The sequence below is a fragment of the Pipistrellus kuhlii genome, unplaced genomic scaffold (assembly GCF_014108245.1).
Source record: "Pipistrellus kuhlii isolate mPipKuh1 unplaced genomic scaffold, mPipKuh1.p scaffold_m20_p_7, whole genome shotgun sequence".
NCBI classification, from domain to species: Eukaryota; Metazoa; Chordata; class Mammalia; order Chiroptera; family Vespertilionidae; genus Pipistrellus; species Pipistrellus kuhlii.
This window is the reverse complement of record NW_023425573.1, coordinates 29,202,051-29,258,274: the sequence shown is the minus strand read 5'-3', so window position 1 is coordinate 29,258,274 and position 56,224 is coordinate 29,202,051. Positions and strand designations below refer to the sequence as shown.

The following is a 56,224-nucleotide window of genomic DNA, read 5'->3' as shown; positions in this document are numbered from 1 at the left end:
GACGGCCTATCCCCTGGACCATTCTCTGGTTCATGAGCTCCCAGGAATAAATTAGTGCTTAGTTTCTAGCCACATGATTTGGAAGTTTCTTTTTGTTTTTAATAAAATATGTTTTATTGATTATTTCACAGAGAGGAAGAGAGAGGGGTAGAGAGAGAGTTAGAAACATGAGAGAGAATCATTGATCAGCTGCCTCTTGCACACCCCTACTGAGGATCTGCCCACAACCAAGGTACATGCCCTTGCCTGGAATTGGACCCGGGACCTTTCAGTCCGCAGGCCTATATCCACTGAGCCAAACCAGTCCCGGCTGGAAGTTTCTTTTTAAAAACCTGTGGTAGAATCCATGAGTGTGGTGTCAGTCTGCTTGTATGACGTTGTCACTTCTCTTGACTGAGAGCAAGCTTCCACTACTGCTGGTGACTTCTGTGACCCAGATCACGACTTGAAGTGAAAGCACCATGGCTGCAGGCAGCTTGGACTGGAGGTCAGACTGGGCTCAGGAGGTCAGAACCTTGGAAGGAGAGTGAAAGGGTGGGCAGCTGGGGTGTAGGGAGACTTCCCTCCTGGGCTGGGTCAGGACCTACAGTTACCATGTGGTCAGTTAACAGCAGTCACTGCTGTAGGTAATCTAGTGCTCCTCTCTAGTTGTATACCTGTGCTTTCAGAACAACTTTCCCAACAGCCCTCTGACCAAGGCCCCCAGCAGAGCAGGTCCTGTCCTCCATGGGCATTTCACACTGGCCTCCTCAGGATTCAGTCTGAGGCCTCAGTCATTAGGTTCTAACCAGATGCAGCTTAACCCTTTGCACTCCGCTGTCCCCTCTCAGGGGACATCGGAATTCTAGCATATCACTCGGATGTCCCCTCTCAGGGGGGACATTGCAGTTTATTAGTGATTACGGGGAATTGAGTTAATTCAACGCACGTGTCCGCCGCAAAGTAGCGTCGAGTAGCTGGTAGCCAATGTCCAGAATGGTTCGGAGTGCAAAGGGTTAATTTTAGTGACTGGGGATAAGTTGTTGAAGGGGTGGGTGAGGGAGGCAGGTCCATAAGACAGGGCTTGAGAAGATAGAAATAGTATTCTTGGGATTATTTTAATTGCCCCACACCAATAGATATAGAATGTATCTGCAGGGACACATGAAGAGCAGATCCACCTGTGAGACCTCTGTTCCCTGTGGCTTCCAGAGGCCACTGTGGTGAACTTTGGTGGCCATAAATGGCTGCAAACTTGGTGGATTAAAGCACCACACATGTATTACCTTGCATTTCTATTGGTTAGAAGTCTGAGAAAGAATTCACTAGACTAAAATCAAGGCAGGGCTGCACTTTCTGGAGGATTGAGAGTGAATCCTGCTTCAGAGGCTACCTGCATTCCTTGGCTGGTGGCCCCTTCCTCCATCTTCAAAGCCAGTAATGTTGCATCTATCTGACCCTTCTCCCATAGTCACAGCTCCTTGTGACCCTCCTGTTTTGAAGGCCTCTTGTGACCCTTGTGATTTAATTGGGCAATCCAGGATATTCTTTCTCAAGGTGCTTACTCCTTAATCAGATTTGCAAGGCCTTTTGCCATGTAAGGAACACCTGCAGGTTCTGGGAGTGAGGATGTGCATATCTTTGGGGATCCGTTATCCTGCGTTATCCACCTTTGTGTCTGCCCAGGCTTTCTGCCTTCCACCACGATGCACTGTGTCACTGGGTTCCCTCCCCTCTGACCTCTCAGTGGCTCTGCTCTCTTCATTGCATCATAAATCTTGCTTTGCACTGGATCATTCTTACCATCCTACAAACTAGCTGTAATACCTCCATCTGGAAGAAGGGGAGACAAAACCTCCCTGGCCCCCACACACCCTATTAGCTTCTGCTTTATTTCTCAGTTCTAAAACAAAATTCCTTAAAAGCAACATCGATATTCACTGTCTTCACCTCCCCACCTCTCACTCCCCTCCCTTCCTCTCCAGTCTAAATGTTGTTTCCACCTCTCTACTGGAATTGCCCTTGCAAAAATCAGAGACATCCATGTTTCCAAGTCCAGAGGTCATGTCTTTAAGTTTCACCATACCCAACCTTCCAGTGAAGCGCTCCTCGTAGTATCCTTCTGTCCTGAAACTTTCCAACTCAAGAAAACTCCATCTGGCCCATTTGGTTTCCTCTGTGTGCCCTCCATCCAAAGCCCATCTCCACCCCTGGCCTCCCTCCCACCTGTGTACTCAATGTCTCCACTTGGGTGTCTGGTGGGAATCACAAGCCAGGGGTGATTCTCACCCCTAAACGCACTGTCACTCTACTTGTTACCACTTCCAGGCACCCCACTGATTAGACAAAAAATACAGAAGTCACCCTTAATTTGTTTATTTTTCTGTATCCCACTTCCGCCCAATCAGATCCATGAATCTAGTTCGAATTCCTATTTCCACGAGGGTCATTTTTCCCACCAACCGAACTCAGGCACCCTCATTTCATCCTTAATTCGACTTGGGCAGCAGACCTAACTCGCCTCTCAATTTCCACGCGGAGCGCCTGGCCGAAGCCTTTAAGACTCCGCCTGCCATCCCTTCTACAGCTCTGCTCTAGGCTCGGGCGTTTGCACGCATCCGGCCAGTCTCATTCAGCGCGCGCACCAGCCCATGGACAGCCAGGAGCCGGCATTGCAGAAGCCAAAGGGATTTTGGAAAGGTAGTGCGGAACTCCAGGGGCTGGGGATGTAGCGGAGTTTTGGCCACGCCCCTTTCTATGGGCGCGCCCCCTCTGTCCCCTGCTTGCCCGCGGTGAGCCAAGGAGCCTCATGGGAGATGTAGTTTCCACCCTTCGACTTCCCTTTCTCCGAGGCCGATGCTGGCCAAGCCGGGACTGCGATTCCCAGAAACCTCCCTGGTCCGGAAGCCGCGCCCCCTCCGCCAAGGGCTGGCAGTCCAGGTGTTCCGCAGTGTCAACCGAGTTCAGTGATCACCCTGCTCCCATCCCCACCTTGCTGGCCAGTGTTCTCTCCAACATCCCAGGCACTGGGAGAGGAAGCGATAAAGGCTGGTGCCCAGCAGCACCGATCCTCCGCAGCTGGAGCCGCACATCTGCGCTGGCTCCAGCCCAGGGCCCCTGGGATGGGTTCCCTATCGGACCCAAGCCATCGACCGCGGGGTACAGGCGGCCTGCACATCGTGGTGGTAAAAGCTCCCCAGAGTTCGAAAGCCAGTAGCGGCGGATGTCGAGGAAGGAGAGGGTTATTTCAAGCAGAAAGGGATGTGGAGGTTTCGAGGTGAACAGGCAAGAAGTATGTTTGGGAGGTGAGAAAAGCAGGAATCAAGAGGGTTGCCTAGGTTTTGGCAGGAGCCCCTGGGTGGATGATGGTTTGAGAAAAGCTGGGGAGAACAGGATTTTGGGGAGAGAGCAGGAGTTGTAGTTGGCACATATTTAATTTGAGAGGTCTATTAGACATCCAAGTGGGGATGCTGATAGTTCAGAAGTCATGAAAGATACGCACAAATGTGTCATTATAATACAGCTGTATTTAAGGCCAAAAAAGTCATAAAGATCACTTGGAAGAGAATAAATGGAGAAGGCTCTAGGAAAATATGCCCTGGGACACACCATTTAGATAAAAAAGAAACCAATAAATTGAATCTGGAAACAGTGAAGTGAAATGTGAAGGGGGAGGGGGAGGGGAGGAGGGAGGCAGGGAGCACCAGGCCTCTAGGGCTCTTTCTGCTGTGACAATAGCTGGGTCTATAATTCTGTGAAATGACTACAGATAACAAACTGGTGGAAGCAGGAGAGGGTGCCATTTTGGAACACTGAGATTTTTTTATTATTATTAAAATGTATTTTATTGATTTTTTAGAGAGGAAGGGAGAGGGATAGAGGGCTAGAAACACCAATGAGAGAGAAACATCAACCAGCTGCCTTCTGCACACCCCCTACTGGGGATGTGCCCACAACCAATGTATATGCCCTTGACTTGAATCTAACTTAAGACCCTTCAGTCTGCAGGCCGACGCTAGTCTAGCCACTGAGCCAAACCGGTTTTGGCAGAACACTGAGATTTTCTAACTGCAAAGAATGGCTCCCCTGATGAGTTAAACCTGGTAAAATGATTCCACCTTTACTGTCTCACCCACCTAACTCCTTTCTGTCCCTTACAGAGGCATGGCAGCCCCACATCCAAGCCTTTGTGCTCCACCCTCCACCGTAAACAAAGCCCCTGGTAGTGAATTTTAGAGACAGTATAGGCAGTTTTAGGGGAAAAGGGGATTCGTGAGAGAGGAATGCACATGTGAAGGAGAGAAGTAGCCCCAAGACTCCAGAATGCTTATCTTACTTTCACAGAGGATAGAGAAATGTTACAAGAGGAAGACAAATTTTCACAGAAGATAAATGAGGAAGGAGTCCAATTAGAAGGGAGCATAGATAAAGAACTTCCAGCCTTTAAAACCTTAGACAAGCCAAAACCGGTTTGGCTCAGCGGATAGAGCGACGGCCTGCGGACTGAAAGGTCCCAGGTTCAATTCTGGTCAAGGGCATGTACATACCTTGGTTGCAGGCACATCCCCAGTAGTGGGTGTGCAAGAGGCAGCTGATCGATGATTCTCTCTCATCGATGTTTCTAACTCTCTATCCCTCTCTTTTCCTCTCTGTGAAATAATAAAATATATTTTATTTTTTTAAAAAAACAAAAAAACCTTAGACAAAGGGGCTTAGTTGGTTACCCCCTCGAGAACCCCTCTCTATGTGGGAATGGTATTTGCTTCCAATAAATTTCTACTCTTTTACTAACAAGTTCTTTTAGTCTGGGAATTTTATTCTTTAAACTTCATGAGGCAAGAACCCACAAGGAACTCTACCTATCATAGGAGGTTCTGGGGTGTCCAGCCCAAGTGCCCTAGAGTCGACAAGTTTCTTTGCATTCCTGCAAACACACACACACATCCCCTGTATTACAAGGTTTTTCCATTCCTGATAATAGACTTTTTACTCCAGTGCTAATGGGATCTCACCTAAGACTCCAGGGGAATCCCCTGCAGACCTAAGAAAGGCAGCATTACTTTCCTTACAAGCTGTGAGAGCTTAAATAAAACTAACATTTACAAAACACCTAACTAGTGTCTGGCCCCAAACTGGCACTGACCACGAAAGGACGTCCAGCCCTTCGAAAAGTCATAGAGGTTTAATTTGAGCCAACTTTTGAGGACATGCCCAAAAGTGAAATCTTACAAGATTGAGATAATGCTCTGGGTAATGGCAGTTTTGCAGTTTGTTGGAGGTAGCATAACTGGAGCTATGTAAAATCCATTGGTGGTAGATTAGGGAAGCAGGAGAAAGCAAAGCAGGGGTAATATCTGAGAAAAAAGTAAAATGGAGAGACACTTCATTTGCCTTGGTGGGTTCAGCATAGTTAACAATCAACATTTTCAGCACATAGAGATGGTAATCTCTAGTGGGAGACTGCCCTGAGGGATCTGGGAAAAGGGATTACCCAGGTATTCCGTAGGTATATTATCATTACCATAGATGCAGAAAGACAGCAGACAGGCTCAGTTAAGGTAAAGATTGATCTTTGTCAAGGAAGATATCCACCTAGAAAGTTTTGCATTCAGACCATCCCATGCGGTTACTTCAGGTCTGAGTGTATAAAGCCCACCATGCAGTTGCCCCCTGAGCTGTCAGGTTTAGTATGCCGCCCCTTTTCGTCCACACTGGGCTTAGAATAGAAAGGGCCGCGTGTGCCAGGCCATCCCTGGTCACAGGCTGCTTTTCTGGAACATCACATCCTTCCGTCCCGCTCCCCCACACCTGCCAGAAGGGTGTAGGCAGAGCAGGGCTGCCTCCTGTCCATCTGGCGTCTTAATTGGTTTCAGCCCTAACGCCCAGGGCCGCTCAATGAAGCCCCGGTTTCTCGAGCTCTACAATGAATGATCTAGGCACGGACATCCGCCCCCCACTGGGGGTGTGTGGGCGACGGGGCAGACGCCTGTGAAAAGCTCCATGGAGCCTTCCCAGACTTCAGGGCTCACTATAGTTGCCCTTGAACTTAGACATTCCGATCTGGACAGGCCTTCTTGGGACGGATGCCTGGGCTACAGCTCAGCAGAAGAGGCCAGGACTCCCCAGGAAACATGGCGGCCTCAGCTTCCGGTCCGCGGTCCTGGAGCCCAGTGCGCGTGCGCTCGGCCCCGCCCCCTCGCCACCCTTTTTCGCCCGCGCGTAGGATTCTGGGGCGGCCAAGCCACGTCGCGCGCCAATTGGTGGCGTTTCGGGCCCGCCCTCGGGTGACTGACAGCGCCCTGACCGCCACCGCCCAGCAGCCGCTGTTGCCATCACCGAGGGTGCAGGCCGCCGCCGCCGCCGCCGCTCGCGGGCTGCGTGTCCGCCTCCGCCGATCAGCTTCTGCCATGGACCTGTTCGGAGACCTGCCGGAGCCCGAGCGCTCGCCGGCTGCCGGTGAGTGAGGGGCTGCCCTGCGGGCGAGGAGAAGGGGGCAGGCGGGCGGGCTGGTGGCGGCCTGGAGGCCGCGGCGCCTGAGGTGGTCGGCGGGAGGAGAGGGCGGGCAAGCGCGCCCGCCTCCAGCCCGGCCCCAGCCCCGGCGTGCGCACTGCAGCTCCGGAGCCCCGGAGCGCTCCGCCATGTTCGCTGCGTAGGAAGAAAGGGCTCTTACTGGAGACGCGGGCCGGGGACAGCGCCGGCCCCGCGGCCTTTGTGTGCGGCCCCCACGCGCCGGGTAGCTCCGCGTCAGCCCGGCGCAGAGTCCCTCCCTCCGCCTTCGCACGTGGAGCAGTGTCCGGCCCTCTAGCCCGCAGCCCTCCCGCCTGGGTCTGGATTGCTTTTCCCTGGAGCAACGTTTTTTTTCCGCGCGTGTGTGTACAAGTTCAGGCTTTTGTTTTGGTGTGTTTTTGTTTTTTACCCCAGATATAAAAGGAATCGCCAGCGTTATCGTTCGTGTTTTTGAATCTTCTGTGCTTCTCTGATTTTCCGGTTGATAGTAGTTTCCCGGGTCACGGGAAGTCTCCCTCTCCCCAGAGTCAGGAGCACCAGCCCAGGTCCACCCCCATCGGCCCGGCTCTGACCACGGGGGTGAGTTCCTGCAGGCTGGGGTTTGAGCCCCACGCATTAGCCTTAGGACACCAGCGCCTTTGTTATTGCTGTGTGTCCGGGTTTTAATGGGACAAATCCTGCTGACGTTTCCATGCTGCATTTGCAGGTGAGACCTTAACTTCCCAAACCCGACTTGTTGGCAGAAAACCTGGAACACTTGAAAAACACATACAGATTTCCAGGCTCATCCCCACTAAATCGCAGAGTCTGGGGCTGGGCCCTGAGTCTGTTAATAAGCCCCCAGGGGATTTTGCTGAGCGTGCTCACCCGGAGGGCTCAGAACTGCTACTGCAGGGGCCACAAGGGTGAATAAGAGCCAGCCTTTGCTTTCCAAGAGCTTAGTTCTGAATACAAGTGATTGCAATGATAACTGGCAGAAGTTAAGGACCGTGGGAACTGCTGAGTGTTGGAGGAGAAAGTAGGAAGGAAAGAAAGGTATTGGAATTGGTTGGGCCTCTGTTAGTAAAGATGGGTAGACTTGTGATTTGCAGAGATTCCAGGTTGGCTACAATATGCGCAAAGGGAGAATATTAGCTCTCAGCTGACCACTGTGGAGGAGTACTGCAACTTGGGGCACTGGAATGGGGGTGGTTCTGTCTTTCTCGTGGGCTGGATGTTGGCTGTCACGTGGGAACAGCCTGGCCAGTCTCTGCCATTCCCTGTAATGGCTGGTACAGAGCATTTAAGTTCTCAACTTGGCCATTCGTTTTCTAAATTGTTCAAGTTGAGCATAAACACTGTGGCTTTGTGTATGCAGTTCTTTTTACCTTGTTGTTGGAGTATAACTTGTATCTGACTATGTTTGGGGATGTGCCTATAAGCTTTTCGTTAAAAAAAAAAAAAAAAATCATAGCTTTTTACCAGCAATCAATTTGGGTCTGCTTAGAGAAAGGCATCCTTGAGATGATACAACCATCAAACATTTTTTAAAAATAAAAAATAATTTTTTCAATTACAGTTGATAAACAATATTATATTAGTTTCCAGGTATACAACATAGTGATCAGACATTTAAATAATTTGAAAATGATCCCCCCATAGGTTTAGTGCCTATCTGGCACAATGCATAGCATAATTATTACAAAATTATTGACTATACTAGAGACCTGGTACATGAAATTTGTGCACAGGGAGGGTCCCTAGGCCTGTCGGGCAATCAGGGCCTTCTGGCTACTCGCAGGTGTCTTCCTTCATTCCATGACGCCCCCTGGTGGTCATCGCATGTTATAGTGAGTGATTGAATTTCTGGTCTCCTGGTCAGACCTCCAAAGGGACACTTTGCATGTTAGCCTTTTATTTCTGTAGTAGAAGCCTGATGCACAAAGATTTGTGCAAGAATGGGCCTTTCTTTTCCTGGCTGCCGTCACTGCCTTTTCGTTCTGGCCTGGAGTTGCCTCTTTTCACTCCAGTCCTGCCATCCCATGCTGCCCAGAGGCCCTGTGTGTCTGGGGCAAGAGGAACTCCTGCATCCTTGCCATGGCGACGACGCAAGCATCCCGTCCTGTCCCTGGCCACTCAGCGCCTATGCATGCTAATTAACCAACCCACCTTTGTTGGGTTAATTTGCATACTCACTCCTGACTGGCTGGTGGGTATCGCGAAGGTACGGTCAGTTTGCATCTTTCTCTTTTATCAGTGTAGACTAGGGACCCAATGCACAAATTTGTGCACCTTGAAAGGAACTGTGGGCTGTGAGGCTGAGGTGGCACAGGGGTGGGTCTTGGCCCATCCTCTGTGCTTCCAGCTGTGGCCCCCAGTCCTGCTGGCACTGCTCCCATAGGCTGACAGCACCCCTCAAGAGCAGGGGAAGGTGGAGAAGCCATTAGGGGTGATCAGGGCCAGCAACGTGTTTGAGTGGGTCTGGCACCAGCAATGGGTGCAAGCAGTGGCTCTAGCGCTGGCAGTGGGTGCAAGTGCCAGGCAGGGCTGTGGCATGTGGGAGCAAAGAATTTTTAATAACCACCAGAGGCTTGCTCCAATGACAGCAACCAGCGCCTCACCTTAGTCTGGCACCCTTGCTCACCACCATACCATGCAGCCAGTGCACATCATGGCGACTGGTTGTTCGTTGTTCCTCCATTCGGTCTATTTGCATGTTAGGGTTATATATATAATATTTTATTTTATTTTTTTATACACACACACACACACACACACACACACACACTCTCTAGAGCTCCGGTGCACAAAGTTCATGCACAGGAGTGGTGTGTCCTTCAGCCCAGCCTGCACCCTCTCCAATCTGGGATCCTTCTCACAATCCAGGACTGCTGGCTCCCAACTGCTTGTCTGCCTGCCTTCCTGATTGTCTCTAACAGCTTCTGCCTGCCAGCTTGATCACCCCCTAACCACTCCCCTGCCAGCCTGATTGATGCCTAACTGCTCCCCTGCCAGTCCAATTGCCCCTAACTACTCTCCCCTGCAGGCCTGGTTGCCCCCAACTGCCCTCCCCTGCTGGCCTGAACACTCACAACTGCCTTCCCCTGCTGGCCTGATCCTTCCCAACTGCCTTCCCCTGCTGGTGTGGTGGCCATTTTGTGCCCACATGGGGTTAGCCATCTTTCACCACATGGGGGCAGCCATCTTGTATGTTGGAGTGATGTCCTGGATCTTGGGGCATGGGATGGCCTGGGTGAGGGGCCTGTGGTGGTTTGCAGGCTGGCCATGCCCCATGGCGGCCCAAGTGGAGGCCCTGGTATCTGGGATTTATTTATCTTCTATAATTGAAACTTTGTTACCTTCAGTGGAGGCCTGGGCGGGCCAGGAACTTGGTTTCCTCTATCACCAGAGGAATCCAAGCCTCCTGTTTGCAACTTGGCCACAGCCATTTTTGTTGAAATTTATTTATCTTCTTTAAGTGAAACTTTGTAGCTGTGAGTGGAGGCCAAGGAATGTCAGGGCTGTGGAAACTTGGCTTCCCCAATTGCCGGGGGCAACTCAAGCCTCCTGCTCTCTCCAGCTCTGTGGCTGCCACCATTTTTATTGGGATTTATCTTCTATAATTGAAACTTTGTAGCCTTGAGTGAAGTCCATGGTCAGCCAGGGTGTGTTGGAAGCTTGCTCTGTGGCCGAAGCTATCTTGCTTCTGCTTGCTCTGTGGCCACAGCTATCTTGCTTCTGCTTGCTCTGTGGCCGCAGCTATCTTGGTTGGGTTAATTTGCATACATACTCCTGACTGGCTGGTGGGTATGGCTTGTGGGTGTAGCAGAGGTATGGTCAATTTGCATATTTTATAAGCTAGGATAGATTCCCTATGTCAGTGTTTTTCAACCTTTTTTGGGCAAAGGCACACTTGTTTCATGAAAAAAATCACGAGGCACACCACCATTAGAAAATGTTAAAAAATTTAACTCTGTGCCTATATTGACTATATATAAAGTAATTCTCTTGAATAGGAATCAAATAAATACAAAGAAAGTATTTTATAATTACTTTATTATGAAATATTAAGTAAACAAAATAGTGAAAAATTATAAAATTCTTGTCTTGTCTGCACCTACGGCACACCAGGCAACATCTCTAGTGTGCCGCGGAACAGGGGTTGAAAAACGCTGCCCTATGTTGTACTTTACATTCTGGTAAAAATCCTAACAACTTTTTAAAGTAAGTTTTTATATATTGATTGATTTAAAAATATATACTTTCATTGATTTTAGAGAGGAAGGGAGAGAGAGAGAAACATCAATGATGAGAGAGAATCATTGATCAGCTGCCTTCTGCATGCCCCCAACTGGAGATGAAGCTTGCACCCCACACACGGGCATGCACCCTGACTGGAAATCTAATCATGACCTCCTGGTTCATAGGCTGATGCTCAGCCACTGAACTATGTCGGCTGGGCTGTTTTTATTGATTTGAGAGAGAGAGAAACATTAATGTTTGGGATAGAGCCTGCTTGGCCATGTGCCCTAACTGGAAATCAAACTGGTGACATTTTGGTGCATGAAACAATAGATACTCTACCAGCTGACTACACTGGCTTACAAGTTGTTAGCCTGTGACCAGCTAAAGTGGGGGGGAGGGCATCTTCAACTCTGGCTGAGGTGCCAGAGGGCTGCATGGTATTCAAAACCCCCCTTCCCTGGAATGGATTAGTGAAGTCTCCCTGCCTTCCAGAAGGGCACTGACATTCACTGGCCCTGCTTGGCTGTATGTATTTTTTAAAACAGCTTTATAAACAAAGAAGGTGTGTATGTTTGTAGATGATGGGAAGCTGAGAGGGCTAAGTACTAAAAGTGAGAGACAGAATTGGGATTACAGTTCTCTTGTCAGGCAGTTAGTTAAACCAACAAGGTGCCACATTTTGTTTGAGAAAGTATATTATTGACTGATAAAATTAAAAATGTAATGAACAGAGTAAATGAACAGAAAATGTTGTTATCATAAAGTGGATGGAAGGATGGGTTGAACTGCACTATAGTGACCCTCACACGTGGTGTGTGGGATCACACATTTCTGAGCTATTCCAGGAAACAAGAATTGTTTAGGACAGGTGATCTGACTAGTTTCACATCCCAACTCTGTTTTTATTAACTGCTTTCTGTGGCTGCTCCTGCTTCTGTCAGGTAGGAGAGCACTACCTCTACTGGCTTAGCACAGGGTGCAGCACGTGCTCAGTAGATGTAGTGTGTAAGCTGTTAACTTTTAACAGCTATTTAAAAGGGGAATACATGCACTCTTAACTGGATTTTGTGGAAACACTTAAGAGTCCAATTGGAGGAAATATCACACTGCTCAGATACATCAACTGTATTTTTTTATGCTCTATGATTTTTGTTTTAAACATCACACCTTAAGCTTCTTAATTTTTTATGGTTTGGGAAAAAAATGTATAAAGAACACATCATAGGCATACCTTGGAGATACCAGACCATCTGGATAAAGTGAGTCAGTAATCTTTTTGCAGGTGGAGGGTCTTGCCTTCATTTGGTAAAAAAGGTAACACCTGTGAAGCCCAATGAAGGGGAGCACAGTAAAGCAAGGTGTGCTTATAAATTTTTTCAGATTTTGTGCTAAATTAGTATTTTTTGTCCCAGTATTTATAGATTTGATTGCTGAATCAGATTTACATACACACAGTTGAAACAGTACAGAGGTCAGGGGCACCAATCCCCTACACAATGAAATTTCTAACTACATATCTGACTACAGCCTGCTCTCTGTGTGTATGGACTCCCAACTGCAGAGGTGACTCTTGACCTGTTAACTAAAAATATCTGTGTGTAAGGGGACATGCTCAGTTCAAACGTTGTTGTGTGTATACTTTACCAAAAGAGGAAGTATGTTTGTTGATATAAGACAGAAATAACTTTTCAGCTACTATATCATAGTTCTAAAAGTGCTGACTTGATGTTTTTAAAATTGACAGCAGGTGCGAGCACTGGGCAGGACTGTAGCATGGGAGCAAAGAATTTTCAGTAACCACCAGAGGCTCACCCCAATGACAGTGACCAGCAGTGCCCTGCCTTGGTCTGGTGCCCCCACTCACCTGCTCCACGATCCCAGGATGGCCAACGCCGGTCATCTTCCGCATACGCCCCCTGGGGGTCAGCACATGTCATAGCGACTGTTTGTTCCAGTTGTTCCACTGTTCTATTTGTATAATGGCCTTTTATTATATACAGCAGTGGTTTGCCAACTCATTAGTCAACAGATCCAAATATCAACAGTACAACGATTAAAATTTCTTTTGAGAGCCAAATTTTTAAAACTTAAACTTCTTCTAACACCACTTCTTCAAAATAGACTTGCCCAGCCCAGGCCGTGGTATTTTGTGGAAGAGCCACACTCAAGGGGCCAAAGAGCCACATGTGGCTCATGAGTTGCAGTTTGCCAACCATGGATATAGGATAGCAACCTTTGGCATCTAAGACCTATGGATTTATTTATTTTAAGAATCCAGGTGCAAGGTATTACTAAGTTTGACCCTTTTATTGATGCAGGAGATATTCCAGCAATTTTACAGAGCCTTGGGATTATTTTTATGGGATTGTTTTAAGATTAAATGAGATGGTCCTTTAACCTTGCAGTAGTTCCTGGAACAGTGCCTATGTGTGGAGGTAATGTAGCACCTTACCAAGAGCATGGATTAGGAAAAACAGGCTTTGAGCCCTCACTCCTCACTGGCTCTTTTGGGCACTTATTTATCTTAAATGACTTCACCATCAGTAGGTAACAATAGTATCTAGGAGTATTACAAGAATTAAATGTATTAAAATATGAAGAGCACTACAACAGTGCCTGGAAGGCAGTAAATGTTAATGATCATTTTTATAAGTTATTCTCAGTTGTGGCCAACAAAAATGTGAGGTAATCTCATATTTTTAATGAAAATACCACTCAGTATTCCAGAGTGAGAAAGATGGGGAGAGGAGAGGCTCAGTTCATTAGCAGTAGGAGATAGGCCCTCTCTGGAGTCCAGTTTGGGATACTATCTTAGTCCAGCGATTTTCAACCTTTTTCATGTAATGGCACACATAAACTTGTTACCAAAATTCTGTGGTAGGCCAAAAATGTTTTTTACCAATCTGAACCAAAAATAGGTAGAATTTTGATTCATTCATACTGAACAACTATTGTTTTGGCTGTCATTTTTTATTTGACAATCTAAGGAAAAAGAGATAGTGCCTTTGACTAAGTAGTCAGGTATTGCATGCTTTAAAAGTTCTTGCGGTGCACATATTGAATACTGGTGTAACCAAAGAAGAAGAGTCAGGCTAATTCTCAAGCTGGAAACTCTTGTGAGGAATTAATTCTTGCAAGACTGAAAATGTGTTACCTGGTAAAAGAGAACTTCCTTCATTGGACACTGCAGTGAAAAGACCTGATTTAGCTGAAAAGCTTAATACAGAACTTAATATCTGACTTGACACAGGTGGAAGGAAGGCTTTGCTGTTTTTCAGGTTGGCCTTCTCCTGTACTCTCCTCGTCCTTGTGAGTAAGCGGTTGGTTACACAAAATGCCTTTTAATGGCCTTCTAATGCTGCTTTTGGTTACTTCCCAGAATCTTTATATTGCTTTTGAAAAAATTAAAGTATTTGCAATTACTTAATATGTTAAGGGTAATACTGAGGAATTAGGATATATTTTAATTAGTAGTTATTTTCCATTTGAGTTAGTTGTATAAAGCAGAAGAGTTATTTTTTATTAAGTCAGGAATTTATCAGGTATTTAAGGTATTTCTGACTTAAAGACTCCTGAAGAAATTTCCTACCTTGGAGTTTATAAATTTTAATTAAAATTTTTGTTTTTAAAAGAATAAAATTGTACCCAGTTCATTTCTATATAGAAGCAAAAAGGCAGTATGGATGTTTTGGATTTTCAGTTAGCACATTTCTGTCCTAGAACTCTGAGCAATAGGACAGAGCCAATTTGAGAGAAAGCTGGAGAAGAAAGAATTGTACGTAGTTAAATTTTGTGTGGAAAGGGAAAATTGAGTATAAAACATTTAAAACAAGTACTCTGTTGTGTTATCATTCAGATCTTTAAATTTAAAATTTTGCCTGGCTCTCTCCTGAGTTTATCTTGGAGTTTTTGAAATTTCTTATCTTTTCCATGTATTTGTATTGAATTGGGTACTGGGCTGGAGGCACCGAGTTAAGGTATGGGGTTCCCTCAGCCTCTTATCTCTGTGCATTGAGATTTTACTTTGTGGTTAATTCAGAATATTATTGAAATGGGCATTTTTAAGACCTATAGATTTTTGGAGAATCCCTCTATCCCTTAATTAATTAATTTGGGGGGGGGGGGTTAATTCTGCCTGAGGATATTTTCCCACTGATTTTTAGGGAGAATGGAAGAGAGAGGGAAAGAGAGAGAAACACATTGATTGGTTGCCTCCTGCATGAGCCCTGATCAGGGCCGGGGCAGGGAGGAGCCTGCAACCAAGGTACATATCCTTGACTATAATTGAACTGAGACCCTTTGGTCCGCAGGCTGACCCTTTATCCACTGAGACAAACCTATTAGGACACTGAATTTATATCTTGAGGTATACATTATTTTCTTACTCTAAAATCAGTTTTTGTCTTCCCAGGGTTGATTTGAAAATTTTTATTTGTTGATTACTGGCCAACAGGTGTGGGTCAGTGGTTGAGCATCGACCTATGAACTAGCAAGTCATGGTTTGATCCCCAATAGGAGACATGCAAGAGGCTCCTGATCTGTGATTCTCTTTCATCATTGCTGTTTCTGTCTCTCTTCCTCTTCCCTTCCTCACTGAAATTAATCAAAATGTGTATATTTGTTTTTTAATGTTGGTTGCTTTCAGTCATGAAATTACGGTATCAAGAAAAATGTTTTTCTCAAAATACCCATTGGCCCTTAAAATGCCTGTTGGGTCATTTTTCATTGCTTTTGTTGTTGTTGATTGTAACTGTTGGAAACAAGTGTCCATATTAAATAGCAGTGAAGAAAATATTTTAAAAATAATTTTTTTCCCATGGGAGGAGAAAATTTGAACTTAGTAGCAAACCTATGTCAAAGTCTCCCCCTTTGAAAAGCCATCCTGGCCGATGCCCAAGCGCAGTCTAAGCAGATGTTCCGTGTCCTAGGGAAAGAAGCTCAGAAAGGATCTCTGCTCTTTGACGACCTCCCTCCGGCCAGCAGTACTGACTCAGGTACAGTCTTCAGGCTCTCCCAGGTGTGTGTCAACGTGTCATCCTGGGATTGTAGTTGTCTCAATCTTTTTCCCTTTCCCCCATTTTCAACACACAGATGTTTTAGGTGTTGGACTGTCTTAAGTTTTGAATCCATGGCATCAGGTAAGGCAGAAAAATCCACTAGTCGCTAGCTCTGAGAAACTGCGTGAAATGTTGAGCAGTTTTCTCTGGTTCATTTGAGACTATTGTAGCTGAAATAAGATGTAACTCCTTAAGGCAGGTTTCTGTTTCCTTTCAATGATAGGACTTTAAAAGACATTATTTACCGCACTATGAGTTGCCACTGGATTGACACAGAGTTTTGAGTTTATGTCAGTGACCTGCATAGGCGTCCTGGTGGGATGGATTCTGACACTTAAGCCCTACCCAGGTTTTGTGGGCTCACTGAGTGTCCTGCTGTGTTTCAGGACCAGGCGGACCTTTGCTTTTTGATGACCTCCCACCAGCCAGCAGTGGCGAGTCAGGTAAGTAGTAGGGAAAAATGCAATGTGCTAGTGGAAATAATACATATTTTACTCTTACGTAAAGTTTATTTATAGTTCTTAACAAAGTTTAGGATGGCATTAAATTATAGTATAGCATAAGATTTATTCAACATTAAGTAGGCATCATCAGATAGAAGGAAAAAGATTAGCTAGATATATAACATCACTTTTTGATGATTTTTTTTTTCTCCCTTTGAATTCAGGTTCTTATAACTGACTAAGAATTAAGAGTTTAGTAATTTACTTTGCACTTTGTTATTAATGTTTTTAATTTAAAAATCTCTACCTGTCATTCTGGTTTGCCTTATGTTCCTGATCCAAATGTATCCAGCGAAAGTATCTGGAGATATGAAATAGAGTTAAAATATTTAGTGTCACCTGGTCGGCGTGGCTCAGTAGTTGAGTGTCAACTTATGAACCAGGAGGTCACGGTTGGATTCCCTTTGAGGCAGCATGCCCTGATTTCAGTTTCAGTCCCCAGTGTGGGGCGTGCCAGAGGCAATCAGCGATTCTCTCTCATCATCGATGTTTCTCTCTCCCTCTTCCTTCCTCTCTGAAATAAATGTGTGTGTGTATTTAGTGTCCCTGAACCAATAATACTGATACATAGGTCTTCTGTTTTCTGCCACTTATACTAAAAAGAATTTTGATTTAAGAAAATGAGTTCTGGCCTGAGGGCATAACTCAGTGGTTGAGCTTCGACCTAGTATGAACCAAGAGCACCTACGACCTATGAATCAATTCCTGGTCAGGGCACATGATGGGTTGTAGACTCGACCCCCAGTGTGGAGTGTGCAAGAGACTGCTGATCAGTATTCTCATCATTAATGTTCTCTCTCAATTTCCCTCTCCCTTCCTTGCTGAAATCAATAAAAGTATATTTTTTAAAAGAAGAAGAAAAAATGAGGTCTGACATTGGTTTAGTGTTTGGTACAGACCCTGTGCGGGAATTGTCTTGAAATTCAAGACCTAAGTTAATTATTTTCCAGTCAATTCATATGTTCTTAAGATTCTGTTTATTGGTTTAATTTTATTTTTGTCAAGCCTATTAACGCTGGCTCTACCTCTTCTGTAAATATTTACCTTGTTTTCCTGTCCCAATTTAGTGGCAGGTAAGAATAGAGCAGATTCCTCTAGGTTACCATAATGAGGAATCTGTTACTATGTCTCACTGAGAACTTCTAACATGGAATTCTCCTGGGGAAGGGAAGGTATAGTGGCCTGGAAACAATTGGGAATGCAGTCTTTTTCAAATGCAATTAATTGTCTTCTGGTACGAAGACCTTCTGTCTGTTGTAAAAAAAACAAACAAACAAAAAAAAAAAACAACACTTGCTTTTCAAGTCTCTCTCTCTCTCTCTCTCTCTCTCTCTCTCTCTCTCTCTCTCGTAGAAAAGCAAATAAGAATTTATTAACTGCAGCAAAAACATACTTTAGGGCAGTAAAACAAAGAAGGGACTAGAAGAAGCAACAGGAGAGCCTGGGCTAGACTGCTTTGGCTCACTGGGAAGTCAGAGATGAGGAGAGGAAGGGGCCTTGGAGACATTCAGGGAGTTAGCCTGAGACCAGCTGCTGCTGTCCGTTGCTCCCCTGTTGCAAGTCTCATAGGATCCCTTAGAGGTTAGGGGATACATGCGGGGGGGTGGGGGAGGGGTGGGGGATAGAAAGGGAATGGCATAAGTGTGCTCCCTGGAAGCCAAGTCACTTCTCTTTTGTATTATTAATTCATTACCATAAGTCATTGGAATTAGTCTAGAAAATATGGATTAAGTTATTATAGTTTCTTTATTTAGAAAAAACATTATAATCATCTTACATATCTATACCAAAAATTATAGCATACTCATACAACTTAGCCTAATAAAGATTTTCCCAATGAAGATAGTACTTTTAATTATAATGAATGTTGTGTGCAAGCAGGGCTCTTAAACAGATTTAATAAAACTAAGGAAGCTGAAACCCGTTTGGCTCAGTGGTAGAGCGTCGATCTGCGGACTGAAAGGTCCCAGGTTCGATTCCGGTCAGGGGCATGTACGTTGGTTGCGGGCATATCCCCGGTAGGGGGTGTGCAAGAGGCAGCTGATCGATGTTTCTCTTTCATCGATGTTTCTAGCTCTCTATCTCTCTCCCTTCCTCTCTATAAAAAAAATCAATAAAATATATTAAAAAAGAAAAAAAATAAAAAAAAAATAAAAGAAAAATAAAACTAAGGAAGGTTCAGCATAGCTATGGCTTAGTTGACCATAGGGCAAAAGACAGTAAATTGGTAACAACTGAGAAGATTTCAACATTACTCTTAACAAGTTTTGTTGTGTTGTTTTTTTTTTGTATATAGAACCCAATCTTGCATCCAGTATTTTGGATTTCTTTTTTTTTTTTTTTTTTTTTCAAATATATATTTTTATTTCAGAGAGGAAAGGAGAGGGAGAGAGATATAGACAAATCAGCAATGAGGGAGAATTGTTGATCGGCTTCCTCCTGCACACCCCACACTGGGGATCAATTCTGCAACCTGGGCAGATGCCCTGACTAGGAATTGAACCATGACCTCCTGGTTCATAGGTTGACACTCACCCACTGAGCCACGCCAGCTAGGATATTTTGGATTTCTTGAAAAGATATTCTTCTCAAGCAGGCAAGAAACATTTACAAAAATTAATTACATTCTAGGAAATAAAGTAAATCCCAAGAAGATAGACCACATTCTCTGACTTCTGTTAGAACTCAAAAACAAAGCTTTAAAATATTCTGTTTTCCAATTTGAAAACAACAAAGATTCTTTTACATACACATTGGGAAAAAGGAACACAAGTAGTAAGTGACAGGAGACTAATAAAGAGACCGATGGGAGATTCTGTTGGAAACACCCAGGAAATTTTTTGCTAATTTACCATATTATATGGGGTTGGGTATGTGTGCTGTGTTATACTGTTGTATGAAAAAGAGTCAATTCTTGCAAAAGATCAGATTGTAAAATGCAGACTTCTTCTTTTTCCTCAGTACTCAGAAATGTCTTGCAAAGAGTAGTTGATAAAGAGTTGCATGCTTTTTATACCTAACTGCTAAGAATACTTAGGGCCATTAATCAAGACAGCAGCTGCCATTTGTTGGATACTTGATGAACGAAGTGCTGTGATAAATGCTATACATAACTTGCCCTCATCAGTTTTCAAACAATCCTCTGAATTTATCATATTCTTCCCAAGTTTCAGAAGAAACTGGGGCTGGAAGCTAAGTAACTTGCGTTACTTGTGAGTGGCAGAACCAGGATTTGAAGTTAGACCTTTCTAAATACCCACCACCATCACCACCACCACCACCACCACCATCACCAACCACCACCACGCCCGCCCCTTAGCTCTGGCTTTGAACACAGATTCATCCCTCTGCCACCGGGAATGGCTTCAGCAGCAGTTCTTAAAGCCTGACTTTTATCTCATTTTTAGCCTTTTTTGGTACTTGTATGTGTGTGTGTGTTTTTAACTTGTTCAGTATGTGTCACTTTGCAGATTTTGGAAACTTCCCTAATTGTAAATAAGGGCCTGTGGATGCACAACACCATGCATGTGCTACAGCCCCAGAGTACGGATGTCTCTTTTTACCACTGAGAAGCCTCTCTTGCAGATCCTCTCACGGTTGGTGTGGTTTCCCACTGTGAGTGCCCAGGCACACTGGCCTGGCCCTTGGAGTCAGAGCTATGACTGTTGGACATGGCATTTTGTCTTTGAGGGCTGGGGTGGAGCCTGATCTGCAGGAGTCTTTGTAAGTCTACAGCTGTTTCTGTCTGGCTTTTACTTTATTTCCAGGTTCTCTTGACGCCTCCGTATCCCAGATGGTAAAGAATGAAGGGAAAGGAGCAAAGAGAAAACCCTCTGAAGAAGAGGAGAATGGCAGCGAAGAGCTTGTGGAAAAGAAAGTTTGTAAAGGTTTTCAGACAGTTTGAAAACAAATGTATTAGACTTCATAATTTAAAGCAACCCAGAGCTCAGCTTTCTGATGATACTGCTTCCTCTCTGTGTCTGTATTTAAGAATTGGGTAGGGCTCCCTTTTTGCAGACAGACTCCTGAAGTTTACTCCTGCCTTCTCTCTCTTTACTTTCCATGGACATCTCTGCCTGTGACCCTGCCATGGGTCAGGTAGGAAACCTACAGTTGTTCCCAGGCTTAAACATCACAAAGTTTTCACTTACCCTTTCTAGTGATCAGGTAGCCTGCAGACCACCCATTTCTCTCAGATCCCCTGTCTTTGTTACAGCCTGATGATTGGTATTTTGATTCTGTGGTTAACTCAGTAGGCAACTTCCCTAAGAGGGAGCCCAAGGCTGGGGAAAGCTATCGAAAATTGTAGTCAGATTTGTAATTTGTCACAGAGTGGGGGAAATGAAAAGTATCTATTAAAGAGAAATAGTAGTGGATTTATTCATTGTCCCATCTCCTTTGTTTTGTTTTTTTGTTTTGTTTTCACCACAAAGCACCTTGAAGCTGCAAGGTGCACTTTGGAGGTATGTGAGGGGACCTACTTTGCTCTGCTGGTCTTCAGCTGAGTTTTCAGCTCCCTAGCCTAAAGAGCTCTGCCCACCTGCAGCTGCTCTTCAGAAAGTGGTCGCTTTATTTGCATGGCCCTAGGCCTAGGGGTCAAAAGATGAGCTTCTTTCAATAGAAGGAGAGGTATCTGTGCCTCCCCTTTATCTTTTTCTCCCTCAGAGTAAAAGCAGCTGATCTTACCAGTTGTTCAAATTCTTCACCAAGTCTCAGGCATGATAATAACATATTTTCATATGACCTTTGGGATAAATTTCTCTAGAGTAGAAATTTTTCTGTCCTCATTAAAGTATTGACAAGATTAGATTTATTGGAACCTCTCCTCCCCCCATTCAAATGATATTACATTTTTTAACTCTGATATTTTGCTTTAATGCCTTAACTGGAGTTGTCCTGTACTAACTTGCTGTCAGCTGCCTGTCTCCTCTCCACTGTTTAGCCTTGCAGAGACCAGCTCTGACCAACAGTGGTCTGATTTCAGTTACAAACACTAACCCATAGGAGGAGATGCCTTGATGAGAAGAGCTTGTTTGCCTGTTAAGACTGCCGAGTAAAATAGCCAGAGTTCCCTCCTGTTTGCTCTGGGACTAGGGCCTCTGGAGGGCAGGGCACAGTTTTGTATTGGCTTTTTGTTCTCTTTTCCTTAGACTCTTCAGTGATTTTTGGTTTGAAAGGCTACGTGGCTGAGCGGAAGGGCGAGCGGGAGGAGATGCAGGATGCCCACGTCATCCTGAATGACATCACGGAGGAGTGTAGGCCCCTATCATCCCTCATGTGAGTGTCCCTGCTTTGGCAAGCCTGGTGGGGCATAAAAGTCTCTGGACCAAGCTCTGATTTCAGTTTTGGACTTTGTCCACTTTGTATTTATTAGAAAGATTGAGACATAACACTTGAGCTGCTTGAACAGTAGGAATTCTCACCTCGGTTGATTTTAGCCCCCCTCCCTTTGACATTTTTTGTTATCACTGTGGAAGCTTATGCTACTGACATACTGAGCTGCTTTTAAAGCCAGGATACATACTTGTAGAGAGCCCTCAGGGAGCAAAGCCCTTGGTGGGAAACACTAACCCCTACCTGGTAGATAACATGCTGCAAGAATTTTGAGTTCTGTATCTGATAAAGTTTATTTTTCCTGTGGCTCATGATGTCCCAAGTGAAAAGATGTTGCAAAAATGTTTGGTAAAAGCAGCTCCTCAGTAAAAATGTTCTTTCTCATAAGGATCTTTTTTTTCTTGAAACCCTTTATAAATGCCATTTACTCCATATATATGTGAGTTTTCTGGCAAAACTTGAGAGGGGGATGGGAATAAGTCTGGTAAGGTAAGCTTTAAGATTTAGATATCTGTCAAAGTTTGAGTAACAACCCTGAAACTACCCCCTGCCCTTACAGATATTTTTGATTCTTGGTCAGTAACTGTTTATCTGTGTCTTGGTGTTTAAAACCAAATCTAGTTTAAATAGGAAAAAATCCTGAATTTTAGTTTCACCTTCAGTGAAAAATCATGATTTTTAAAGCATGTTTGTTTAATTTTGAAATACTGTGAAATTTACTTATACATTTATCTCAGTGTCCACCTGTTTTCCATTCATGACGGTGGGACTTCCTCTGTTGTGTCAAAGTTCACTGTTTGAAATAAGGTGGGAAAGCATGAATGAAGAGGAGTAATATTTGCTGTGGGAATCCCATTGACTCTCAATCATTCTCCTAGTACCCGGGTTTCATATTTTGCCGTTTTTGATGGACATGGAGGAATTCGAGCTTCAAAATTTGCTGCACAGAATTTACATCAGAACTTAATCAGGAAATTTCCTAAAGGTGAGATAGAAATAAATCAGTTCATGTTCATCTTGGTGTTGGCTGTTTGTGTGACTCACTGAGATATTGTTTTAGCTTTTGCAAAAGACATGACAATTAAAAGTGGAGCTGAACCCAGCCGAGTGTCTCAGTGATTGCATATCAACCCATGAACCAGGAGGTCACAGTTTGATTCCTGGTCAGGCACATGCCCAGGTTGTGGCTCAAGCCCCAGTAGCGGGTGTGCAGGAGGCAACGATTCTCTTTCATCATTGATGTTCTACCTCTCTTTCTCCCCTTCCTCTCTGAAATCAGTAATAATATATTTCAAAACAATAAATAAAAAGTAAAAGAGCAACCTGAGAGGAGTGGGCTCTGAGGTGAGCAGGTGTACCTCGTAGAGCCCCTCATGTCTATGAGTGATGGGCACCTCTCCTGGAATGTCTATGGTACAAGTGTGTGTCTTGCCTTTATACTTGGCAGTCTACTACCACCAGTGCAAGTGGCACTGTCCTGTAGGTGAGGAAATAATTTTTATTTTTTTAAAAAAGTTTTTGTTGCCGAAACCGGTTTGGCTCAGTGGATAGAGCGTTGGCCCGGGTTCGATTCCAGTCGAGGGCATGTACCTTGGTTGCGGGCACATCTCGAGTAGGGGGTGTGCAAGAGGCAGCTGGTCGATGATTCTCTCTCATCGATGTTTCTGACTCTCTATCCCTCTCCCTTCCTCTCTGTAAGAAATCAATAAAATATATTTTTAAAAAAAGTTTTTGTTGATTTCAGCGAGAGGAAGGATATGGGAGAGAGAGAAACATAATTGATGAGAATCATTGATTGGTTGCTTCCTGTACTCCCCCTGCTGGGGACCAATTCCTGGTAAAGGCACATGCAACCCAGGCCTGTGCCTTGACCAGGAATTGAAGCATGACCTCCTAGTTCATAGTTCAATGCTCAACCAGCTGTGCAGATTGTTCTTGTTTATAGTTCAGAAACAATTACAGTGGAAGGAGGGTAACCTTTCCTCCTTAAGAGTTTATCTTTTGTTTTTTTCTGTAATAGGAGATGTAATCAGTGTGGAGAAAACTGTGAAGAGATGCCTTTTGGACACTTTTAAGCATACTGATGAAGAGTTTCTTAAACAAGCTTCCAGCCAGTAAGTGAAACAACATGAAAATGAATGAATGGAGTGTGTGTGTATGTGTTCTTTTTCTGAATGCATTTCAGGTCTTCTGATTCTGTTTCATACTAACACTCACTGTCTGACAAGTATCTGGCACCAAGTAAGTTCTTGTAATTGTTAACTAAATCTGAAACAGATAAAAAAGCAAGTATTAAGGAAACTCTTCATTTTAAAGTTTACACCACTTCCCATTCAAGTCTGGAAAAGTTTTGAAGTGCTAGCATGTTGGTGGTGACTGTATTTCTGCTGTCTTTCCCCCCAGGAAACCTGCTTGGAAAGATGGGTCCACTGCCACGTGTGTTCTGGCTGTAGACAACACTCTTTATATTGCCAACCTCGGAGATAGTCGGGTATGTGGCTCTGGAGCCACCCACTTAGCTCACACCATCTTCTGTGGGGAAGAGTGGCAGCAGGCGCTTATTGGCTAAGATTAAAAAGACCAAGGCTGGGTTGGAATGTCCTGCGTGATTGCTGCAGGGGCTCCAGTGCAGAGTGTAGATTCTGGGTGGGGAGCAACAGCTGAGCTTGCGTCACTTTGACATCTTGCAGTAGACCTCTTCTGCTTTAAAACCCAAATACATTCTTTTTGTTTTCTATGTTTCCTTTTGTGTGTGTACTCTGTCAGGTAGTGCTATAAGTTGGAATTTAATTGGTGTGCAGTTACAAATATTATTTAACTTCCTATCTCTGACCACAGGCCCTTGCCTCTCAAAATCATTGTGACGTTAGAATAACTCAAAAGCTGCAGCTAGGAAAGTGCTAGGTGATGTGCCATTCATGCAAGGAGCCCAGTTCACAAGGCTAAGGGAGAAAAGCCAGGCATTTCCACTGCTGACAGCCTGTGATGGGAAACAACTTAAAGCTAGAGGCTGGCCTTCTGCAAGGTGGGTTCAGCGCCCCCGCCTTCCATCAGTAGCTTTTTCAGCCAGCCTCCGTGTCCGTGTTTCTTTGGAGTCACAGTGACAGAGTGACTCTTCCCTTCTATAAGCACCATCTGCAGACCTGAAGACAGCTGCCCCCAGCCCCTGTAGCTTTTGGGGTAATTTATTTTCTGAAGAAATAAACAGTAGGGATGCTACAGTGAACATTACACATGACAGTCTCTGCCTAGAGAGTTTATATCCTGGAAGTCTCTTAGTAGGCTATCTCCAGTACATAAGTGTTTTGACCAAGTGACTTATAATAGCATGATAAAATTGGACCAAGACAAAAAAAAAGGGGGCCGGATTTGGAGTCAAATTTGAATCCTGTCTAAAGTCATGATACCTATCCTCCAGGCCTCGCTCCCTCCTCTGTAAAATCCAGGTTTATCTGGAAGTTATTACTTGGTAAATGTGGTGTCAGGTGTACATGGAGAAGCACTTGGTCAGCATGCCCAACTCTGCCCTCATCTTTGCCTCGTGTAGACTTGGGAACCAGTAACTGGGCCCAAAGAGGGCTTAGGTGCTTATTAATTGCCTCCTTTCCAAGTCACCCCCGAGAGGACAACATCTTAGGATGAGTGCCCGCTCTAGTCACCAACAGAGGCCCACAACGGGGCCTCTCTCCCTGGCTAGTGTTACTGTGACACTGCTTTGCCGGCTCTGCTTTGAACTTGTGTTCGTCGGCAGGAGGCTGACTGAAACTCCATGGTTGACCTTTATCTTCAACTGGTAACTCTGGGCGCTGGGCTCCTGAATTTACCACTGTTGTAATCTCCATCTTTCCAGGCAATCCTGTGTCGTTATAATGAGGAGAGTCAAAAACATGCAGCCTTAAGCCTCAGCAAGGAGCATAACCCAACCCAGTATGAAGAACGAATGAGAATACAGAAGGCTGGAGGAAACGTCAGGTAACCAGGGACTGAGGGAACTCTAGGGAGAGAGGGAGGAATGGCCATGAGTCCTCCCAGGGGAGAACTTTCTTTGTTGTGCAGTCTTTAGTGTGATGATACTGAGGTCTGACCTGTGAGGTAGGTGAGTGAATGTTGTAGGATTTCACTATGTCCAAGTGGGAGCAAAATGTGTACGAGAAACATGCCTTTCTATATTTGCAAAGAGAGGAAACCTGCCTCAAATTCAGGGTCACCACTTGTAACAGTTCTCTGGTCCTAGAACTTTAATAAATACTACCATTTGTCACAACTGAATAAGTTAGTTTAGGTTACCTGTAGTTCTGTATTCATATTTCTCCAAGTTATCCCCAAAGTGTCTTGGTCATGCTCACCTTGGATTCACATTGTTCAGTGTAGCATGGTCTCTACTCTTCCTCAGCCAGTGGTTATATAGGGGCATGTTCTGAGTTTGCCTGTGTTTTCATGGTATCATTTCAGTTGTTTGCATGGTTTTCCTAGAAACTAGAAATTAGGTCTAAAGTTCTCTTTAGATTCAGATTAAACATTTTTAGAAAAATATTTGTTGGGGGGTGGCCTATATTTGATAATCTCTCACTTTAGTGGCCACATAAGGTCATTGTTGCGGAGTTCCCAGCGCTGGACTTTGGCGGTAACAAGTCCCCACAGGGAAAGGGGCAGGTCTCTCTGTGTGATCAGCAGGTGATCTGGGGAGATGGGCTTTAGCACCTTGGGAACATTCTGTTTTCATCAGTCTTTCATCTCATGGTGTAGATCCCTTAGTGATTCTTGTCTGAATCAGTATTTCATAGGAATAACAAAGATGATTTCCTGCTCCTGGAATTCCTAGAATTAACAGGCATCCTACAAGGAGAGGCTTTCCTTCATCAGTAGGGTATGAATGAACCATACTTGCTTCCCAGAAAGCAGAATCAGTGTTCAATTCTTTCATTATCAATTTGCAAAGTAGATGGCCACCTGCACTTATGGAAATTAGTGGAGTTTTCCCCTTATTTATTTATTTTTTTAAAATTGATGTTTAGAGACAGGGGGGAGAGGGTGGAGAAGAGAAAGTGATTTAACTTATTTATGAATTCATTGGTTGATTCTTATATGTGACCTGATGAGATTGACACTGCAACCTTGGCCTAACAGAATAATGCTGTAACCAACTGAGCAACCCAGCCAAGGCCTAGTGGTTTTTCTTTTCACTCTGCTTCTCTCCCTTTCTCTTTTCTCCTTGTTCTGAACCACCATTTATCAGGGGTGTGCTTTCAGTGCTGATGCTAGTCATAGGGTCTTGAGGAGTTAGTTTCCTGCCCACATTACCCCCTATGTGGCCAGTGAAAGGGAGTGCTTTTGAGCTGACTCTTCCATTCATCTTTAAAACCTAGCTCCCTGTGCTGGGGACTTGTTTCACCTGGAATGTCGCTAATTCTAAGTCTGTTCAGCACTCTTTGGATGGTGAGTGAAGGCTGCTATTTGTTATTCAAATTTAACAGTACAGGGCTTTCTCTTAATCTCTGTGACTCAGTAGTCATAAATCTGTCCTTTTTGCTGAAAATCTTGGTTCCTAATAACATTACATTTATTTGTATTATCACTATTACAAAGTTTGAGTTCCTTATAGTGTAGTTAGTTCTCTTGTCCTTGAACTATTTCTCATGAAGGACATATTTGTAAAGCTAGAATAATTGCTTGTATTACCACTTGGTCATTATGATCACTAGTTTCAATTTGTCTTAGATTTTAGGGCTTTTCACCCTATATTGTAAGTCATTTACGTGGTGAAATTGAAACCTTGTGCACTGTTGTTGGGGATGTAAAATGGTGCAGCTGTGGTGGAAAACAGTATGGAGGTTCCTCTAATATTAAAAATAGAATTACCATGTGATCTAGCAATTCCACAAAATAATTGCAAACAAGGATTTGGATGGGTGTGTGAACATCCATGTTTATAATGTTAACGAAAAAACCATTGAAACCTGTAAAGAATTTTTGTGAGTTTATTTGAGCCAAACTGTCACATATGCCGGGAAGCAGAACCGTAAAGGATTGAGATAATGCTCCGAAGAAAGGCTCTGAAGAAAGACGGGTTACATTTCTCTATTTATACATTGCAATCAAAGGAGGGACATAGGTGGGTTACATGAAATTCATTGGTGATGGAGTAAGGAGGCGGGAGAAAGCATGATGGTGGGAAACCCCTGGGATTGGATAAAATGAAGGATGAGTACTTAGGTGAGTGCAGGAACAATTAACATGATAAGGAAGAAATTTGAGGCATCTGTCATGGCGCCCACCACATTTGGTTGTGCCCCAGGGGCTTCAGAAAAAGGGAAGTTACAAGTTACCCAGACATCTCATAGATATGTTATCTTAGAGGTAAAAAGGCAAATGGGCTCAGTAAAGATCAAAGTTGATCTTTGGGAAAATATTGGCTTAGGAAATGACTACTCACTATAACCTGTTTGTACTTAAAATATTTAATTTTTCAAACCATCTTTTGTGGTTATTTTTGGTCTCTGGGTTTACAAGATTGCCACGCAGGCCTTCCCTGAGCTTGTCAGGTTAGCATGTGGCTCTTTTCTTTCACAATAGTAATATTATTGACAACAGCCAGACAGTGGAAGCAATCTTAGTGTCCATCAGTAGATGAAGCAATAAACAAATGTGGTCCATCCATGTAGTGGATACTATTCAGCCTTATAAAAAAAGGAGATCCTCTCACTGGCTACAGCATTCAGTGTACCTTGAGGACATGCTGCTGAGTGAAATGAGCCATTCATAGAGCCAGGAAGTGAAATGGGGGTCACTAGAGGAAGAGTGAGTATTCAACAGAGGTTCAATTTGAGAAGATGAAGAGAATTCTGGAGATGATGGTGATGATGGCTGCACAATAGTGTGTACTCAGGTAATGTCACTCAACTGTACATTAAAAATAGTTAAAGCCAAGACCGGTTTGGCTCAGTGGATAGAGTGTCGGCTTGGGGACTGAAGGGTCCCAGGTTCGATTCCGGTCAAGGGCATGTACCTTGGTTGCGGGCATATCCCTAGTAGGGGGTGTGCAAGAGGCAGCTGATTGATGACTCTCTCTCATCGATGTTTCTAACTCTCTATCTCTCTCCCTTCCTCTCTGTACAAAAATCAATAAAATATATTAAAAAAAATAGTTAAAGGTAAATCTTATTTTTTTGTATATTTTTATTCTAATTTTTAAAAAACCCACATTTACATGGTTAAATAAAAAGGCTTATTATATAATAGATTCTGTGCCTGTTCCCTTCACTCACAGTTTTGGATTCTCTCCAATGTTTCTTATAGAAAGAAAGAAGCAAATCTGTATACATACTCTTTATTTTTTCTACTTTCTACTACCAAAGGTAGCATAATGTGTGCAACAATGTGTCACACTATCATGGTGGACTTCTCTGAGAAGGTGCAGTTTTATTTTTATTTTATGAGGAAGGCAACTGGACAGGACAGACAAGGCAGGCTTGCATGTATAGCATTTGGATGTAAATATGCAGTACAGCCCTAACGGTTTTGGCTCAATGGAGAGCATTACCCCTCCGACTGAATGGTCCCAGGGGTTTGAGTCCTGTACTGGGCATGTTTCTTGGTTGTGAGCTCTATTCCCTGTAGGGGGCGTGCAGGAGGCAGCTGATATGTGTTTCTCTCATCAATGTCTCTAGCTCTATCCCTCTAAAAAAAAAACAAACAAACAATAAAAATATATTAAATAAACAAATATGCATTGCATGTGTCTGGAACCAAGTCACATGTAGGTCTCTGTTGTCAAAAAGGAGATATTCTGGAATCCACTTTCAGTTATCTCGTTAGCATCCATCATAGTAAGACGCAGGACTTGGGCACCTGGGTCAGAAGAGGATGCAAAAGCATCACTACCGACTGTGGCCTGCTTTTGCTGATATGCAAGAGGAGCTGACGTTAGAGCAGTGTCCGCTTATCCTGGCCACCAGGGCAACCATCTCACTGCCTCTCATTATGAAAGGGAAACCAGAAGAGAAAGGACCAGCAAAGATCACAGAGATCAGGGCTTCTGTCTGTGTAACTAGCAGGAAAATAGTTGTTTGGCTGAGGAAGCATGAAGCTATGATTCATGGGCAGGTGGGAAAGAGATGGGAACTAACACAGTTTTTTTTGTTTTTTGTTTTTTAATATATATTTTATTGATTTATTACAGAGAGGAAGGGAGAAGGATAGAGAGTTAGAAACATCAATGGGAGAGCCGAAACCGGTTTGCCTCAGTGGATAGAGCGTCAGCCTGCGGACTGAGGGGGTCCCGGGTTCGATTCTGGTCAAGGGCATGTACCCTGGTTGCGGGCACATCCCTAGTGGGGGTTGTGCAAGAGGCAGCTTATCGATGTCTCTAACTCTATCTCTCTCCCTTCTTCTCTGTGAAAAATCAATAAAATATATGGAAAAAAAAATCAATTGGAGAGAAACATCAATCAGCTTCCTCCTGCACACCCCCCACCGGGGATGTGCCCGCAATCAAGGTACATGCCCCTGACCCGAATCCAACCCGGGACTCTTCAGTCCCCAGGTCAACTCTCTATCCACTGAGCCAAACAGGTCAGGGCTGGTCACTGTTTTTGCCGGTTAGGATTAGGTTCATCAGTGAGTGACAAAAACCCCCAAATAAAACTGGATGGAAGTTTACTTCTTACGTAAGATACATCTAGAGAAAAGCAGTGCAGGCTGTTAGGGAAGATTTGTAGTATCATCAGGGCCCGGTTTGCCTGTGTCTTATTGTTCTGTATTCCTTGGCACATGGCTTTTGCTTCAAGGTCCCAGCTGACTGCTTGAGCTCCAGCCTTCCATCAACATTTCCGGGAAAGAGGAGACAAGGCGAGCAGGCTGCCTCTTTGAAGGCAGGAACTAACACAGTTCTGAGCAAAAGTGGGGAATGCGCCAGGGAAGGTGGACCCAGGATTCATGGGGTGAGACGTAAGAGCCCCTCACTCCTCAGCACGGTGGTCTGGGGAACTCTGAGGGTAGTGAAAAAGCATGTAGTTCTGATGAACTTGTCTGAGCATGGTCCAGCCCAGTGCCCAGATCATGACACTCGGTCTTCAAACGAGCTGTATTCATGATGTGGCGGAGGGGTGTCCACACCAGGAACCTGGCCACTTGGTTTCTGAAGAAGCACTTGGTTGGATTCTTATGCTTTGAGCTGCTTCCTTAATGGGACTCTCAGGGCTGAGGGACTCTCCTAACCCTCCTCTGTTCATCTTCACTTCTGCTCCTGTGTATCTCGCCCCCTGCTGTTCACTCTAGTAATTGTATGGGGAGACTGCTTGACTTCTCTCACATGCCAGGACTAGTCTGTTGCTGATCACTCAGCTGTTCCCACTGGGAGGGTGACGGGCCAGGCTGAACTCTGACTTTGAGGCAGTGGTCCGGCCCAGGCAAGGATGTTCTGCCATGTGCCTCCATTCACACAGTATCTCCAGGCCCAGCTTTGGTGTTTGTCAAGTGCTTACCTGCATCTTCTCCAGTGTAGTTTCTCCTCGGAGGGCCCCCCAGTAGCAACTGCCTGAGGTCACACAGTGTGGTAGCACCACCAGAATTGTTTTTGGGGGCCTTGAGTCAAGTACTGTTATTCCCTGTTTCATAGCATGTCCCACATATGTATCACCTTACCATCTTTGTACCCTTTACCTAAAAATAGAATGGATAAAAGTGTAATGCTATGCAGTATGTTACCGATTGATGTAAGTTAATCATACCCATACCTGATGGAAAAAAAAGGTGCTGCGAAGTCTGGGAATGGTCACTTTGAGTATTTTCCAAACCTAATTAGATTTAAATGCAAAATAGTCCTCTATTCCACCTTTTCTTAACCTGCATGCATGCTCAAATCACCTAAGGAGCTACAAGATAAACCGAAAAACAAAGCCAAGTCCCTACTCAGTCCAGTTAAGTTCACTCCCAGCTTTGGGCAAATTAATAGACCATTGTGACCACATAAGTGCAGCCAGAGGGGGCACTGTTCCCTCTAATATGCAGCCTGGCTGAGGCACCAAGGGCCACAGAAATATTAATGACCTAGAGTAAACATGTCAAACTCAAAGGCTAACACAGGCCAAATAGGTTTAAGTTTATATGGGCTGCAAAAAAAAACAAAAGCTTCAATTTTCATAGAAACATAGGTTTATTTCAATAGAGACATGCTGAATTCAAAGGACTAAAATAAATGAGTAATCGTTAACAAAATAATGGAACATTTTAATAAAAATATTTTTCCTTAAACGTACTTACCAGACACTGAATAACTGCACAAATTAATAAGTAATGCAAATAAACCTATTTTTCTTTTTTTCTGAAAGTGAAATATTTCCTTTTGCAACACCAAACAAGTCAGTCCAAAACTAATGATGTGGCCATCGGCTGCTAAAATATTTGCTGCTAATATTAATGGAGAGAAATGTTGCATATTCATGTAAGGGAAATAAATGCAACACTATTATAGTAATTGGTCATTAGAACTTTGTGGTTCATTATTAATAATTATGTATAATAGGATATTGTAAAAATTAAGTTACAAAATTTTTATTAAAAGGTTTCTTACCATTATATTGGCTGGGCCGCAAAAATATTCGTTGTGGGCTGAGAATTTGGCGTGCTTGACCTGCAGCAATGGAGACTCAGCTCATCTCCTGTGTATTATTTGAGGTCAGGAGATGATGCTGGGGTTTTGTTTGTTTCATATTTTTATTGATTTCAGAGGAAGGGAGAAAGAGAGAGGAATTTCAATGATAAGAGAGAATCATTGATCGCTGTCTTCTGCATACTCCCCTACTGGGGATTGAGCCTACAACTCAGGCATGGGCCCTTGACTGGAATCAAACCCGGGAGCCTTAAGTCCACAGGCCGACTCTCTATCCACTGAGCCAAACCAGCTAGGTCATGATGCTGTTTAATGTGACCTTTGCAGGCTACATCTTTTACTCTGTCCTTTTTTTCTGAGTTTACTATCAGATTGTAAGTACTGTGGCCTTATGATTTGACAGATGGAGTCTGATTGTTTTTCCTTTATTTAGGGATGGGCGTGTCTTAGGTGTGCTGGAGGTGTCCCGATCCATTGGGGATGGGCAGTACAAGCGCTGCGGGGTCACTTCTGTGCCAGACATCAGACGTTGCCAGCTGACCCCCAATGACAGGTAAAAGTGCCCACTAGAGGCATGGGTATGCACACATGCGGTCTATCTATCCCCAACTCTTCTGGCTTGTAAGGAGCCGTATCTTGGGTACTGTGTTAGGCCCTGGAGGTGTAGAGAGAGAAAATACAGTTCTACGTTTCTGCTCTAATGGGCCACACAGTCTGGTAGGGGGCACTCATGTCCTAGGAGTGTGGGCTGCTCTGGGAGCCTGGCAGTGGGGAGTGGGGAGAGTCCCTGTTGGAGGAACAAGAGGGTTTTCTAGTGGATGAAACACACAACAAAGGCATTAAAATGGGAAAGCGTGAAAGGGCGCCAGGCTGCTGCCAGTGACAGATTGATAGGTGAATGGTGGCAGGGGATGTGGGTGAAAGAGATGATGGGGACTGACTGAGTTTCATGCTGAGGAGTGTGAATTTTAGCTTCTCATGATGGAGGGTCATGGGTGATTTTTAGGCAGACCAAGCTAGGTTGAGAAAGACGGTCTGTTCAGTTGTCCATTGCCATTCTCAGCTACCTGGAGATGAGGCACCACACTGCCTGGCTGCCTGGCGGCAGGAAGCCCTAATTCTTGGGGTTTGGAGCAGGATGGAGCTCAGAGGCTCATTAGGATCTGGTGGTGGCCCTGGCTGAACTAAGGCAGTGGTGCAGCAGAGAAAGGGAAGAGCTCAGAACCAGGGGCTCACAGACTGAGTGATGAGGGAGGAGAGAGAGGCTCATTGATCAAGCTGCAGCCGTGGGGTAGGAGCTCTTCTGGAGCAGAGCCCTGAGCCCTGGTCTCAGCTGCAGGTGAGGAGCCCTACTCTGATCTTCCCTGCTCAGCCTCCCTGTCTCCATGCCTGCCTTCAGCATGCCATGCTCTTGCTGACCCTAGGATCTTGGGATGTGTTTCCACCAGCCCCTCTTCTGTTTTTCTGAATGATGCCCCAGGAAAGTCTTGTCTGCCTGTCCCCAGACCAGGCCCCTGTGTGTGATATGCTAGCCCCCTCGTCTACGGCCATACCACCCTGAACGCGCCCGATCTCGTCTGATATGCTAGCCCCCTCCACTCTGGGTGGTTGTCAGCTCACTGGAAGGGACAGGAGCCTTCTGGGGCTTGTGCCCCACTGTCCCAGGCACAGACTAGGTGCTGGTAAATACCTGTTGAATGAATGCCCAGTCAAAAGGGGAGAACTAAGACCTGGGTATGACAGTGAGAAAAGAGAGGTGGATAGAGCCGTGGGGAACATTTCTTGGTGCTTAGAAAACTAAAATCTTTATATCTGAGCCACCATTGTTCAGAGGGAAACCCAGTGGATGGGGGTTTTTATAGGGAAATAATCCTGTTCTCAGACAGTGAAAGTGTGTGGTTGTCCTCCTGGAGCCTTGGACTCAGCTTGGCTTCCAGGATGTTCCATTTAGGTCTAACCACTAGTTTTATATCTTCGGGAAATGGCTCTGTAAATGGTGATAAAAGTTCTGTATTTATTTACCATAACAGCTGATGTTTTTATTCAGTGATACACCTTTTGCGTTTATATAAGAAAGTTCAGTATCTACCTAATGTTTGAATTCATATTTGCAATATTGATGAACAGAAGGCTTGTCCTATCTACAATTATTTTAATTTATTTTTTAAATTAAATTATTATCTGTGTACATATACCATTGCCCCCCCCCATTCATGCCCTCCCCAAAGTTTTGTGTCCATTGATTGTACTTATATACAATTATTTTTAAATAGTTTTAATCTTTGTCTCATAGAAGTCAAATTACTTTTTAAAAATTCTTAGCTTTTTTGTAGTTGGACAAATTGTTTCCTTTTCCTCTGTTACTGGCCATTTTATAGAGTTTGCTGTTAAAACCCATTGATATTTCTCCTCCGTATTGTAGGTTCATTTTGCTAGCCTGCGACGGCCTCTTCAAGGTCTTTACCCCAGAAGAAGCTGTGAACTTCATCTTGTCCTGCCTCGAGGTAAGAAATTGCACAAGAGAGTGAGTGCCAGTTATCCAGCTGTATCTTACTGACACCCATTTCTCTCCTACATCCTTTGTGTGCATTTTCAATGTCCGGGAGACTGGTTAGTTTGTCCTGCCTACCCTGATGGAGACTGAGCCATTCTTTCTTATGGTGATGCTGTCTCAGGAGAGTGGTGGGCGCAGGATTCTCCTATTCACCAGCCCCCTTTTCTGCCCGGTAGGATGAGAAGATCCAGAGCCGGGAAGGGAAGCCCGCTGTGGATGCACGCTACGAAGCAGCCTGCAATAGGCTGGCCAACAAGGCAGTGCAGCGGGGTTCGGCAGACAACGTCACGGTGATGTTGGTGCGGATAGGGCACTGAGGGTGCGGCGTGCCACTGGCTTCAAAGGTTCATGTGCGTGTGTGTGTACACATTATGTGTGTTTTGTGTACTCCTGCGGGATTCCCATGGTTGTAAATAAAAGTTTCTCTTTTTTTTCTAATCTTATCTCATTACATTTTGAGAAACTTGTGACCCTTCAGAGGCTAACAGACCCTTCTGTTTGCTTTTGAATATATTATACTCTGGTCTTCTTGTTAGGACAGATGGGTCCCAACCCCAGGGCTAATGGAGCACTCCAGCTTCTTTCAGATTTCCATACAAAAATAAGGTTACAGAACATTTTATACTCGACCCAGGCTTAGCCAGGACAGTAGACTGGTACACAAAGTTATCTATTCTAGAGTGGTGTGCCTCTGGTGAGCTCTCCGAAGCAGCATGGTGGTATAGCTTGTTTCTAACTCCTGTGAGAACAGCATAGTCTGGAGGAAGGGCTCTGGAGGACTGACTTTACCAGGTCTCCCATCAAGATCCCCTGGGTGTGAAATGTATTTCCCGGATGGAGCGGTCAAGCTCCTGTGGAGTGTGGCTTCTGAGAGCCAACTGCATTGTAAGAAGGTGCATTCCATGAGCTCTGCTGGGCTGAGTCCATCTTCCAGTAATACCTTACAGGGTGCCCTTCTGTTAAGGATGTTCAAAGGGAAAATGCATTCATGATCAGCCTACCAGGAAGATTAGAAAATACTTTTCAAGCTCTTATTTCTATATAAAACAAATCATCGGTATTGCTATAATTAATTTCTAGGAAAGCAGCTCTAAGGTCTTTTTGGGCAAATGCTTGCCTCAGGATGATGTAAGATTTTAAAAACTTGCCATTCAGGAAGCTGTTTTGTAATGTTCTCTGGCCTCTGCCCAGCATACACACATGGTCTTATCACCCATTCAGTTGGTGGGATTGGTGTCCCTGCTTACAAGTACCTCAGGGGAACATTTTGAGCACACCCTTCCCCAGAGAGTAACATGCCAGGTTCTATTGCTGCTGAGGAACTGGCATCATTGAAGGAAAGAGCCTCAAAAGCTCAAATTGGGAAATAAATAATTTGTTCAATAAACATCCTCCTATAGCAAACTAGGTATCAGCATGTGACTCACATGCCCCTAATTCCCAGCCGTCTCAGAGTTGGAAGAGGCTTGCCACTGAGGCTTCCCTAGCAAGGCCCTTTCCCCACCTTCTTCGTGAAGTTCAAGCCTCCTCCCCAGCTGGGGGTCATCCCCCACCTCACCTCAAAGAGGTCACTCCTCCCCATCCTTAGCCTAAAATGATTAAGATCCTATATTTTAAGGTCTATACTTTATTTTTGTATTATCACGTAACAATTCTTGATCAATTCATAAATTTAGTTATATAAATATATTTAATCTGGCAATACTAACAATAAACACTCTAATAAATGGCTATAATACTTAAGTGGAGAAAGTGAAAGAGATCTGTGGCTTTTTCAAGGGTAGAAGATAACTTTCCTAAAATATCTGTGGCTACACCAACCCTTATCAGAGAGAGAGGGACACAGGACCAGGCCAGCTGGCACTTCTTAGTAGGGCGGGTCCTACTGAGAACTGTGCCTGTGCCAGGCCTGGCAAGGGGTACAGGGTTTCATATTGGGAGCCAGCTGGGAGTGAGATGTTTACTTCTGTGTAGGCTCCTGGGGAAGTCATCCTCAGGCCAGCTAAGAGATTAAGCCATTGTCCCCACAATATCCTCGTACCAGATTTCATGTGAGCCCATTGTGTGAATGGATGGGTGGGGTGTTGGGGTAACTTCAGAAGGACCACCTGCTCTGGGTCATTCTTGCTCCTTAGATGGAATGTACTGTAGGCTGACAGCTATGTAGATGCTATCACTGCAGCAACAGCACGGGACTTGGTGGTACCCAGCCCTCTCAAGACCAGCTCTTTCTCCGTATGGTCTCCATCTCCGCCTGTCTGAGCTTGTAGCCTCTTTTCACCTAACTGGAGTGGATGCCTTGAAGAGCCCCAGAACCCATGGACCCTGCTAGGCTGGGGGGGGACCAAGGGCTGCTAGCTCCTGGGAAGCCTCTGTTCTGCCTGGTCAGGTGGGTGGGCGGGCCTTCAAGCATGTTCTCGTTCTTCCTCATGGCTGGTGGATCCTAGCAGTGAGTCAGCCTCAGAAGGGATGGGAAAGGACCTTGTCTATGAAAAGGTTTACTGCTCCTCTTTGATAAATCATCAAGTTGAGATGCCCGTTAGCTTGTACATGTTAATAAGTGAAAGGAGCTCCTGGAAGCTGGGCCCAGACTCCCTGCTCTGCACCCCATTAGCCCTGTCCAGTGTCTGTCTGATGTCCAAGGCTGCTGCACCAAGGGGCCACAAAGAGAGTCAGATCCTGTGATCAGTACAGGCCAAAGGCGTGGTTGGGATGGAGCCCCAGGTGGAGATGGGCACAGTGAGAAGGCTGCTGCTAAAGCTGGCCCTCCAGCAGCTCATGTACCCTAGGGGGCCCTGCACAGACTGCCTTGTCCCTCTACACAGGACACCCTAGCGGGCAGGCCGGCCATTCCCCTGTGCCAGCATTCTCAACACTAAGAAAGATGGAAAGGGCGGGGCTTGGCCACAGTGAAGAGGCTGAGGTTTTATTTATTTTTTAAATATATTTTTACTTATTTCAGAGAGGAAGAAAGAAAGATCAGTGATGAGAAAGAGCAATTGGTTGGCTGGCTCCTGCATGTCCCACACTGGGAATCGAGCCCACACCTGGGCATGTGCCCAGACCAGGAATGAAACTGACCTCCTGGTTCATGGGTTGATGCCCAACCACTGAGCCATGCAGGCCAGGGGGAGCTGAGATTTTAGATAAGTCTATAGGCCAGCTGGGGGCCCCAGGCCTGGGTGCGCTGAACCCTGGTAAAGCTGGATCTTAAAGTCCTTTCTGGTTCTGGGCAGCAGGTTTGCTTGTCACCTCCCCAGGCTGCCTGGAGTGGCCGTCTCTGGGCTGAACTGCAAGGACCACTGTGGGCAGTTGGATGGACTTTATCCTGCATGTGGCCTCTGTCACTAACAAGGCCCAGAGATTGTTGGGACCCAACTCGATACTGCTCAGATGCCAAGGAGGAGAGCGCTGAACTGGGAGCCGCCTTGCACAGTGACGAGGGAGCCGCTGGCGTTGTCCAGGAAGACAGAGATGTACTGCCCCATCTGTGAGAAGGGCAGATGAGAAGGGCAGAGTCAGTCTGGGCACTGGCAGCCACACACCCTCAAAACACAGCACCTCTGCCCTGTTCTAGTGCTTTCTTTCCAGCTCCATTGGTCCCTGTGCTTATGGGCTCCTGCAGTTCACATGTGTGAGAGGGAATCTCTGCTCAAGGCCAGCAGTGGGTCAAGGCCAGCAGGGGGTCAACAGGCTTCTATGCTGCATATGGAGCCTGTAAGACTCTAACCTTGTGTATGAGGATGGCCCCGTCCCACAGGCCTGGTGTCTGACCCGTTGGGCAGGGCTATCATGGGAATGATCAGTACTCTGGCATGGCTGCTCCAGGTGTCCACACACCAGCAGGATCCCATCCCCTGGGAACTCCCAAAACTGTAGACATCAGGAACCCTCCTCCCCCTCCTGCATTTTAGGACTCCAGTTGCACCGTGAGCCATTTGGCTTTTCCCACGTGTTTGGTGCCTGAGACCAGACCAGACCACTAAAAATGCCTTTCAGCAGCTGGGCCTCCAATCCTGGCTGCTGTGTGAGCTTGGGCAAGTTATTTAACCGTTCTGTGCTCTGTTCCCGTTTGTAAAATGGGAATAATAGTAGTACCCACCTCAAAGTGGGTCAAATGAAATGGGTCATTTTTGCAACGCATTTAGAATGGGGCCTGCATAGTGCTATTTAAATGTGAGCTGTTGTTCACACAGCCACACTGACAGCTTTTCTTTTTTAGTGAATCTCACCTTTGCATCAATTCCTTGACTACATGCCCCAATCCTCAGTGCTAGAAAGAAAATAACTACATGCCCTGCTTCCTGCAATGGCAGTGGGCTCAGGTGTCATGAGGGAGTCAGCCTGGGTTCTATCACTAGGAGCACCAACCCTCAGTGTGAGACTTGGGAGGTCTCAATGCTGCTGCTGAGAGCCAGTGGCCCTGTGGGCAGAGTGAGATTCGGGAAAAGGAAACAGACATGGCCCAGCTTTGCCTGCACTAGTCTGAAGGCTGTGGTGGGTCCCCAGCCTCTCCCAGGCCTGGAGTTGGGGTGCTGCACCCAGAGCCCCTTAATGCCCACCAGCACCCCTCCCTGCCAGGTCACCCTCATGGCCACAAACCAGGTGGCAAGCCCCTCCTTCACCTCCCCTCACGTGCCCAACCCTGCCCCTGTACCTGCAGATACAGAACACCATTCACGGAGATGGTGAAGAGCTCACTGCCGCTCTGCAGACCTATGACAGCCTCCAGGGATCTGTGGCCAAAGCAGAAAGAGGATCACTCAGAGCTTCCACCCCAGACCCTGCCAATGTTACCACACAAGACCCAGCAAAGTGCCAAGGGGACAGCTATCTTGGATCTTCCGGTGGAGGCAACTTCTGAACGGGGCTCCCAAAAGGAGGCCAGTCTCCACAGGACCAGCTGTGCTGCAGGTGCCAGGAAAGGCAAGCCCGGCCGCAGCTAGAAGCAGCTCTGTGAGGAACCCCACTGCACTGGCTGCTGCAGCTTAGGTGGGAGGGCCAGGCCAATGTGGAGGGCTTTCAAAACGAGAATCAGAAGTTTTGAATTTCATTCATTCCTGTCTTCAGCTATTGCCAGCATCTGCCTGGGTCTGGATCTGTTCTGGGTGGGGGACAGAGGGAGGAACCCCTGCCCTCAGTGACCACGTGCAGTTGGAAGGTGGGCATGGTCACGGACAGTGAAGGAAGTTTACAGGAGCTGGTGGGAGAGTTAATGGGGATGGGTCACAGAGGGGTCTGGGAATGGTTGAGGTGAAGGGGGGTGCCCAGGAAGCCCAGTTAGCTCCTGCTGCTGAGATGAGAGCATTGGGGTCACCCAGGTTAAGGTGGCAGTGAGGATGGAGGACAGGGTCCAGGTCCAGTGCCCTAAACTGCCTGCACTCCCTGCCTGCACTCCCCGCCCCCACCCACGTGCCCACTCACGTGTGATTCTGGCACTGGGACTCGATGCAGATGAGCAGGCGCAGGCGGTCCCGAGGGTGCCGCTGCTCTGGCTTCCTATGCTGAGGAAGGGCTTAGGGGATGGAGAGAGTAGTCAGTGGATGGAGCCGAGGGTCTCTTCCCAGCCTCTCCTCCCCCTCCCCCACCTCCACCCCCATACACACACACTGGCACTAGGTCTCACCCACGTGCAGCGTGGCAGCAAGAGCGTAGAAGCCCCCTACTGGCGCTCTGTACTGGCCGCTGGTCAGGTTCAGGCCCAGACCACGAAAGAAAGCACCCTCGGATTCAGGCTGTGGAGTGCAGACAGGGTCACCTGGGCCCACCACACCCTCTCCTTGCCCTCCCCACCCCCAGGCCAGGACTCACCAGGTAGTAGCCACCAAGTTCATGCAGCGTGCGCCGCTCCACCGACAATTTCTGGCGCAGGCGGCAGTGGAAGGCGCCCCCCATGATCCGTGGGCTCGTGACCAGGGCCTCTGCCAGCTCGTCCACGCTGTCCCTGTTCCCTGTTGCCTTCTCTGCATCATGTGAGGCAAGGCCCAGCAACATGCGCTCTCGCAGTGGCACATATTCTGGCACAGAGCAAGTGGAGGCTGAGCCCTCCTTTCCATGCCCCCCTCCCTCAAACCCCTCCCAGAGACTGCAGCCTGCCCGGCAGGCAGAAGCTTTGCCTCTTAACCCTGCCCTGCTCCTGTTTCCCTTCACACTGGCTACCCGGAAGCTTTTAGGGCAGATTCACATCCAGTGCCCTTGTTCTCTGCCTTACCTCCTTATCCTACCCGCATTTCCCCCTTCTGTTTATGGTTTTACTGTATCAGCGAATGCAATCATATCAACCAGCTCTGGTCAACTTTGGAAGGAAGCTGGGTATACATAAACATCATTGCAACTATACTGGAAATAACATGTAGTTCTTCAGCCTCTGAAACTGTATGTAACTGACCACTATATTGAATTAAAGTGGGGGGAAGGTCACTAGGTTCTTCATAATAAAGTTAATCTAGTAAATAATGTGGCTACCCATTTCCTCCATCCACAGTGCAGAGACATCCCCCAGCCCCTTAGCTCAGCTCTGTTGTCTCCCTCTATGCCACTGGTTCTCAACCTTTCTAATGCCACAAATACAGTTCCTCATGTGGTGACCCCAACCATAAAACTATTTTCGTTGCTACTGTTATGAATCATAATGTAAATATCTGTGTTTTCCAATGGTCTTAGGCTCTACAACAGCGGTTCTCAACCTGTGGGTCATAGCAACGAACATAATTTTATGGTTGAGGGTCACCACAACATGAGGAACTGTATTAAAGGGTCACGGCATTATAAAGGTTGAGAACCCCTACTCTATGCCTTTCATCTCAGCTGCCCAGCCTGGGTCAGATGGTGCCCTGGTAATGCTAGCCCTGTGCTGTCCCTGTACAGTCCTCCCGCCCTACCAGGCAGCCTCCCAAGGGCTCTGCCAGCAGCTGAGATCTGTCGAGAAGGGGCAGAGGTGATGGAGGGGAAGAAGTTGGGGTTTGCAGTTGGGGCCTGTTGACTGGGTTGAGCCTTAAATCTCCCAGGTGTCACTGGGGGAATCAGAGGAGCACTGTGAAAGCTTCGAGAGCACTGGCCCCCTCCTGACACTCCTCACTTGAGGGGGTATGGGTTCAGATCTCCTGGTCTTTCCTGGACTCACCTGACTTCCCAGGTTGGGTGTGGGTGCTGGTCCCCAAGCACCTACTGGGCACCAAGTGGTTAAGTCCACCTTCCTCTGCAGTGTCCTCCTTACCACACTCCCACCCCCAGCTCCTCACCCTGAGCCTGGCACAGTGCAGGGGCTTTATTGGGTGCTGCAGGCATGCTGAGGCCTAGCCTGACTGGCTCCTCTGGGAGACCTTTCCCAGCCCCACTCACACCCAGGAGTATATCCCCACATGGTGTGCATCTACTACCTTCGATCAGCCGCCGGAGCTCCTTCACCAGTTCTGATGAGTTGACGGGCCTTGAGTTGTCCAGGAGGGCAAGGATTTGGGGGCATGACTGGAAGGGAAACTTGGCCGTGAAGACATCTGAATGGACAGGCTGTGAACTATGGGCACCTGCTCTGCAAATTCCTGCCACTAACAGGCAGGCAAAAGGGGTTCCACTTTAACCTCTGACCTCTAAGGTCAGCCTCTGGGGTCTCAGACTGCTAAGAAGGCAGTAAGGTTCCATGCTTTGAAAGCTGCCAGCCCAGGTCTATAGCAGGATGGAGGAGGAGGAGAGCTGATGGGGCTGCCTGGCATTCCAGGGGTTCAGGGTAAATGGTAGAAGCAGGCCCCAGAGCCACCTGAGCCTCTGGCTGGACGCTTTCTGTGCTCTCTGACCCCAGGCCAAAGGTAAGAGTCTGCTTGATGAAGTGCTCAGGGTGTGCCATTGGGGGCCGTTGGGGGATGTGGGCTGGGGGTTCATGGAGGGCCCACAACTGTAGGCTCCTCGCACACACATCCTGGCTGGCCTTGCTTACCTCCAGCTTCTGGCCTTTGCTCTTCTTGGCCTTAGCATTGTTCCTGAGTAGAGCTTTCCAGGCCTCCCAACTGTCCAGCATGGCTGTTCTCTCGGTGGTGGACTCCTAGAAAGCATCAGGTTGGTTCCCACACCCTGTCCGTCACAGTGGATGTCCACCGAGCAGACTAGACAGGACACTTTTCAGGAGGTCATATATAGGACTGGCCCTCAGTGGAGCCCTTGACGCACAGCCCCTGGGGAGGACCATGGGGAATGGGCCACACCATGATCTGGACATTGTGGGAGAGAAAGACAGGTGCAGAGCTCTTCAGCCCAGCTGCACCACCTGGCCTCTTCCAACTCCCTCTATCAGAGTTACCGGAAGGCTCTGACCACTGACACCCATAGGCGACTGATCAGCTGGCCTCCCATCCCACCCCCATCTTCTGAAGTTCCAGGGAACCTGATTTCAGCCCTCAGTCCAGGGCAGTTAGGGGGTCTGGGCGGTCCAGCACTGAGATGTCAGGATTTTAAGGCCTGTGTATGGGGCGTGACACTGCCCAACCTCCTCAGGACTTACAGGACATTTGACCCGAGCAAGGACAGTGACCGGTCCAGAAATGTACATTCCCCTGCCTACTGCATTCTGACCAGTCATGACAGGTAGGAAAGTTCTCAGCAGGTACCTTCCAGGGAGAGGTCTGTAGCCCTTTGGACAGCAGGCCTCAGAGTATCTGGGCTCCAGGCAAGGCTGCCAGCTAGGATAGAAACTGGCCCAAGAGGGCTTAGATGAGGTCATGGGCACCGACTCCAGGGCCAATGGAAGGACCCAGCATTTTAGAGCTGGTGAGGTCCTTTCATCAGAGACAGATCTGGTGGTCTCTCATCCCTGGGCTTTCTGCGGGAACCACTGCCGTGGTGAGGATATGGGGGCTTCTGTGGGAGGAGCCTCCAAGTGTCCAGGGCCTTGTCTCTCTCCAGCTTTCCCGTGTCTTATTGGTCGGTGGGCCCTGCGAGATGCCAACCTGCTGGCTGCTCACCGAACACAAGGATCTGTGATGCCACTTGCAGCCTCCAACTGCCCTTGGTAGAAACATGGCAGGATTCCACGAGGGCTGCGTGAGCATGCCGAGCTGGCCCACCCAGCTGGTCCAGTGTCCTGTGCATGGACCAGATCGGACCCAGTTTGGTGTGGGGAGAGCAGAGAGTTGGAGCCATGTTGGTCTGGAGACCTGGGAGATGGGCCGTGGTGTGAGTGGGTGTCCAGCAGCTGCCCTGGCTGACGGAGGTCTCCAGCCTCAGGGACTCTCAGAAAGGAGCTGGGGAATCTCTGGTGCCACCTTGACTCCCAAAGAGGGTCCAAGGCCAGAACCCTGCCTGGAAGCACCCCAGCTCCTTATCTGCTTCCTGGCAATGTATCCCCTGCCCCTCAAGGGTGTGGTTGACTGCCTGGGAGGGGTCTGCCTTCAATCCCTGGGAAGTAGCTCAGGTGGAGACTGGATTTCAGGGAGGACCCTCCCAGGGAGCCAGAAGGGCTGGCTGCTTCCACAGGAGGGGGTGTCCTTGCCCTTGGTGATCCCAAGTGTGATGCTGAGAGCAGAAGCTCAGGCCTGAGGCCACCACTGCTTCTCTATCCTTTGCAAGGCCGATAAGCATCTTGAGAATGCAGGGACTCCAATCACCTTCCTGTCTGAAAGACCCCACCACACTGAGGGCTCTCCCAACACCCTCCTACCCATCCTGATTCCCCTCACCCCAGCGGGGAGAGAAGGAGCAGGGCAGAGCTAGGGGTGACTCCTGCACATCCAGAAGTCACACCTCACTGGGCTTCTGCAGCCCTCACACCTCCTTCCCCCAGACCTTCTCCCAGGGGAAAAGTAGTTCCATTTTTTACAATGAATTTCACCAAGTAGATTGCGGGAGGGGATCAGCTCACGTTTCTTTCCAATCCCATGAACATCAAGTTATTTCCAGGTATTTCCCAACTACCTTCTGACCCCAAATAAACGGCATATTCTCCTGACCTAGTAGAATGTTGCTTTAATGTCAACGAAAACTACCCAAAAGCCAAGGTCAAGGTTTTTATAATACCCAGCTGTGCGGAGGGGTGGCGTCCAGAACCCTTCTGCTCCCTGGATCCCGGCAAGCTTGGTCCCCACATTAGAAAGGGGGACACCGGAAGTCAGTCAGGTCCCTGCTGGCGAGGCCCCGGGAGCTAGCGCCCTCCTCCCTTGGTGTGTCCCGGGCCTCAGGGAAACTGAGGCTCGGAGGTGCGAGTCTTACCGGCCGGCGGGTGGTGGCACGCCTCAAGCGGACACCCGCAGCATCATCGGCGGGCAGCTCCCTGCGGACGCGGCTTCCCGGGGGCGCAGCGGCAGCCCCGACCCCGAGGTCCGAGGCGGCAGCCGCGGTGACGGCCAGCAGGCCGGCGAAGCAGAGCAGCAGGCGGGCTCCGGCGGAGGCCATTGAGGTGGAGGGCACCTGCGGACCGAGCTCGGCGTCTCGGAATGAATCGCTCTCAGGCTCCGCGCCTTATAACAGGCTGGAAGCTTGAATCCCCCGCCTCACCCCGCCCACGTCGCCGCCCGGCGCCCCCTCCCGGCCGCGGCGTGCGCTGCAGCGGGAGTTTGGGAAGGAGCTGTAGGCAGCACCAGGAGGGAGCGTGGCCGAGGGCCTCCTGGGCTCCCCGGAGGCGTCTGGAGCACTCCCTTGTGGTGCCCCCGCTCCAGTGCAGGCTTCGGGGCCCCTCCCTGCGCACAGTCCAGCACTTCCTGCTTTGCGGAGCCCCTCCTCCCTATCTAGAACCCTCAGCCCTTTCGACTTACTTTCCTCTGAAAGAAACCGGGGCGCCTGCCTCCGCCCCGGCCATTCTTTCTCCCAAGCGCCTCATTGGCAGATTGAGCACGTGGAATGGGAAGACACTCGGGCACCTTTCCCAGAAGGGCGCTCTCCTTGCTGGAGTTGCCTTCTTCCCATGGCTGCGGTGCCCTAAGCACAGGGGTGCACGGTTTTCTCTCTGTCCCTTCTCTCCATCCCTGCCTCCCTTCCCTGTCTCTGTGTCTCTGTCTCTCTTCCTTCCTTTCCTCTTTCACTTAATTTTTTTAAAAATATATTTTATTGACTTTGTACAGAGAGGAAGGGAGAGAGATAGAGAGTTAGAAACATCGATGAGAGAGTCATTGATCAGCTGCCTCCTGCACACCCCCACACCGGGGATATGCCCGCAACCAAGGTACATGCCCTTGACCGGAATCGAACCTGGGTCCCCTCATTCCCCAAGCCGACGCTCTATCCATTGAGCCAAACCGGTTTCGGCCTCTTTCACTTAATTTTTTATTTTTATTTTATTTCTTTTAGAGAGAGAGCAAGAGAGAAGCAATTTGTTGTTCCACTTATTTATGCATTTATTGGTTGATTTTTTAAAAAAAAAAAATTGATTTCAGAGAGGAAGAGATAGAAAAATCAATTATGAGAGAGAATCATTGCCTGGTTGCCTTCTGCACGACCCCCATTGGGATCCAGCTCACAACCCAGGCATGTGTCCTGACCGGGAATCAAACCATGATCTCTTGGTTCATAGGTCAATACTCAACCACTGAGCCATGCCACCAGGCTCATTGGTTGCTTCTTGTATGTACCCTATACACAGGGATGGAATCTATAACCTAGTCCTATCAGGACTATGCTCTAACCAACCGAGCTACCCACCCAGCGCGGGGATGCCCAGTTCTTCTCAACTCACTCGGGAGCACCTGCAGGGACCTGGAAAGGTGGCACCCAGAGAGAATTAGTTGCCAGAGACAACTGCCCTGCACTGATGGGCATGAACAAGACTGGACTTGGAGTCCTGAGCCCTGTGGTGACTTAGCAGGGTGTAGGGACAGGCCCCACCAAGGACCAGGCTACCCTCTGCCCTCTGGATCAGTGCAGGACTCCCTGCTGGACAGGTGAAGCAGACCCCCCATAAACTCCAGGTCCATCCTTGAGAAGAGTAAGTCTCCCCTCTCCCCCTCCAGCCAACTTGGGCTCTTTGTTTCATTACATACTGTCCAGGTAAGAAATGTTGGGACCTGTACAGAATTTTTATGAGTTTATTTGAGCCAAAATGATGAAAATTGCCAGAAAGATAAAATCTCAACAAATGGACAACAATGCATCAGAGAATGGCGGTTCTACAATTTATTTTATACATTAGAATCAAAGAAGGAGACGGAAGAGGGGTTGCATGAGATCCACTGGTGGTAGAATAAAGGGGCAGGAGAAAGTAAATTCTGGGAATCTCTGAGATTGGATAAGGAGTAAAACAGAGAGACACACACTTCTTCCGCATCGGTAGATCCAGGGTTGCTAACAACAGTTACAGCACACAGGGAAGAAAACACAATGAGTTCGTATCTCATGCTCTGGTGCGGTAGGTGTGCCTGAGGTGGTCTGGAAAAGATTACTCTGACATTCCAAGGGTGTGTGACTTTAGAGGCAAAACAAAAACAAAAACAAAAACAAAAACAATAGGCAGGCTCAGTGGATGTAAAGATGGGCCTTTGTCAAGGAAGATGCTACAGGCCTAGGTTATGACCACTGCTATGACCCACTCTTAATTAGGAATTTTAATGTTCAGACTATCTGTTACTTTGGACTCTGAGTTTGTAGGGCCCACCATGCATGTCTCCTCTAAAGTTTGTCAGGTTTAGTATGTAATCCCCTTTTCACCCACACTTCCTTCTTTAGGTTATAAATCAATCCAAAGGATGCACTGGTGACCAACCACTTGGTTGGATAATGTGTCCCCAGGGTGCTAGGAAGGCTCATTCCTAGGAAGTCTTAGTGTCACCATTTGTCTTGCTGAACAATGGACCCCTGGGAATGCGGCAAGACTATAAACTTGATGGAAGTCAACGCCAAAATTTTCTCAAAAGGGAAAGGCAAATAAATGGGAGGCAGTCAGGTGTTATAGGCCTTCATTAAGAGAAAAGCCCTCGTGCCCTAGCTGGTTTGGCCCAGTGAATAGAGCATCAGCCTGTCAACTGAAGGGTCCCAGGTTTCATTCTGGTCAAGGGCACATGCCCTGGTTGAGGGATTGATCCTCAGTAGAGGGTATGCAGGAGGCAGTCGATCAATGATTCTCTCTCATCATTGATGGTTCTCTCTTCCTCTCTGAAATCAATAATATATATATATATATATATATATATATATATATTTTTTAAGACAAAGTCCTCATGCCCAGCCCGTATAGCTCAGAGGTTGAACATTGACTAGTGAACCAAGAGGTCACTGGTTCAATTTCTAGTCAAGGCACATGCCTGGATTGTGGATTTGATCCCCAGTAGGGGGCATGAAGGAGGCAGTCAATCGATGATCTTTCTCATCGATGTTTCTATCTCGCTCTCCCTTCTTCTCTGAAATAATAAAAAGGTATTAAAAAAATATATATATATATATACACACACACACATACAAGTCTTCTGGCCCTAGCCAGTTTGACTCAGTGGATAGAGTGCCAGCCTGTGGACCAAAGGGTTTGATTCTGGTCAAGGAGGAATCTGTAAGGGGGCTACATGTACCTTGGTTGCAGGCTCCTCCCTGGCCCAGGCCCTGGTCAGGGCTTGTGCAGGAGACAACCAGTCTATGTGTTTCTCTCACATCGATGTTGCTCTCTGTCTTTCCCTCTCTCTTCCACTCTCTCTAAAAAATCAATGGAAAAATATCCTCGGGTAAGGATTAACAAAATAAAATTTTTAAAAAGAGAAAAGAAACAAGCCATCTGGCTTTCTAACCTAAAAGCTGTGATTTAAGTTTTGCTACCATTTCACTTTCCTGTATTTTGCACCTAGTATAACATTTACTTAGAGCTGGAGGGCACACCATGCATCTCTTTTGTTTTTACAGTACCATGAGATAGGTATTGTTGTTGTTGTTCTTATTTTAATATGTCCTATCTACTTCCCATTGGAAGCACCCAATTGTCATTATCATTATTAATCTGATTCCTGCTAGTTGTACAATTAGGACTGTAACTTTAAGATTTAATCACGGCCAAGGCTGTAAATTATTATTACCATTTAAAATTTCCCAGAGTCTAGGAAAACAGTAAGAGTTTCATATGTACATTTCCTGTGTCTTAGCAGCATTATAGAGGACCATGTTTTTATAACCACTTCAGCTTCCATATGAATTAATAATATAGCTAGTAATTTTTGTTGGGTTAGGGAGTAAGCATCTTCCCACAATTGGGTTCTAGCATTTGTCAATGTAAGAAAAATCCAAACCTGTGGATAATTTTTATGAGTCTATTTGAGCCAAACTAATGACAATTCTTGGGAAGTAAAATCTCAAGGGATTGAGAAAATGCTCCAGATAGTGACAGTTTTGCACCTTGTTTTATAGATTACAATCAAAGGAGGAATCTGTAAGGGGGCTACATGAAATCCAATGGTGATAGACTAGTGAGGGGGGAGAAGGCAAAGTGGGGAAATCTCTGGGATTGGATAATAAGGCAAAATGGAGGGGCACATAGTTCTTTTACATTGGTGGGTACAGGATAGTTAGCTATCAACATTTGTAGCACACGGAGATGGTATATTCGAGAATAAGATAACAATGAGGAATTCTGTGTCTCCTGCCCTGGTGGAGGTTATGCCCTGAAGAGTCTGGAAAAGGAAATAACTCGGACATTTCAAATGTATGTCATCCTAGGTGCAAAAGACAACAGGTAGGCTCAGTTAAGGTAAAGATTGACTTCTAAAAAAAAATCTATTTTTATTGACTTTAGAGGGAGAGGAAGGGAGAGGGAGAAACATCAATGTGATAGAGAAACATTGACAGGCTGCCTCCTGCACACTCCCCACCGCGCATGTGCCCTGAGGGGGAATCTAACTGGTGACCTTAGGAGGCTGTTCCCTGATGGAAAATTGAACTGGTGACCTTTTAGTTCATGGGGCAATGCTCAACTAACTGAGCCACACCAGCCAGGGTGGTAAAGAATGACCTTCATGAGAGGCGATACTGGCCTAGGACATGACTACCTGCATGACTCCTTGCACTGACTCACCTTTGGTTAAGAAGGTTTTTTTACTTTTTGTTTGTTTAATCTTCACCCGAGGATATTTCTCCATTGATTTCTCAGAGAGAATGGAAAAGAGGGGGCAAACACAGAGAAAGAAATTATTTTTTAAAATATATTTTATTGATTTTTGTACAGAGAGGAAAGGAGAGAGATAGAGATTTAGAAACATCGATGAGAGAGTCATCGATCAGCTGCCTCTTGCACACCCCCTACTGGGGATATGCCTGCAACCAAGGTACATGCCCTTGACCGTAATCGAACCCGGGACCTTTTAGTCCCCAAGCCTACGCTCTATCCATTGAGCCAAACCGGTTTCGGCTATTTTATTGATTTTTTTACATTGAGGAAGAGAAAGGGATAGAGAGTTAGAAACATCGATGAGAGAGAATCATCAATCAGCTGCCTCTTGCGCACCCCATACTGGGGATGTGCCCGCATCCAAGGTACATGCCCTTGACCGGAATCGAACCTGGGACCTTTCAGTCCGCAGGCCAATGCTCTATCCACTGAGCCAAACCGGCTGGGGTGAGAAAGAAATTTTGATGTTAGAGAGACACATCAATCGATTGGTTGCCTCTTGACCAGAAACGAACCTGGGACATTTTAGTCCACCGGCTGATGCTCTATCCACTAAGCCAAAGTGGCTAGGGCTAGTGAGGAAGTTTAAATTTCAAACCATCCTAAGTGGTTTCTTTGAGTTTCTGAGTTTGTAAGGCTGCCATGCAGGCCTCCCCTGAACTTGTTATGTGGTCCCATTTTGTCCACACATTTACACACAGAATTCCTTTCTCAAGATTCCTTTTCCACTAGTCTTCTACAACTGTTCTTGTCTTTCTTAGTTTCTCTTTTTACTCATTCAGAAATAATAAAGAATAACAATCTACTTCATTTTAATCTCAAAAACATACACATCCCTTTTCCTCCTTCTGCAATAACATTCCTTCTAAATTTTCCAAAGAGAAACCATAAAAAAAAATACTATCGATAATACAAACATTATATTGTACACCTTCAGCAATTATTAACAGTTGGAGTACATATACAAGGTTTGAGAAAAGCCCAGAGAACAAGAATAACTATTATAATGACCAATCTTATTAGTGGGCAGGTGAAGACAGTCAAATGAATATTTTTTTATGATCAACATCAATTTGTAGATATCTAGGTGTTGCTGATGTCTTTGAATAGCTATCTCTGATGTCAGTGACTAGTCATTTTTTATCTTTTTTTTATTGATTTCAGAGAGGAAGGGAGGAGAGAGAGAGAGAGAGAGAGAGAGAGAGAAAGAGAGAGAGAGAGAAACCTGCAACCCAGGGATGTGCCTTTGACTGGAATTGAAACTGGGACCCTTCAGTCAGCAGGCCTACGCTCTATCCACTGAGCCAAACCGGCTAATACTTGAGAAGTCTTTGATCTGCTATAAGTGGAGGTGTATCAGAGACAAGGGTAGATGTCCATTTGAGGTTGATATCTTTCCAAGAGACAAGATCTCCTGGTTGTACGTTATGGTCTTTGAAGTCTTTGTCTCCTGGGAACACACTATGAAATGAATCCCTTACCAATTATCAATTTCTTTAAGCTAGTTAATAAATCCTTGACAATAATGCAGAATATCTCTTTTAAATTTTTTTTTTATTGATTTCAGAGAGAAAGGGAGAGGGAAATAGAAACATCAGTGATGAGAAAGAATCATTGATTGGCTGCTCCTGCATGCCCCCTACTGGGGACTGAGCCCGCAACCCTGGCATGTGCCCTTTCCCTGAATCGAACAAACTGTGACCTCCTGGTTCATAGGTCAGTGCTCAACCACTGAGCCTCAGCAGTCAGGCCAGAATCTCTTTTTATTTTTTCTTTCTTTTCTTTTTTTTTTTTTAATATTTTTATTTTTATTGATTTCAGAGAGGAAGAGGGAGAGAGAGAGAAACATCAATGATGAGAGAGAATCATTGATCAGCCACCTCCTGCACTCTCTCCCACCCCCACACCACTGGGGATTGAGTCATGTGCCCATGACTGGAATCAAACCCAGGACTCTCAGTCCACATGCTCTATCCACTGAGCCAAACCAGTGAGGGCGAATCTCTCTCTCTCTCTCTCTCTCTCTCTCTCTCTCTCTCTCTCTCTCTCTCTCTCTCTCTCTCTCTCTCCCCTCTTCAACCAGGTTTATTTTTTTAAAAATTTCCTTAAATTCCACATTCTTAGTTTTTCAGGGAGAGAAGTTTGCAGCAATGACATCAGCTCAACATCATCTGGCTACTCCTGATTCTGCAGGACTAAAACAATTCTCAGGAGTCCTGGCCACCAGCCAGTGAGGAGAAGGATTCTTCAGGTGTGGTCCGGCTCAAGGACATCTGGCCCACCTGACAAAGGGGCTTGCTTGTAAGATCTGACAAAGCACGAAGTGTGGAACAGGTAGGCGGGGACTCCCAGGCCCCGTGAAGAGCTTCATCAGTGCCGTGCAGGTGGCTGAGCCAAGCCCATCTTCCCTGACACTCTGCTATTCACTAGCCTCTACTTCCACAGCCCTGTACGTGTCAACACGTGGGGGATGGAGCAAAGTGTGGTTGGGCAGCCTTTGAAAGCACCTCTTTTACCAGCAGTGAGAAGAGAAATGGTGGGAGTGGGGTTCCTTGAAAACAGGAAGATGATCTTTCTCTGCCCCCTAGCTCAACTCCTAGCACCTGCCTCAGGCCGTGTCCTCCTGTGACAGGGCACTAAGGAAGCTAAAGGTTAACACTGCTATCGACCTGACTCCTCACCCTTCTGGAATGTGAGAAAAGCTTCCTAGAACTTTACATGTGTAGCTGCAAAATGCCAGTGGGACTAGGACTGCTTAACCTATGTTTTTGTTCTAGAGCTGAGTAGACTGTCAATGTTAGTTTGTAAGAAACAGATGTGCATGATGAGAGGGGTCACCTTCTGCCATGGGCCCCTCCCCAGCCAACCCTCAGGTTCTATAGAGGCTGGAACCTGTGGTACCTGGTGCCATACCCCCAAATTCACCCTTTGCCCTCCACGCCAGCACTCCATCGGCCTAGTTTTTAACCAAATACCTCGACAGCAGAACACAGAACTATGAAGTACAGCCTCTAAGGAGTAAACACCTATGGTCCGAAGCCAAGGAAGGCTTTCCCACTCTCCTTCTAGACCCAGTTCTACTGCCTGAGTGTCCAGCTTCTTCCTCCCAGAGAGAACTGTCCCAAGTCCACAAACGCTCTCCTGGACCATCTACACTGTAGATTCTACAGAATCTAAGGAAACCCAAGCCTTTGTACTTAGATGGAACCAAGCCACCAACAGAAGGCAACCCAGGAGGGAAAGCCTGAGGCTGCTCTGGCTGCGGGTGCCTGTTTCTTTTCTTTTTAAATATACTTTTATTGACGTCAGAGAGAAAGGAAGAGGTGGAGAGAGAAAGGAACATCAATGATGAGAATCATTGATTGGCTGCCTCCTGCACACTCCACACTGGGAATTGAATGTGCAACCCAGACACGTGCCTCCACCGGGAATCGAACCGCGACCTCCTGCTTCATAGGTCGATGCTCAATCACTGAGCCACACGGGCTGGGCTGGGGATGCATTCCTGTTGGGGCTGGCACAGGGCAGCCACATTCCGCAACAACAGTGGAGATGCTCTCACCCACAACCCTCAGCCCCGTAACCTCCTCCTGCTGGGCCAGTGATTCTCCCCCTCAAGTCTGTAGTCCAACTGGAGACTGGCCAGGACGCTGCGTGAAGGAGGGAGGAGATGATGGCGGGACCCTGACTGCAGCAGGACACCGGCCAAGCGAACCCTATTTCCTACGGCTGCCACCGCACAGACACTCATGTGCAGACCTCACGTGCAGCAGCAGCACACGCACAGGTAGTGAGGCCAGGGAAGGGGACCCCAAGTGTCTTGCACAGAGGAAGAGGCTATGTACAGGAGGAAGGAAGTCTGGCTAGGAGCACCCCTGTTTCATCTCACTCAACCAGGAGATCAAACTGCTCAGCAGCTTCAAACTCAGCATTCATGTCTGCAGCCCACTCATCCAGTTTCGATTTCAGGATCTCTAGCACCTTCTTTTTCTTCCATCTCTTTCACGGGTGGGGAAATTCCAGGGAGAGTCGTATCTGGGACCCAAGGATTCCCAGGGATCCTGGGTAAACTTTGAACACACCAAAGGTGAGACTCCAGCCAGGTCTTCTGTCCCCAGCAGTCTCTCGAAGCCAAAGCAGGATGGGCGGCCTGGGGTGGAGGTGGAGGTGGAGGCACGGTGAAGGGCGTCCAGAGGCTGTAGGATCGCCTGACTGTCTTGGACATGTCCAAGCCTCTGGTCCAGGCCTCTGCCACTGGAGTTTGATTCAACATCTGGGCTGTGAGCAGGAGTGGCCGGGACACTACATTTTTTTGACGAGGTCCTCCTTAGTGGGCTCCTTGGTAGGAGGATTGTTTTCTTTTTCCAAGGAAAACGCAATCCTGGGGCTCCTTCGAGGCGAGTGCACAGACGGGATCTTCACAGTATGAGCCACGATCATCTTCAAGACGATGGGCTTTCTGACTGGAGTCCCATGAGGCGCCTTCAGCCAGATTTTAGGGAGGACGTTGGGAAGATCAGAGCCTGATTTCCTGAGACCTCTGTGGAGACTGAGTAGGAGGGGAGGCCCTGGGCAGCCCCGCCGGACCATGTTGCCTCTTGGAAATGTCTTGGTCTAGACTAGGGGTGTCGAACTCAATCAGAGAAGGGGCCAAAATCTAAAATCCAGCCTAAATCGCAGGCCGAATGGTTTACTGAACAGTCATAAACTGTCATTGTGATGGAAACGCAGCGGAGTGCAGTGATGACAGCGCGGTGCGGGCCACATTGCAAGGCCTGGCGGGACGGATTTGGCCCGCGGGCCTTGTGTTTGACACATGTGGTCTAGACCTTCGCCACCACTACCACTGCGGGTGGTGGGGCTCGCGCCAACCCCAAGGCTCCTTTGAAGCAGAAACAGAGAGGAAGGGAGAGGGATAGAGTTAGAAACATCGATGAGAGAGAAACGTCCATCAGCTGCCTCCTGCACACCTCCCTATTGGGGATGTGCCCGCAACCAAGGTACATGTCCTTGACCAGAATTGAACCTGGGACCCTTCAGTCCGCAGGCCGACGCTCTATCCACTGAGCCAAACTGATCAGGGCCGAATGTCTCTTTTTAATAAGGTTGGTTCATGTGCCCTTCATGTAGATGCATAAGCAACAGTAACTGTTTTACAAGGAGAAAGTGTATGTTTACCAAAAGTGGTAGATATCAGATTGAGGCGCATGGTAAAGAGCGCTTTTTGGCCGAGGGAGATTAAAAGTGTCTGAAAATGTACCTCGCTGAATTGTAATTGTACCATCGGTACATTCCACTAATCCAGAGGACCAGGGAGATAGGCACAGTGAAAATGCCAAAGAATAGGCCAAATGGTACCGGTGGGCTGCCCAGTGAATGGGTCCCTTCAGTCAGTGTAACTCAGAGGGAATTCCCCCAATGGAAAAAAAACAAACATTTTTTAAATAACAATTTATCTACTGTTAGGATTGTTGCTCTCCTACAAGGGAATGCCTTAACGCAGAAAAAAATGCAAATCATAACTAATACATATGTGTATCACTGAAGTGGTGGCATTTGGATAAAATCCAATTATCACACCTCACAGGAAGTGGAAAATGTCCTTGGCACCTGTGGGTTTGACAGATGGAACATTTGCTATACACTTTATGAGCTATAGTGGAGGTTTCCAGTAATATTATTTATTCCATGAAATCATCAATGCATTAGCTTAGGCACATGTTGAGGTATAGGGAGTTGGGCCCCAATAGGTAAGATTGTTTTCTGACTGGGTTCAAACCATATCTGCTTGTCTGGCTCAAAGTTTCCCCCTTTTTGTTGCCATGTCCTCTTTCTTTCTTCTGCAGTCGTCTGTTGACTGGAAAAGAGCCTTTCGCTTATTTTGGCAGGCAGTAAGTAAGAAGCATCCTCAGGCCTGGGTAACTTATCTGTTCAATGCTGTGTGTCTAGTTGCATGATTTCCTTTCGATTCCATGGTGGCAGCTTCAGAAAGTCCTGCCATTTTGAATAATTGCCAACTGCCTCATTTGCTGTATGAAGTCTAATAATTCTGTAAGCTGTCTTCCATTCTTTATAGGCTGACCTGAGGAAGATAAGGACCCTCGCTGTTTCCACAATATTTCAAAGTCATAAGCTACAGCAAAGGCATAGCTACCATTAGTGTCGATATTGGCTATTTATTTGGCCAATTAACAAGCCTAAGTTAGACCAATTAATTCAGCTTGCTGGGCAGATCTCATTCAAGTAAATAAGAACCTTCTATTTTGTCCTCGTGGAAGTTGTTGCATATCCAGCTCAGTGACACCCCTGCCCACCTTTCAAAGGTCCATCGGTAACCAAATTAAGTCAGCATTATCCATAGGAGTTTCCTGAACACCGTTCCAAAGCAAGAAGGTAGTT

General features: G+C 46.6%; 3 protein-coding genes, 2 long non-coding RNA genes and 1 pseudogene across 17 annotated transcripts; 3 read left to right on the top strand and 3 right to left on the bottom strand.

Moving 5' to 3' along the window:
• Positions 1–4,157: 4,157 nt before the first annotated feature.
• On the bottom strand, positions 4,158–7,619 carry LOC123651674 (serine/arginine repetitive matrix protein 3-like). The gene is made up of 2 exons (XM_045575703.1): positions 4,677–7,619; positions 4,158–4,429 (listed from the first exon to the last, which is right to left on the bottom strand). Exon 1 carries the CDS (start codon positions 7,184–7,186, stop codon positions 6,026–6,028), a length of 1,161 nt encoding a protein of 386 aa, XP_045431659.1. The 5' UTR covers positions 7,187–7,619; the 3' UTR covers positions 4,158–4,429; positions 4,677–6,025.
• Positions 6,295–35,199, top strand: LOC118709893 (ILK associated serine/threonine phosphatase). Of its 13 annotated transcripts, XM_045575700.1 has the most exons (13): positions 14,567–14,687; positions 15,639–15,704; positions 15,802–15,848; positions 16,154–16,210; positions 20,038–20,157; positions 21,421–21,547; positions 22,483–22,589; positions 23,625–23,718; positions 24,008–24,095; positions 25,455–25,576; positions 32,647–32,766; positions 34,636–34,717; positions 34,944–35,199. In XM_045575700.1, the coding sequence occupies exons 3-13, from the start codon at positions 15,839–15,841 to the stop codon at positions 35,082–35,084; spliced, it is 1,068 nt and encodes a 355-aa protein (XP_045431656.1). In that variant the 5' UTR covers positions 14,567–14,687; positions 15,639–15,704; positions 15,802–15,838; the 3' UTR covers positions 35,085–35,199. The 13 variants fall into 13 exon arrangements, with proteins under 13 accessions (XP_036278089.1, XP_036278090.1, XP_036278092.1 ...); XM_036422196.2 differs by lacking the exons at positions 14,567–14,687; positions 15,802–15,848 and adding an exon at positions 6,295–6,435; XM_036422203.2 differs by lacking the exons at positions 14,567–14,687; positions 15,802–15,848 and adding an exon at positions 6,384–6,435 and having other exon boundaries at positions 15,639–15,727.
• On the top strand, positions 28,748–31,489 carry LOC123651675. Its single transcript, XR_006740551.1, has 2 exons — positions 28,748–29,733; positions 30,491–31,489. It is a non-coding gene; the product is annotated as an uncharacterized LOC123651675 (long non-coding RNA).
• Positions 35,200–37,678: 2,479 nt separating the features above from the next.
• On the bottom strand, positions 37,679–45,434 carry ERFE (erythroferrone). Its single transcript, XM_036422209.2, has 8 exons — positions 44,965–45,434; positions 42,701–42,805; positions 42,147–42,234; positions 40,579–40,784; positions 40,394–40,502; positions 40,192–40,282; positions 39,425–39,503; positions 37,679–38,255 (listed from the first exon to the last, which is right to left on the bottom strand). Exons 1-8 carry the CDS (start codon positions 45,145–45,147, stop codon positions 38,157–38,159), a joined length of 960 nt encoding a protein of 319 aa, XP_036278102.1. The 5' UTR covers positions 45,148–45,434; the 3' UTR covers positions 37,679–38,156.
• LOC118709898 lies at positions 39,671–52,195 on the top strand. Its single transcript, XR_004985188.1, has 3 exons — positions 39,671–39,681; positions 49,744–49,746; positions 51,950–52,195. It is a non-coding gene; the product is annotated as an uncharacterized LOC118709898 (long non-coding RNA).
• Positions 52,196–53,192: 997 nt separating this feature from the next.
• On the bottom strand, positions 53,193–54,415 carry LOC118709253 (annotated as a pseudogene).
• Between the last annotated feature and the right edge of the window lie 1,809 nt (positions 54,416–56,224).

Coding starts and splice junctions, on each gene's coding strand:
- ERFE (XM_036422209.2), bottom strand. CDS start 45,147: ATGGCCTCCGCCGGAGCCCGCCTGCTGCTCTGCTTCGCCGGCCTGCTG. Junction 42,235..42,700: donor GCAAAGGCCAGAAGCTGGAG/GTAAGCAAGGCC, acceptor TTTCCCTTCCAG/TCATGCCCCCAAATCCTTGC. Junction 39,504..40,191: donor TCCCAGTGCCAGAATCACAC/GTGAGTGGGCAC, acceptor CTTTGGCCACAG/ATCCCTGGAGGCTGTCATAG.
- LOC118709893 (XM_036422196.2), top strand. CDS start 6,387: ATGGACCTGTTCGGAGACCTGCCGGAGCCCGAGCGCTCGCCGGCTGCC. Junction 15,705..16,153: donor GGCCAGCAGTACTGACTCAG/GTACAGTCTTCA, acceptor GCTGTGTTTCAG/GACCAGGCGGACCTTTGCTT. Junction 34,718..34,943: donor TCATCTTGTCCTGCCTCGAG/GTAAGAAATTGC, acceptor TCTGCCCGGTAG/GATGAGAAGATCCAGAGCCG.
- LOC123651674 (XM_045575703.1), bottom strand. CDS start 7,186: ATGCAGCATGGAAACGTCAGCAGGATTTGTCCCATTAAAACCCGGACA.